The sequence below is a fragment of the Ostrea edulis genome, chromosome 4 (assembly GCF_947568905.1).
Source record: "Ostrea edulis chromosome 4, xbOstEdul1.1, whole genome shotgun sequence".
In the NCBI taxonomy this organism is placed as follows: domain Eukaryota; kingdom Metazoa; phylum Mollusca; class Bivalvia; order Ostreida; family Ostreidae; genus Ostrea; species Ostrea edulis.
Window position 1 is genome coordinate 25,630,471 of NC_079167.1, and position 72,089 is coordinate 25,702,559.

General features: G+C 36.0%; 2 protein-coding genes across 5 annotated transcripts in view; one reads left to right on the forward strand and one right to left on the reverse strand.

Moving 5' to 3' along the window:
- Window positions 1-25,002: 25,002 nt before the first annotated feature.
- On the forward strand, window positions 25,003-50,668 carry LOC125671837 (QRFP-like peptide receptor). Of its 4 annotated transcripts, XM_048907786.2 has the most exons (7): window positions 25,011-25,610; window positions 38,966-39,402; window positions 40,100-40,201; window positions 42,898-43,011; window positions 43,110-43,218; window positions 45,851-45,962; window positions 50,449-50,668. In XM_048907786.2, the coding sequence occupies exons 1-7, from the start codon at window positions 25,271-25,273 to the stop codon at window positions 50,516-50,518; spliced, it is 1,284 nt and encodes a 427-aa protein (XP_048763743.2). In that variant the 5' UTR covers window positions 25,011-25,270; the 3' UTR covers window positions 50,519-50,668. The 4 variants fall into 4 exon arrangements, with proteins under 4 accessions (XP_048763745.2, XP_048763743.2, XP_048763744.2 ...); XM_048907788.2 differs by lacking the exon at window positions 42,898-43,011 and having other exon boundaries at window positions 25,003-25,610; XM_048907787.2 differs by lacking the exon at window positions 45,851-45,962 and having other exon boundaries at window positions 25,028-25,610.
- Window positions 50,669-70,874: 20,206 nt separating this feature from the next.
- LOC125671838 (pyroglutamylated RF-amide peptide receptor-like) overlaps window positions 70,875-72,089 on the reverse strand; it is a 22,174-nt gene continuing 20,959 nt past the window's right edge. Inside the window, exon 5 of the mRNA XM_048907790.2 lies at window positions 70,875-72,089. This exon is cut by the window's right edge and continues 69 nt beyond it. Within this exon, the coding sequence (XP_048763747.2) occupies window positions 72,043-72,089 (47 nt within the window). The 3' untranslated portion in view covers window positions 70,875-72,042.

The following is a 72,089-nucleotide window of genomic DNA, read 5'->3' on the forward strand; positions in this document are numbered from 1 at the left end:
GAGACTGCAAAAACCGAGGTCCAGTGTCACAGCAGGTGTAACACGATAAAGATCCCTCCCTGCTCAATGGCCATAAGCGCCGAGCATAGACCTGAATTTTGCAGCCCTTCACCGGCAATGGTGACGTCTCCATATGAGTGATATATTCTCGAGGGACGTTAAACGATATTCAATCAATCATATATAAAGTATATGTTCTGGGTGACCTTGACGTTTAAAAATGACCTAGAGTGACCTTTGTCTGAAGGCCATTTGCCTATTACTTATTTGTGTGATATATGATCATTACCTGTTCAAAACCTGTTGAAATAAATAACTTTACTTGTGTAAGGTACGCTCTGAGTGACCTTAACCTTTCCAAAATGACCTTGGTTCAAAAGTCCCTGTCTCATGGAATAATTTTGATCAATTATGATCAATTTCTGATGAAAGGTTTAGGAAATGAGAACTTTAATATAAAAAAAACTTGAAATAAGGAAAGTTTATATGTTCTGAGTGACCTTAATCTTTCCGAAATGACCTTGGTCCACGGGGGCGGATCCAGGAATTGCGGTTACGGGGGGCGCCACTTTATGAGGCAGGGGGTCTGGGGGCCGCCTTAAGGTCCCCAGTGGGTCCAGGGCGAAGCCCTGGGGGGGGGGGGGGGCAGGGGTCGAAGCCCCCGGACTTTACCGATTTTATAGAGCTTGAAATATGTCTCCTACTTAGTCATCTGTACTATTTTCTATAATGTTTTATAAGGTGAAATTAATAAAATGACGCAAATTTTAAGGTGTTTTTAGAAAAATAAAGTTTTCCCAATAAAGTAATTCAAGAAATATCAAAAGATTTTGTCATTTATTTCTCCTGTGGAAGAAATTATTGGTTCTTTTATCGTTTAGTACATTTTTCTAAACAAGATACCACGATTTACCTTAAATTTTAAAATTTTAGGGAGGGGGGGGGGGCGTGCGCCGGCTGCGCCCCCCCCCCCCCTTAAATCCGCCACTGGTCCATAAGTCCTTGTCTCATGGAACATTTGTTATCAATTATATCCATTTCTGATGAATGGTTTAGGAGATATGAGCTTGGACGGACGGACAGACATGACGGTGACTACTATATGGTCCCCCGAAATTTTTCAGGGAGCATAAAAATAATTTAGCCAATACAATTAGCTTTCTTTTCTTTGACTCATTTGATATTGATGACTGATGGCAAAGAAGGACCAATTAGAGTCAATATTTCCCGTCTACTCAACATTAAACACACCCTTTTTAAAGTCTCAATATAATGAAACTTCCGAGCTAGCCATACAGTAAAGCAAATGACAATGAGGGCAAGAGAATCCTTTCAAATGGAAATGGCGTAGTTAATTCTGTTTAAATATGTATATTGTACTCAACTGTTTATAATTTGAGTTTTGAGCTCAGTGTTGTGTTTTATTTATTTTACTACAGATACTGTATCCACAAAGTTGTTCTTGTGAATAATGTCCCTTGGTATTTCCCTTGCCTGTAGAATCCTATAGCCTCTACCATTCATAGTTGTACGTGTATGATTGTATTTAATATATGTACTCGACAGTTTATATGAATATGCAGTGGGGTATATAGAGAGAAACATGAAATATCTGTTGAAGGAAAAGGACAAATGCACCACACGTGGGCGGCTTATGATAAATCAAGAGCGAGCAACTACAAGAAGGATTAGGGAAACTTTGGAGGAAATCCCTTATCAGTCTGGTGATTTTACATTCCCCCCAACATATACATGTATATTGATGAGAATAAAGGTTAAAAAGTGAAAAGTGTTTTGGTCTACACTTTTCCCCCCATAAATTCAGAGCAAGTATCACAGGGTAAATAAAAAGTGTATACACAAATACAATGTGCCCACACCATCGGATACCCATGCTTCATCCCCCCTCTTCATCACCGTAGGCTTGCTCGTTCACATGAAGTATTAATGAGACAATTTTATTGGTCACACAGGGAAAAGCAAAAGAAATTTTATCCAATCATTAACTCCTTTAAATTGAGCATTTTCGTTAGAAAGTACTTCTGTGATGGTGAAGTTAAAGTAATACTACCTTTAAAAGCAAACGTTGTTTCTATAACGATTAATTTGATTGGACAGTAAATATAAACCATGCATTTCTACGAATGGACCCAAGGTGATGATGGAAAGAGCAAAAAAGCGTAATCAACCACGAGTATCAGACGATGAAATATCCACTAATGTGTCATAGGGATGCTTTAAATCTATATCCACTAATGTGTCATAGGGATGCTTTAAATCTATATCCACTAATGTGTCATAGGGATGCTTTAAATCTATATCCACTAATGTGTCATAGGGATGCTTTAAATCTATATCCACTAATGTGTCATAGGGATGCTTTAAATCTATATCCACTAATGTGTCATAGGGATGCTTTAAATCTATATCCACTAATGTGTCATAGGGATGCTTTAAATCTGTCGGAATTTCTCCACAGAAAATGGTAACTTTCATTTACTTTTCATTTGATTTCATTGACTGGAGACGTTCGTTCGTTAACATTAAATATTGCTGATCAAATTCTATTTAGCTTGCAGTGATAGTGAATATAATTCAGGGTTTAAGAATTTCTCAATTTAAACGCCTACGACTTATTGATTATGGAATTGGACTCAGCAACTAGAAACGCCAAGGGAATTGTCCATTTAAAGCGTTAAATCTAAAATAAAATGTATAATATTGTCTATGATATTACTGAAGTATGCATGTGTTAACTTGCACGCAATTGTTATAAATTTCGCAGACGCAATCCGATGAGTATTTTCCATTCCATTATAACGCGATTACTCAATCACGGTTAGTTCCTCCATCATGTATTAAATTTTGGAATAAGTCTTCCGTTTCAACAGTCTACGAAGAGGTTGATTCTTTTTCAGTGTGTGAGAATCGGTGCAATACTCTAAACCAACTTTTATTTGCGTGCAAGAAATTTTCGCGTTCTCGTCGTTCTAAAATGCCTGTTGTATTTGTTTAAGATAATCTCAGTTGCGAAAATTAGTCACCGCGAACCAGTTTATCACTGGTAAATCACGAAATAAAGTCGTCATGAATTTTGGTTCACAATTCGATTAGATATAAGAAATGATAAAGAGAAGAACTCGTGAGTTTAAATGTCATTGACATCAACTCTGACAAGAGTAGGATAATGAGAGTGGCACAATCACACGTGGAACAACAAAAAGTAAAATAAAACCAATTAAGATTGACGAACTTTCCCTTGAACATTTACCCTGGATAGTTTATCATGACTTTCATAAATTGTATCGGTATATGAATTTGAAAATAAAACATCTTCAAAAGAAATTATTACAAATTGGTTTAGATTTTAAAATATCTATCTTAATACTTATTTTAATATTAGGTCACCTGAGTCACTCAAGGTGTAAACTACCCAATCATCAGATGCTATTTGATTCCCTATTCCATATTGTCGTCGTGATTATTAATCTTCAGATGGTATTTGATTCCCTATTCCATATTGTCGTCGTGATTATTAATCTTCAGATGCTATTTGATTCCCTATTCCATATTGTCGTCGTGATTATTAATCTTCTGAAGAACAGCTGGGACATGATTACTCATTGATAAACAGGAATCTCCAGGTATTGCAGACTAGAGTTTGTTCAAATCATGACCCCTGGGTTAAGAGTGGGGCCCAAGAGGGAATCAACGTTTTACATGGTAAAAAATAAGAAAATTCTTTTTAAAAAAACTTCTCAAGAACAGAGACATGATGAGTGATATTGATATGCAATCATCTCCAGGTAGTCCAGATTCAAATTGTGATGGAGGGCCACAATTGCGGATACAGTTTTAATTGTATATATATCGACAAAATCTTAAGAAATCTTCTCAAGAACAGCAGGGTCATGATTACTCATATTGATAGGAAAGCATCAAAGGGAGTGCAGATAGACTTTTGTTCAAATCATAATCCCAGGGGGTTGGGTGGAACCCTAATAGGGAATCAGTGTTTTTAATAGTAATATATTGTAATTTTGTTCTTCTCAATAACAGGAGGGACATTATTACTCACATTGATATGCAATCATCACCATGATTGATCCCCAGGGGTAGGGTGGGCCGTAACTGGGGTTTAAAGTTATATATAGGGTGGAAATCTTTGAAAAATTCTAAAATAAATAAATAAAGCAATAACAGGGCTATGATTACTCATAGTACTATGCAAGCATTCCCAGGGTCATGTTATGCAAGCATTCCCAAGTAATGGAGGTTGAAGCTTGTTCAAATCATGACCCCGGAGGGTAGGATGGGACCACAATGGGGGATATAAATTTTACACGGGGGGGGGGGATAGGAAAATTCTTTTAAAATCTCAAGAACAGCAGGGCCATGATAGGTCATATGGATATGCAAGCATCTCCAGGTAGTCTAGAGTGATCAAGCTGTGAAGGTGGGACCATAATAGGGGGTATCACTCTGAGTTTTACATGGTTACTTATAGGAAAAATATTTAACATTCTTCTCAAGAACATTTTACCAAAATTAGGTTGTACACTACATGACAATGTCTAAGAAATCGGGCAACTGTTTACAACATAGCATTTTTTTCTGTTGATGTCATTTATATAGTGCATTACGTTTTCGATTATTGCGTTTGACGAGAAGAAACGACGTGTATTCATAGTTTTCATGCAGTGAATTTACCCTTAAATTGTCACACTGGACAAAATCTACCATTATAAACACATTTACAATACTGAGTTTCAAAATTTGAAATTATGAACGACCGTTCATATTGTCTTTGATCAACTATTCAGCATGACGGATTACAATTGCATTCGTAAAATCATTATCTAATTTACAATACAGAGATTTATGATATCATTTATGTTACGTAAAGAACATTTAATTTGGAGCTCCGAGTGACTTCCTAATAATCAAGTTTTATTTACTGTATATGATATCAATAAATAAAATATAACTAATGTACGCGATTATTCAAAGATTTCTTTTCTTAAATTCATTTGAATTAAAGAACAATTCAAACACTCATTAGATTGTCCTTTCTCTATGCAATATCATTTAATTAAGATTTTCCGCGCTTTCGCGGGGTTTCATCTAGTTACTTACATTAATGTACAATCATCCTCGGGTAGGGCAGATTATTGTTTGTTCAAATCCTTATTCCCAGGGGTATGTTGGTTGTAAAATAGGATCCAAACTTTAGATAAGAATGCAAATTATAATCGCTTGAACCATATCACGCAGTGAACTTAAAACAACAGAAAGTACATTAGTTAACTTGAATATTATGCAGGCATCATTATTTGATACATTTCCTGACATAGATATCTGATGAGACAAGGACATAAAATACATTAATTTTGTTTTTATGACTTAAGCTCGGGTTCGATATTTCATGAATGTTGCAAAACTTGGTCTAGTACTTTTTCTGGTAGAAAAAATTAGCCGGTAGTTGCTTCTGTAACATCGGGACAAAAATGGTACATATACATGTACATGTAGCGTAGATGTACGGGCAGATCGCTTATCTCTACATTAAAATGAAATGTGGCACTTATGCATGTATCCAAGCAGTGACTTGTACAAAGTATGTGAAATGCCTTCAATTTATTTCCCTAAGTCTATTATTTAGAGGAATTATACACAGAGGCAACGGTTCTATGTCTGGTGTGTGCAGGGGTCCGTGTTTGCCCGACTATCTATTTTGTATTGCTTATAGGAGTTATGAGATTGATCCCTGTTCGTTACTTCGCCTTTCATGTATGCTGCGTTTTTAATACAGACCAGGTATTCGTAATCAGGGAATGCCCTTTAGTGTCCACAAATGAACTTAGAAGTATGCAACCTCTTTATTACAAAACCATTGAAAGAGGGACATATTGCGAAAAGTAGCAATTCACCTTTATAAGTATCCCATCAGTACAGAAACATGTGTCGCAGGAATCATGTATCATAGATATGTAGAGGTCAAATAAATTATTTATGTCACCATGCACTTTTGTAAATATTTTAGAAACCCAAGACGCAAATGATGAGGGTGCATTTTAATGTAATTTTATAAAAACAATTAACACTTGACAAGGATGTTTAAGATGTGACACAGAGAATCCAATGCATATCTGCAAAACGTTGGTGGCGCATAAGTTAACAGAACCTGGAGATGCTTGTCCTGAAGTTATAGAAATTCACTGCATTGTCCATTAGCTACAATTCGCTACTCGCGATGGTAAAACAGAAATCAGCTTCATGCCATTATTTGAAACGGTCATAAACAGTGTATTTAAGTTGATTTTTTAGTCCCCTACTGACAAAGTCGAAGGGGACTTTAGGATTGCGCTCTGTCCGTCAGATCAGTTTTCCGCACTTTTTTCTCTGTTCTTGCAGATATTTATTTGATACAATGTTTTGCCATAATAAGTTACAGATCAAGTTCGAATTTCGTCTTGGTCCGTTGATCTCTCACTTAGGTATGGCCCTTCGACTTAGAAAAATAGCATGAATTATCAGTTTTCCAGACTTTTTTTGTTGTTGTTGTCCTTGCTTATACATGTACATGTATTTATTTAATATTTGATACATTGCTTTGCCATAACAAGTTACAGATTAAGTTCGAATTTCGTCTTGTTCCGTTGATTTTTCACTAAGTTATGGTCCTTGGGCTTAGAAAAATAGCATGAATTATCAGTTTACATCCAAGTTTCTTATCTCTGTGGATAATAGTACTACACTCATTAAAACGTCTAGCATAGTAATACAACAATATAGCTAAATTATTCATGGTCACCTACATGTCACAGTTCATTGGTGTGGTTAAAGACCTAAACCTACATGTAATTATAATTCGTCTTTTTTCCTGGTCTAGTCTCTACCCGAATATTAGTTTATTTCCAACCATTCCTATCCTGGTTCCCCAATTTTTCCTTTAACCATAACCTACATAATGAACTTTAAATATTGTTGTGTTACAGTAATTTTTGCAACCGGTAGGCGACTATGTATTGCCATGCAATACTCTCAGAATGCTTGTTTACACCAAAGCGCGCAAAAAGCCCAAAGATGTTCAAGAAGAAAATTGTATATCGCATTAACAGTGTTAGTTGGTTTTCCAGCGAAAAACTCCTTGTATAATCATTAAGTTAGAACATTCACGATATTGTACATTGTATACAGCAGATGTTGATAATAATGCAAACGTGCGAAGAAGGCCAATGGTTTCACATTGAAATCACCTCTGTACGTTTTTGCATTTTGCTCGTTTATTTGCAATTAGTGGCAAAGTTGTAAAGAATTTCAAAATAAAACCAACCTATTATTTAGGGTTGTGAACACACTCATATTGTTCTGTCTTCATTTGCAGAATGTAAACACCAGATTCAGTACTAACTTGTGTTCGTCTATAAAACTATATAAAAGGAGTCTAAAAACAGAAGATTTTAAGACAGAAAATAGAGTTGGATGATACCATATCAAACAAGATATACATGTAGCATCAAGTGTGAGAATCTGCTTTCCCTCTAAACGTCAATTTTTATCAGTTGCCAATGGATAGAATACAAGTTGACGGATTATGGAGTTGGAAGAAATACAAGAATTGGTGGTATGCTCAGTTTTCAAAGCATATTAACATGCTTTAAAAACTCAATATAATCTTTTTTCCCACATATTTTTCAAAATACGCCTGAACTGCGTTTTCTGGGTGCTATACAAAACTAATGAAATGGATGCAGATATACACCAACTGTAGAGAAAAAATGAGACTATGCCGCGTTTAAACAATGAAATGCGAAATCAAGCCGTCTGTCGTTCTCCGATGAGTTCAGGCTGAGGAATTTAGAAAAAATCTCAAACTTACGTTTGAATTTTCTTTTATTTGAGCAGTCAGAATTTCAGTAAAATCTCAGACTCAAGTCCAAGTTTGACTTAATCTCCTCGAGAAAAACGATAGGAATGCTGACAGCATAGCTGGAGTTTACTGTCTTCTATATAAACGTTATGTAGACAAGTGTTGAATGTAAAACTCATAGGTACCAATTTTGATGCACCAGATGCGCATTTCGACAAATAATGTCTCTTCAGTTATGCTCAACCGAAATGTTTGAAATCCGAAATAACTATGAAGTTTAAGAGCTAAATATAACCAAAACAGCGTGCCGAAAAAGTGGAGCCAAATTCGTCCAAGGATAAGAGCTATGCATGAGGGAGATAATCCTTGAATGTGACAGTATCGACGGTCTTTGGTGCGATGAACACAACTTTTTGTCATTTTGAATGGAACTGCCAGGCGGTATGTAAACGACCTTCTGCAGACTGCTAGTACCATAAAAGCAGCATGGACAAGATGATGGATTAATCTTTCAGCAGGACAACACACACACACACACACACACACACACACACACACCTTCAAACGAACGTCATCAACGCCCTTGATTAGTCCGTTATATCTCCGGACTTAAACCCGATTAGACATATGTGGGACAAACTCGGTAGACCTGCGCAGTCATCAGCCTCAGAATGTAGAAGAACTTGGTAGACTAATGTTGGATGGTAAAACATTCCCCAAAGGACCTTTTGAAGTATCTGTTAGTCAATGACACGCTGCCAACGTGCCATTGCCAACGCTAACGGTGTACATACCCAGTATTAGGGACCAAAACCATATTTTTGATTCACCCCTTTTGATTTCCATTTCACATTTAGCCTCTAAAGGAATAACAATGAAATCAATGGCTATTCGACTCTTATTATGAAAGATTGTATAACACATAACCGGTCGACAGGGGATGCTTACTCCTCCTAGGTACCTGATCCCTTCTCTGGTGTGTCCAGGGGTCCGTGTTTGCCCAACCATCTATTTTGTATTGCTTGTAGGAGTTATGAGATTGATCACTGTTCGTTATCTTCACCTTTCACATATATTTGTTTATCGAATTATTAAATAACATCCACTATGATTGCGATTTTAAAAGTCAGTATTGTATTTTGTAAGCATAGAAGAAATTTGAAGGCAGTGAACAAATTACCGAAACGAAAGTGTACTTTCAAATCAAAAGAAACGTTCCATAAAACGTGTCTGCAGTTAAAAGATTCTACAATGGCTCGTACTTTTCTGTCAATGAGTAGGATATCTCGATATGTAATTACCCGCCCCTTGTATTCTTTGTGGTAGCTTGAAATGTCAATATATCGGTATCTTCACTACACGTACTTCAATCTTCATTGTTGAACTTCAATATTATCTAATATTTTACCACTGATACAGCTTCAATTACGATGTTGACGAGAGAAGATAATACCAGAATGAAGTTAGAATTGACTGTATATAGTACATAATGGCAACGAGGCTGCCGGAGGACCACATTCCCCAGCTCTTCCGACCGCCGTGGAAACCGGTCGTGGCGCTCCGACCGGAAAAAGTGCACATGTCGGAACGACGAGACCACAGCATGACAAACGTGGACGGCGAACGACCCCCATCGACTGATGTTTTAATATCAAATTAATTTTACAAAGAGTGACAGCTGGTGGTTTAGTTACACATTAATTATTCGCCTTTAAGTATATACTACTCAAAATTTGATAAGGATCATAGATATTTTTATGTTTAAAAAATTAATAACTGCATAACTGGCAATATTGTGTCCAAGTGAAATCAAAAACGTCTTCAACAAACTTGCACGTGCATTTCATGCCATGGGAAATGCGCTTCTCATCACAGTTTATGCTTTTGCTACCATTGCACGATTTTCACTCAGGCATCGGTGTCTGATTCTTTCTAAAATTTCAAACTCACATAAGTCAGTGTTTACACTACGTTTATCTACACAATGCCCCCTCAACGTGTAAGACGTCGCCTGACAGAACAACTGGGTAGATGTATTGGAATGCTTGACGCTGGCTATTCACAACGTGACGTTGCAAATGCACTAAACGTCAACCTGAGCGTTGTAAACAGGGCCTGGAACCGACAGCAAACTTTTGGTACAGCAGCACACCGACATTGGGGTGGTCGTCAGAGGTCGACAAACCAACGCCAAGACCATTTTGTGGCTCTTCAGGCACGACGCCATCCCTTCTGGACAGCAACCAGCCTACGTAACGACCTCCTGAACGCCTCGGGGGTGAATGTGTCCACTCAGACGATACGGAATCGGCCTCACAATGCAGGTCTCAGCTCGAGAAGGGCATGTGTTCGAGTCCCTCTGACTGTTCGACACCGGCGGGAGCGATTGGACTGGGCTGAAGATCATGTCACTTGGAAGATCATGAGTCCAGGTATTGTTTGGACTTTACAAACAGGAGGCACCGAGTGTAGCGACGACAACGTGAACGTTTCCATGATGCCAACATCAGTGAACATGACCGTTATGGTGGTGGTTCCATCATGGTCTGGGGTGGAATCAGCAGGGATGGAAGAACATATCTTCATGTCCTGGAGAGAGGAACAATGACGGGGGTGCGGTACCGGAATGAGATCCTCGATGTTTACGTCAGACCCTACGCTGGTGCTGTTGGCCCTGAGTTCATCCTGATGGATGATAACGCCCGTCCTCATCGCGCCAGGGTGGTGGAGCAGTACCTTCAGCAGGAGGCAATTGTCCGTATGGACTGGCCAGCGCGCTCGCCGGACTTGAACCCGATTGAGCATGTACGGAACATGCTGCAGGTTGCCCTTTCACGCTGTAGAGCACAACCCACGACTTTGGCAGAGCTCGGAAACGCCCTCGTGGAAGAGTGGAACAACCTTCCCATTGGAAACATCCGGGTGCTTATTGACAGCATGGCTCAACGTTGTCAAGCCGTCATTGATGCAAGGGGAGGCCATACCCGGTATTGACACTTCATCGACTAAGTGTAATGATGGACTATCCCCCAAAACTGTGTAATTATACCCCCCGCAACAAGTTGTGGGGGGGGGGGGGTTATACTGGAATCGGGTTGTCCGTCCGTCCGTCTGTAGACGCAATGGTTTCCGGGCTCTAAAGCGTTATCCTTACCACCTACTGTCACCATATCATACATATGGACTACCCATGGGATGAAGATGTTCCCTATCGATTTTGGGGTCAAAAGGTCAAAGGTCAAGCGCACTGGACATCAAAGTAGCAATATGGTTTCCGGGCTCTAAAGCGTTATCCTTTCCACCTACAGTCACCATATCTTACATATGGATTACCCATGGGATGAAGATGTTCCCTATCGATTTTGGGGTCAAAAGGTCAAAGGTCACGCGCACTGGACATCGAAGTAGCAATATGGTTTCCGGGCTCTAAAGCGTTATCCTTTCCACCTACAGTCACCATATCTTACATATGGACTACCCATGGGATGAAGATGTTGCCTATCGATTTTGGGGTCAAAAGGTCAAAGGTCACGCCCACTGGACATCGAAGTAGCAATATGGTTCGGTTTGTCATGCCATTTGTTTTTTACACTTAGAAAAGAGGTAGTTTATACCTATTACCAACACCCTTTGGGAGATTGGGGAAAACGGGGGGTATTCTTAGTGAGCATTGCTCACAGTACCTCTTGTTCTTTCTCTGGTTTGCTGTTAACTTTTTGTAATGAAATGCCTTTTGGTGTTGTTATCAGATTTCAAGCATTCCGCATTGATAAAAGTCCATGCCGTTCATGAATTTTCATTCATAAACCTGAGTAAACACGTTTCTGAGTAAAATGTATGTCTTTTGTTATGTTAGTGGTAAATTACACACATATAACCTAGTGATCCTTATCAAATTTTGAGTCGTATATTACGAACACTCAGTATTTCCTATTCCGTGAAACGAATATGAATTAGTATCTTATTATACCCCCCGAACGAAGTTCTGGGGGGTATATAGGAATCACTCTGTCCGTCTGTCTGTGCAGATTCGTGTCCGGGCCATAACTTCTTTGTTCTTTGACTTAGGCATACCATATTTGGCACACAGGTGGATCACCATGATACGATGTGTCGAGTATCTTCATGACCTCTATATGACCTTGACCTCAAGGTTAAAATTAAAGGTGTTGTTTTTTTTTACAACGGATTCGTGTCCGGCCCATAACTTCTTTGTTCTTTGACATAGGCATACCATATTTGACACATGAGTGTATCACCATGAGACGATGTGTCATGTACCTTCATGACCTCCATATGACCTTGACCTCAAGGTCAAAATTAAAGGTTTTTACAATGGATTCGTGTCAGGGCCATGACTTCTTTGTTCTTTGACATAGGCCTATGATATTTGACACATTAGTGTATCACCATGAGACGATGTGTTGAGTACCTTCATGACCTTTATATGACCTTGAACTTTGACCTCAAGGCCAAAATTGATTATAGGGTTTTGACATAGTCATACCATAAGACATGGGTGTATCACCATGAGACTATGTGTCATGTACATTCATGACCTCTTTATGACCTTGACCTTTGATCTCAAGGTCAAAATTATAGGTTTATGCCATGGATTTGTGTTCGGACTATATCTTCCATTTTCTTCTACAAAGGCATACCATATTTTTACACTCAGGAAAGAGGTAATTTATACCTATTAACAACACCCTTTGGGAGATTGGGGTAAGCGGGGGTATTCTTAGTAAGCATTGCTCACAGCAGATCTTGTTTCATTATATTTTACACCACACAATATAGATATTCCAGCAATTTTTTTCCCCCAAAATCTAACAAAAAGTATTAATCAATATTATTTTCTCAAACATTCTGTTAATGACGTCATAATCATGACGATGTAGTTCTGTCCCTTATTTTACTTTTTCTTAAGAACATGGGTACAAGTACATTATATTCGCGTCTTATAACTTTTTTATCGAACTGTTTCCAACCTTAAACTGTATTTGAGAAACAGTAGATCACCCTGTTTGCGTACAGTTCTATTTCTGTCCCATAGGACCTTGGATCTTGATGTAGTAAAGATAGTTGCGAGGATTGCATTGCATGGTAAACTGTATTAACAATAGATTGTGTCCGTTGTTCGAGGAAGAGTGCTTCTGCGAAAACAATTTATAGACAAATAGGGATAAATGATTCAATGAATTGAAGATAATTGATACTGACAGCAATATACTAGAGAAGACAAAAGTTGAGGTTGCATGTTGTATACAGAATGTGTTTGTTGGAAGATGAGTTCAGCCGTATTCAGAATTAGGATATATAACTGTACATTTATTTTCTGCAAGCACGTCACTGTTCAACACCGAAAGTTAACTTGGGGGCGGATGTGTATCACTCACTTCAGGCTGTTGGCAGATGAAATGCAAATGCATGTATTTAGTATAACAATTGTTATATATCAACGATTATTGACTTCTTTAAATTCAAATTAAGTTTTACTAATTTGTTTTAACTTAAAATACGAGGAAAACGGCTATTTGTTTACATATTTGACTATTCTCACATTTAGATTGAAACGAAGGCTTTCATGGAACATTCACTATTTACATTCCCCTCAGAAGAAGAATATGAAACATTGCAATCATGTCAAAGACACAATTGTCCTGACTAGTTTATGACCACTGTTTACATTTAACCGAAAGTTCACAGTTATGTTCACTGCGCATGTACATGTACCAACTGTTTTCCGACTATATTAGACTGATAATATTCAAACTTCATAAGAGGGTTGGTTATAAGTACATGTAGTACATGGTTTGTTCCATTTTCAAGTCAGAGAACTTGCACAAACAATTTTTGTTACTAGATAATCATCTTATTTCGAAGGTACGATGGTCTTGACTAGCATATGACCATTATTCAAACTGATAATTTTCAACCTTGGGACTATTTGGTTATGAATAATGCATAACCTGTTCCATTTACAGGTCAGTGACTTTCTGCAACAGTTGGTGCTCTACCGATTAAACTTCTCAGTCAAACTATACATGACTGCTATTCATGATCAGGCATGTATATACATACAAACACATTCTTTTTACATATATGTAACCTCAAATTATTAGATATTTACTAATTTACTGTCAATATCTTCGACTTAGTACTAACAGAAGAATTCATAATTTATCAAACTTCACAAGACATACATTCAGGCTGAAGTTATGGTGGACAGTCACAAGATAAACATTATGGCTGAAGTTATGGTGGACAGTCACAAGATATACATTCAGGGTGAAGTTCGCTGTTTTATTAGTAAGAATGTGTCGATTTTAAATTCAGTCATGACTAGTTAACGCTTCTAACCAATACCGTGTTCAAAAGCCACTGGGCTGTCTATCACGCATGCGTATCATCGTAGTCCAATGGAAACTTTCAGAACCAAAACTAGTCACAATATAACAATTGAAGTTTTCTTTGCATGGCACACAGGGGAATATTAAAACCCACGAAACACATTTTGCATAGAATTAAGCCAACACATTACGATCAGCGACAATTGATCCTCTCATTGCCTGCAGGAACCAGCGACAATTGATCCTCTCATTGCCTGCAGGAACCAGCGACAATTGAGGATTCATTTGAAGGTTGTCTTTTAATGAAAGAACTTTGGATTGGAATAGAAAACTGGTTGCAAAGTACTTTTTAGCTCTTCTGAGCCGAAGGCTCAAAGAGCTAATGCTATGGCCATTTGTGCGGTGTGCGTAAACTTTTTAGAAAAAGGCCTATAACTCAAGAACCCTTTGGCCAATTTTTTTCAAATTTGTTACAGGGTATCATTGGCCCAAGGGCTTTCATACATACTAAATAGAGGGATGTGACCCTTTAACAAGGGGAGATAATCAGGAAAATACAAACAAAAGTAGTGGTTGCTAAAAAATCTTCTTAAGAACCACTGGGCAGATTATCACCAAACTTACACATAAGGATGAGGATATGTTGGAGATTAAAAATTGTTCAAGGCATTACCCTGGGGCAAAGGGCGTGGTCTCAAGGTCACTTCAAAGTTGACCTAAATTTATATTTCCTTAAATCTTTGATATTTTAGTCATTATAAGGACTAGGATCATCAAATTTTGACAGTTGATGCATCTTAGGACCTTGTGTCAAGTTGTCTCAAAAGTAGGTCACGGTGACCTACTTTTTGAATTTTGCAGGTATTTATGTTAAAATTAATTTTGATGCATATCTTGGACACTTTGAAGCCTATGATCATCAAAACTTGTCAGTTGGTGGATCATGGGACCTTGAAATGCGTCAACTGAAAAATAGGTCACCGTGACCTACTTTCTGAATTTTATGGCTTATCATTTATAGATATATTTTAAGTTGTTATTTCAAATACCGAGAGATTTAGAATCATCAAATCTTGTAAGTTGATGCATCTTGAGGCCTTGAAACATATTTATAAAAAAGTAGGTCACAGTGACCTACTTTTTGAATTTTGCAGATATTCAAATTTCACATTTTCAATTTTAGATGCATATTTTGGGCACTGTAAAACCTAGGATCATCAAACTTTGTCAGTTGATGCGTCTTCAGTCTTCGGTTTGTGTCGACCAAAATGTAGGTCACCTTGACCTACTTTTGGTATTTGACAGCTAAATTACTATATTTCAGACACTATTTGACCTACAATCATCAAACTTTGTCAGTTGATACATCTTGAGTCTTCGGAGTGTATCGACCAAAAAGTAGGTCACTGTGACCTACTTTTGGCATTTGACAGTTATATTTATATATTTCAGTCACTAATTGACCTACAATCATCAAACTTTGACAGTTGATGCATCTTGAGTCTACGGAGTGTGTCAACCAAAAAGTAGGTCACCTTGACCTACTTTTGGAATTTGACGGCTATATTTATATATTTCAGATACTATTTGACCTAGTCATCAAACTTGTCAGTTGATGGGTCTTGCATGTTCGAAGGGTTTCGACCAAAAAGTAGGTCACCTTGACCTACTTTTGGAATTGGACGGCTATATTTATATATTTCAGATACTATTTGACCTACAGTCACCAAACTTTGTCAGTTGATGCGTCTTGCATGTTCAAAGGGTGTCGACCAAAAAGTAGGTCACCTTGACCTACTTTTGGAATTGGACGGCTATATTTATACAATTCAGATACTATTTGACCTACAGTCATCAAACTTTGTCAGTTGATGGGTCTTGCATGTTCGGAGTTGGCTGACCAAAAAGTAGGTCACGATGACCTACGATTGGAATTTGACAGCTATATTTCAATATTCAGATACTAATTGGCTTAAAATCATCAAACTTTGTCAGTTGATATTTCTTGGGTTCTCAAAATGTGTAAACCAAAAAGTAGGTCACATTGACCTACTTTTTTGAATTCTTAGGATTTAACTAAAGATTTAGAATACTAAGAAGCTAAGAATAGAAATGGTGGGGTTGTACAATTTATCAGAAGAGCGATTCTAGGCCCTTGGGCCTCTTGTTAAATATAGATATATTTCTTTACAAAGTATATGTATATACCATTTGATTAGTCAGAAATTACAATTTTTCTTAAAGGAATAATTTTGGTTATCTACATGCTAAATAAATAGATATAAACAATGAATTTATCATGCGTGCGTTTACTCCGCGCGCACTCACACACGATAGTTGATTATAAAGCGTAAACTACCCCCCCCCCCCCCAAACCAGGCATAATAAATTCATTTACAGAATAATTTCACAGTTTTGTTTTTAATATGAAAGGTATTTGACCATTGATTTATTCACAAATTATGACATGTGACTGAATATATTATGTAACATTAATATTTGTAACGATAAGGTTTGGAATGAGTAGTCTCCCTGTATAAGGCATTGATGTAACAAGAGCTCCGCAAAGCGGGCATCCCCTCGCAATGTAGGCATCGGTAAATGTAAGTCCTGTAGTGACTTTGACCTTTTGTCCCCAAATTGCAAGGGCTCTCCCTTTCTTGATAACCAAAGTACATTTGAAGTATCAAATCAGTGGAGCAATTCATGTGGCCTGTGGAGTGTCTACAATCTTAGTTTTACACTCACAATCACTCGAGCAAACAAATGTGGACTCTGTGCAAGATCAATGTAATATACACACCACACAAACCCACACATCCTTCAACACATGAACGGTCCCGTTACTATACATTTATCCCCTCTTGTGGAATTGCGAGGATATAAAATGGTGAAAGTAAAACAAGACATAATAATCCAATTCCCTTCCTACAACGCAATTTAATTGGTTCATTTGACTTTGCCAACATTTTGATTTTTATTCAAAATCCAAGTTGCTGCTAAGTAACTCTATACTCAAGTGACGTCATATGTTTTGGCAAAACCTTTATTTTATTAATCTTTGTGCGCGATAGAAAAATACATTAGTAGGTAAAATAACCGGTCGCGGTATTTTAATGGAAGAGCGTAAAACAATGATACAACGGAACTTATGTCATAAATATTTTGTATTTAATGAGGCTTTAATGTCACATTAAATATTGATACAACCCGGTTGTATCAACGAGTCATTAAATTTAATGTGACATTAATCCTTATGGTGTTTAACGAAAATGTGCGATGTTGATATATACTTCTGTCTCTGTATGCCTCATTGTCTGACATCTTTATTCCCGTGGGAATCCGCAGTGCATAGGCCTAAAGTTTGCAGCCCTTCACCAACAATGGCGACGTCTCATGGGTGAAAAATTATCCAGAGGAGCGTTAAACAATATACAATTAATCAGTCGGACATCTTTAAAAAGGTGGCGACATAACAGAAGGACCATGAGAGCGGAGCTTTCGCTATTGGTAACACGTACATACATGTTTAGAAGGAAAATATAGCAAACTAATGAAAAATTAAAACATACCTATGAAACTTATTTGGTCCAAATGGTGTAGATTCGAATATGAGCAGATGGACATGCATTTCTCCATATTGAATCTTGTGTACCCAAGTTCACGTCGTTATGAGGTGTTACAAAAAACCCGTAAACGCATGTAAATCTTATTTTCTTAATCATAATATATATGTTTAGAGTGTGATCGTTGGGGCGAGTGCAGCATATATGACAAAAGATTGAAAGTTTTCTACTCTCAAATATACATGCATCTATATCGACGGGTACCTGTAAAATTCGAAACGAAACGAAACCCACCTAAACGAAACAGATTGTATAACCGAACTCTTTTAAATATGATAATTAAAAATGGTAACTATCTTAGGCCCCTGTGAAAGTTACCACATATATATATATATATAAAATAAAACTCGCCTCCCCTTTGATGTAGGCTTTCGGCTTGACTGATACAAAGTTTTAAAAGTTGGAAGGGGGAGGGGTGAGTAAGCAAAAGTACATATCCGAAGTTGATTAAATACCATGTGCAATTAGTTTCGGATCCATAAATTTCAGAACGGATGGTTACAGTCTCACAGGTCAGAGGTCTGGGGAAACACGGGGGGTGGGGTCGCTGGCGTTGGATCCGTCTTTGGGCATAAATACATGTTTCAGTATTTTTCTTCTAAAGACAAATATATGTATACATGTGGATATTGTGTATTTGTATGTAGTATATCAAACTGTGGATTCTGAGTATGTTCTCCCGTTCTCTTTGTAATTTCTGCTTCCCTTCTTTATAAGCCTTTTGATTTTACAAAATGTTGACCTCCTCCTAATATTATTGCATTAAAAAAAATTCCGTTTTCCGTCCCGTTTTCAATTCCGTCTTAGCAACACCCCAGATGTATAGGGTTATCTTTAGACTCACTACATACCAATAATAATTTCTAATAATACATGTATATATATCTTACCGAATTGCATTCATATAATATGGTATGCTATTTCCATTATTGAAAGTACTCCCACCTCAGCAGTTAGTTTAGTGTGTTTCCCCAGACCTCTGAGACTGTAACCCTCCGTTCTGAAATTTATGGATCCGAAACGAGGTTAAGAGGTTAAGAGCTCTTCCTGCTTTCAACTTTCTCAGACACCAGCTTCTTCAAACAATGTATCTATGCCCAAAGGCGGATTAACGCCGGCGACCCCACCCCTCGTTTAGTGCGTTTCACCAGACCTCTGAGACTGTTACCCTCCGTTCTGAAATTTATGGATCCGAAACTAATTGCACATGGTATTTAATCAACTTCGGATACGTACTTTGTGCTTATTCACACACACACCCCTTCCAACTTTTAAATTTTTTTGTATCAGTGAAGCCGAAAGCCTACATCAAAGGGGAGGCGAATTTTATTTATATGTGGTAACTTTCACAGGGGCCTAAGATACCATTTTAATTATTATAATTAAAAGAGTTCGGTTATACAACCTGTTTCGTTTCGGTAGATTTCGTTTCGCACTTTACAGGTACCCCTATATCGACATATGTTTTATCACCTTATGTCTCAGTTTAAAAGAAAAGAAAAATACGCGACCTTGTACTATGTTTACGGTTAAAATTCTGAGGTCATCAAAATTTAGGGAAGCAGCCGAGCGTATGTCTCATGGTCTGGCGGAAACATGTGACACCCATTGAAGAATATTTTTCTCGTTGTTTATTTAAAATATATATATTCAACTTTCTATGCCGAATTTTCTTTGTAATGAGTGTTTCATTTTCTATGAGGTTTTTATATTGCACTCCAAATTGTCTGCAGAGATTTTCTGCATGTTCAGAAGTGTCATGTTTTTTGTTTTTTGCTATTCCTTGAGGCAGATGGGTTTTTTTAAATATTCAGATTTGAAATATTTCTTTTCTTTGATTTTGGTAGACAAGCTTGCATATGTGTGCTCTGTGGCTAAAACATTCTCAGATGCATTGAAAGCATTGTGTGTGTGAGAGCTTTGACTTTTCTGAACTAACTGCATCAGAATGTCCAGAACACCTAGAATTGATATGTTCTGCAACATTCATATTTTGATGTGGTATTTTTTCCCATTTGTTTTTTTGTTGAGTTGGGAAGTCGTGCGCATAACTGTGATCAGGAGGTACATGTAGTACATTTATTGAAGTATTGGAATCATCTCTGAGCGTTTTACTTGCAGCATAAGAATGCTCAGCTTTAACATACTGGGGAAAGACATTTTCATATCGTGTATTAGAACATTCATTGTTCTTTTTGTTTAGTTTGAAATTGATTTGTGAGATACTGGCATCTTGGTATCAAGTACTGATAATGCTGTTTTTTTAAGGAGGAGATGTATAGGTGGGCCATCAAATTGTCAGGTTTAAAATTGGAAAGTGTGTGAGAAACATCGCCATTTTGATCGATACATTCAAGCCAAACATTAATGTCTCTGCAGATGCAACTTTTATTTCACATGATGAAGCATATTCATTGCCTAGAATCATGCTATGAAAATAAGTCAGGGATTAATGTTGTTCAAGCTCAATGTTGTCATTGAAATACTCCCGATTTTCTTAATATGTAACCATAAATGTGTTGTTTATAGTCATTTGACATATTGAAATGATTGTGCATAGCTAACCTTAAACAATGGAAGAAGCAGTTGCCATCACCAGGGACATTTTGAACACCAAAAACATACCTAGTATTGTGATTTTCTGTCAAGTTACATCTATTTCATTGTGATCCGGGTTAGAATAGGTCCTCAGTACCCCCTTGTTTGTCGTAAGATACGACTAAATGGGGCGGCCCTTCGGATGAGACCGCAAAAACCGAGGTCCCGTGTCACAGCAGGTGTAGCATGATAAAGATCCCCCTGCTCAATGGTTATAAGCGCCGATCGTAGGCCTAAATTCTACAGCCCTCCACCGGCAGTGGCGACGTCTCCATGTGAGTGGAATATTCTCGAGGGGGACGTTAAACAATAGTCAATCAATCAATGTATACATGCTTGAGTTTTACCAAATATATTTTTAAATCAATTATTTCGTATTTGCAATATAAACAAACCTCTTAATTAAAGATATGGTACTTTGAAACTCTGACGTTTCTATTATATTGCTACCCCGTGCATGTGTTGACAATAAAAGCAGACGACCCAGAACGACCTATGCTGGAATTTCATTGGCTTTTACAGAGAGTGTTTATCAAAAACAAGGAAAACTGATCTGGTTCACTGTTAAATCGTTGGATTATTTCTTACTTCTCGCCAAAGTAGGAACCAGTTTAGCGCGAAATGCAACGAGCGTGTTCTGTGACGTGTCTGTTTACATTTCTTTAGACAATTCAAAAAAAAAGAAGGGAAGAATATATCAGTCTTTCTGATCAATTAAGAAAGGTTTGTGATACTTCAAAGATTAAAAAAAACAAAACAATTTACGAATCTATCCATCCGCCATTTTTGACAAGGGACTTCTGGGATTGGCGTCAAAAAAGTCTTGTTAAAGGTTGAGATTTAGCTCGGATTATTTCCCGCACTCTAGTTATTAGAGCTCGCAGTATGAGCCAGCGCTGAGCGCTGACTCGCTGCGATAGCTATAATCACTCCTCGATTAACGCGATTGTACCATGTCTTCTATGTTTGTGAATTTGCTAAACACTGACGCCGAATATGACGTCATATTGCACTCATTACATCAATTGCGTTATGTTTCCCTCGTTCAATGAATAGGCGGATCAAATGTCTATTAGACGCCAATACTTTTTTGCTTCGCCCTCAAACACGGTCACGCCGTAAAACATTCTTATACATTTTCTTTGATTATTGATTAAATTAAACTATAATAGCGAGCGAAGCTCGCGACGAGCTTGCTGCAATGATTACTTGCTCTTAATCAGCTGAAAAATGATGGGGACTACCCATAATGCTTCCGGGAAAATGTCACCGTCACTGTGGTATACTTCATTGACAACCCCGTATATAAAACAAGTAAATAGTTTGGAAAGTACCTTAAATGATTTTAAATTCCAGGCAAGGTTTTCCATACCTTCGTACGTTTTGTTGTGGATAATTTCTTGGTTTAAGGTAATTCCCCATACCACATCTTGATATTGAAAAACCTACAGATTTCTATCAAAGTTTGCATGTATTTTGTCGAGGATGTATATTGACCAAATTCCCGAAGAAAAATATGTTTAGCAGCCTTTCCCAGAGTACAGCCACTTCTAAAAATAGAATACATCACTTTAAAACAAGCAGTGTCGATATACATACATTTTAAGGCGCTGTCTCTATTTAAACGATAGAAATATGTTTCTTTCATATGAATTGAAGAAAATGTATTACATTTGACTGAACCATCTCTTGGTTTCAAGATAATGAAAATGCACATATAGTATTTAAATTTTGACTAATCATAGCCTACCATATCCGGGAAATTCTGTTTTCAAAAACCTTCAGATTTTTTAAACATTTCAATATGTTTTACATTTACACTCCAGCAATCATTTGACATAAGAAGTAGATAAGGTATCGGATAATTTGAGAGCCTAGTGATCCCCTCTAGGTTAAAAACCTTGAAAAAACGCATATTGGAAAATGGTGTCTAAAATTCTTATCTCTGCAAACATGTTTCATTCATCATTTACATTACTAAATTACCATTTCAAGAAATATTACAGGATGGTTTTTGAAAAACAGTTTAAAACATTAAAGCTTCAAATAATTAAAAACCACTTTCATTGATTGCCGTAAGCTTTTGGGATCGGGCTTGAAGTTAGAAAAATCCCAACTTTATTATGGAGCTTAGCCTACGTCACATGAACACTGACATGACGTCACAATAGATGAAAAAATAAAATTATGTCGTCAGATCAGAATGATTTTTACATTTTTAACGCTCATTCAGAGAATGCTAACCTATGCTCAAGTTACAAATTTGGGAAATTCGAATATTTTAAAATACCCCAATTCTGCATTCCTCGCCCCCTTGGTAATTTTTAGTTCCTGGTAATTTTTAACAATACGACACATCCATGCGATGTGAGTGTTAACGGGACATGTAGTACCGCGTACATTCCGATACGTTTTAATCAAAATATCAGTGGAGGTCATGTCCGGCCAGAAAAGTGTTTTAGATAAAAGAAAAATATATTACAACGCCCATGATCCATACTGTTCGTACAATAACAAAAACGTACGACACCTAGGACTAGAGATAGGGCCTGAATATGTGACATGAACACCATGAAATTATAGACACAACAGAGATATGCACATACATGTATATGCACATTTATTAAGGATTCGGAGGGCCTCGAAAGCGATTTTTGTCGTGTAAATAAATATAAAAATTTTGCAAGGGGGGTTACAATGTCATATAGCTTTAGATTATGCATATATTCTATTTAGATCAAGACGACATCGATCATATTTTTTCAAGTTTAAATAAATCATAAGGAAAACAACAAAAATATGTGACTGTCAGTAGGCCTACATGAAGCACACAAAAGTTAGCATTTTGTTGTATATAGGAGATTCGATATTTTTACCGATCATTAATGATCAGAAATCACACAAAAGAAATGGCCCACAATAAATACATTGAAAGTTGGCAACACGATTTCACATCATAATCTGTAATATTTGCAGAAATCTCACGGGAATTACTAAACGACTGTGTCATAACGCAATGTGTATGCAGAGTTTACGACTTCGCGATGTATACAACTATACGCACTTTCTCTCCCGAGCGTTGTTTTGTATAGAACCGGCTTGTTTGTATTATTGCGATTCGTTTGTTGTTGTTGTTTTTTTAATTCTAAATTTTTGTTGTTTGCTTTCAAACAAAATTAGTCCTAACACGGTCTACAAAATTTACCAAAATGCCATCGGGTTTGTTGCATGAATGTGCCATAACGTTCGTGACTCATAAATAACGTTTCTAACGTTATTTGACGTGTTATGGGGAATTACCTTAAAAGAGAGAGAAAATCGCAGCTAATGATGACGTGACAATGCACTGTTGACATCAACTGCGTTATATTTCCCGCGTTAAATGATGCCTAAAGTGTTGCAAGATGTTTTATAAAAGGGTCTTCGCTCGTCTCAACGGTCACACCGTAAAACATTTTAAGTGGAAATCATTACAGTTTTAATTTCTAGATTGACCCCATACTAAGGCAAAGTCACCTGAGAGTGTAGCTACCTTAACAAGTCCGGCAATATGACGTCGTAGGAATTACGTCACGTTATGTTTGTCCCACCTATTGCTATGGTGTTGACGTCCATATCGATCAGCGTCATATAGAATTTATATTTTCTATTATAGAATTCATTAGATTTCATTAAATTTATGCGTTTTACTCAATCAAATCATAAGAGAAGAAAGTAATTTCTTTTATAATTTTAAACGGTATAAAGTAAACCAAGACCGTTTACAACATTTTAAATGAAAGCGTAATCTGCATATCGTATAAAACAAATAGAGATTACTTTCATTCTAAATTTTCTTTTTAAAAAGAGTATCCCAAATGCTTCAGAGTCTCCACCTGTTGAACTAAAACGGAAAGTACACAGATACTAAAAGGAAATGCAATTACGCTACCATTGAATTTTTGTCTTCAAGAAATGTAATATCATATTACCAAACAAAACTTTCTGAAGGAAGCTGAAGAGACCCAATTCCTTACATAACAAGTTTTTAATGATGATCTTGGAATAAAACAGCAAACTTGGTCTCAAGTGGAATATTAACCCAACCGAGGTAATTACAACCATCTTTGATGTGTTGCGTTGTTTCTAGATAAGCTACGGGCATTTCTGTGTGATCGCTACACGGATTGTTATTCATATTAATTGTTTTAAAACACAGGGAGAAACTATATACATAAAGTCGTAAAAATATTTTCCTCAAAATTTTGAACACGCAGTGGGCAACGTTAATGTAATTGTTAATATATGTATACTTGTACAATTTATGAATAATTCAATATTGAAAGAAAATGTAGTAAATTTAATAGCTGATACAAGCACCTTGACATAAAATAACAGGTTAGCGTACAACAATATTGAATAAGCAATTAATCATCATCTCTTGTCCTTAATATGTCATGCAAGTTCAAACATACATTGAATTTAATGAGGAAACGGAATTCGTTTTACTTGTTTCGCTGTTCACTCTAGTATTCGCCAAAAAGACATATATATATGAGGATGAATACAATGAGGAGTTTAGTAATCTGGGAATCGACAGTGGTAGATGCGGAATGAGTCGATATACTATAATAATGCGTTGTACTCACACCGGCAGTCAGAGAAGAGACCGATATATGGCGCATTGAATGTTCCGTTTATTTTGCTAATTACCTCTCGGCGTGTTTCAAGTGTTCATTCATTAAACCTCTGGAGTCTTCACTGATTATTCGGATATTATTACATTTTGATGTGGATGTAAGCTAGTGAAGAAGTGGGGCCAGACGTTTAAAACAGCTGTAATGGTGGACTTAAATGAAACATTCAACTTTTCAGACTTTGATACCCGGCATCATGACTACCCACTTAGTATGCTAACACCCGTGCCAGTGGGGGAGGCAGCAGTGAAAATTACTATATATACCCTGCTTATTTTGATTGCTTTAATAGGAAATACTCTCATCATTTTGGTAGTTTTAAAAAACAAACGAATGCAGACGACCACGAACTACTTTTTGGTGAATCTGGCGGTGTCTGATTTGGTGGTGTCCCTTTCCTGTTCGTGGGTCCACTTGGTGGACGATTTAACAGAGGGTTGGGTCCTTGGAGCTTTCTTCTGTTCGTTTAACTCGTTTGCACAAGGTAAGGCGGCAATGTTTAAAGTGGCAACAAATAAGAGTGAGGATAACAGATAGCATTAGTATGTTTATGGGGAGTCTTGTTTTAGGGGGATCATTGTAGATATTTTATACATTGTAGATTTTGGCTGTTATCAAATGTAGTTCACCAAAGTATAGCTGAAATATTGCCAACTCGGCGTAAAATACCATACAATCAATAGTTGAAGTATTATTTACCAAATCTGAATTGTAAGATTAGCATGAATAGATATTGAGATAGTCTTATAATTTGTTTTTTTACAATATAAAGATTTACTGTAATTGCTTTTCATTTGAATAAGGATAAGAAATAAGGTTATCGCCTACTTCGTTGATATCGTTAAATCTCTGTGTATTTTTACTCACGTCGTACGTATACAGGTATATACCTTTCATCTTTCACATATCCTCTTTCTAACTGACCAATGGTATGATGTTCAGCTATAAAGTAGCAGATCTAGAGAAGACAAAAAGCAATCTTACAGATCATGTATCTATAAATTGAGCAGAGTAAAAAGAAAAAAAAGTGTTTGATACATCTAAACTGAATTAAAAACAAGCATCTGCATGTGTAGTTTAGTCACACGCGTGAGTAATTAACATCGTTGTTTCAACAATGTATTGAACAAGAAAATTCAATGAAATGATCTCACCCATTAACCTTTAAGTCATTTATTTGAATTGTGCTTTTTAAAAAGAAAGAACGTTTTGCAAGGATACTTCTTGGAAATCTACAGTGCTAAAGCCTACTTTACATTTGGTCTGCATTGCTTCTACGAAACCTTTAACTTGTCCGTATTTGCCTCTCCATGCGATGGCAGGCGGCAGCTGTGAGATTTTCTTACGGAATCACGGGCTCCGTGTTCTCTACAATTTTGTTTAGCTGAAAGTTTTCAAAACGCCGTACTTCTGTAGATATGTAGAATTTATTGCACGATCCCCTTACGATCATTTTACAGAAGCCGTGCACTGGTCGAACAGAAAACGCGCGAGTTTTTAGAGGACATTGGGGGCCAAAAGAATTGTATTTCCTCTGCACGGGAACTGCGCTGGCCCCGTGCAATGTCTGTGGGAAGACTTGTGGTGATCGCACAGAGAATGTTGCACCGTATAATTGCACGTTATTCGAACACCGTACGGATTTGTTTATAGTCAGGGAGCCTAGACCTTGTAAAAAGCCTTTTTGTCAGTATTTGATATTACACCCGGAAGTCAATGTTTTACAAACAGAAGGACGAACAGACCCAAATTATTGCCCGCATTAATTATATATGTACATGTAGAAGGTAATTTGAACTTATCTACATGTATAAAACGTATATTTCCTTTTGTAGCATGTCAAAAGACTTGTCGTTTTGTTAATTTATCTTTTGTGCGTGTTTTGCGGCTTATGATAGATTATAATGGAATTCAATTTCACTTGTAAACGCAGTTTGATTTCTTATTTGACTTTATCACCATTCTTAATCGTATTAACTGTGTTGTCACCCCATACGATACTCTGGAAATAATGTCACAATAGGTCTGGCTAATCTGTTTCCATTTTGGTTTTTACTGTAATATCGAAAAATCATTTTTTTTTTATTCAAGGCAACTTTATTAAACTTTGTGCATGATAGAAATATATCTTTTGTAGGAATTTTATTCTTTGGGTACAATGAAAAAAGATTGTAAACTATTTGATACTGAAAAAGTTTATAAGTTTTTAAATAGATAATCAATTATCTATTTTTAAAAATGATTTCAAGGACAAATCCTCATGTGCTGGTATTTTCTCTAGCTGCCTTTTATACAGTGAATTTGTCATCTTTACCAGTTCCTATATACTAGTCATTATGCGGTTTAACGAAGATGTGCGATTTTCTGATGTTGATATACAATGTATATACTTCTGTTTATACATCTGACAACACACACACAATTTTGTTTGGTTATTGATTAAATTAAACTATATCAAGCGAAAATCATTGCAGATTTTCTAGTTTGATCCCATAATAAGGCAAGGCCACATGGGGGTGGAGCTAAATTAACTATTTGGTAGATTACATAAAATGTGTCTTAAAAGGAACAGAAGCGATTTCTACTTATTCTATACGATATAAAGTCAGTTGCCCAAACTGTTAATCTATGACATAGAATGAGTAGAAATTACTTTTGCTTAACTCAGCATATGTTATTCATAACAATACGCTGTACTGGAAACCTGACTACGCTCAGTGGTAAATGACCCACATATAACACGTGGTTCTGTTGCAATCTGTACGTCGATACACTTGTCATGTTTTACACATGTGTTATACGTCTTGTGAAAGTGTTTTGGGGCGAATATTGATGTTACTACAAATACAGTTATCATGCTCTAATATAACTTTTTAAGACGTAAAATCACTTTACGAATGAATACCTGACAAATAGAATATTCTCGTAACTTACTTATGAAAATAATAACGCGAAAACTATAATTGTGTGAAGAAACTTTTGCAATATGATGAGTAAACATAGAATCCGTTGGCAAAAATAAATTCATCTACCACTGGCGTATTTTATCTTTCTAAAGTTTGAATGTGGCTTATATCTTGAATATGTATTTCTTTTCATCTTTAAAAATATCAGTGACTTTTGGACATCAAACTGAGTCGTACATACGATAACGAGGAGGAAAAGCCGAAACCAAAATTGCACTTGTGGCTTTTATGGCCCCTGGTCAGTGAGTTTGATACTACGGCACCTATGGTTCTCGTAGTGCAATATTTCTTTGAAATTCTTCCTCCAGGTGTAAATTTTTGTACACCAAGCTGAAGTCTGGTGTAACAAACACAATTCAACATTGACCCCATCTACGTGTACACGCAAACTAAGAAAAACGTTATTAAATTGATTATTATCCTCACAAAGTTAATAGAAGTAAAACAAATTTCATTTTTGAAAACATTTTGAATTTCTTGTACCTGGATAACGAGAATATTCGGTTGCATATAATGGTTTTTTCTATTTGAACTTCATCTCACATTGCAACTACATGTACACAACTATTTTGTCATGAAGAGAACCCTATACCTGGCACAAAAGTTGCTTATGACCAGATGTTGTGCTATGATCCTAAACCAATATCATTTGGCCAAAGTTCACATTTAAAGACAGTAAGAAATGTATCTCTTGGCCCCAGCTTGGTGATGGAGATATTCTTTTTAACTAGTTAGTTTTTTGTTACCTTGGTCAATAAACTTATTAAAGACGATGCTGTGTGGTCATAAGAAAACCTTTTTTGTCATCTCTTGGTGTTAATCTTTATTTTTAGTTGATAAGAATGTTGTGGCCAAAACAGCCATTTTATTTTCTATGTTATTGACGTTGGTTTTAGGCCGAATGTCCTTTGTTCAGACCCATTACATATACACATACCTGGTTAATATCAATCTTTGTGCCAAGTATACCCAGCTCATACTTAGCACGTATGGAAGAGAAGTTGTATATGACCTGACAGTGTGTTGTGGCTGTTACTAATATTTTACCAAAATCACATATGACAAAATTTGGTCTTAATCGTGATTTTGTAATGGAGACACAGTAGACGATACATAGACTTCACACAATCTGTTTTAAGTGTTAGAAAGATGTCCAGTACGTATTGCGCAATCTACAGGTATCATTTCTGATGGACAATGATTTTTTTGTATGTCATATCTAAGTTACTGTTAAGGTCCACGAGCCTCGCTGTTTATTCGCTGCCGCGTTAGGAGTACTCCCCAAGGTAGTAACATATTCTCAAGATTATTTTCACATATTATAGATATGGTTAAAAGCAAACTGTTGTTTTATAACGTCATCGAAGGTTTGGCGACTTATTTCGCATCGCGAACCAGATTTGTATACATAATTGTCCTTTATCACACCACAAGTCACGTTAATTTTGTTATTTATACCATGAATAATTATATAACGCACTCTGGTCCACTAGATATATATGAAATACGATCTGTTGATTTCTTTTAGGATGACGCACACTTTATTGCATAAATCCAGGCAGGCTTCTAGTATACTAAGAATACTAACAAAACTAACAATTTACACGGACTGGCAAGTACTAATGCCTTTTGACATTCAATGGCTTTTTCTAAGGTATCCGAGTTCGAAGTCATTTTCAACAATTACATATATCTCAGTATGTGTTCATCTAAAAGTACACATTTATCAGCGCAGATTAAAATCAAGGTTTGAAATGAACGCATTTTTGAAACATATTAATTAAATTCCCGCATAGTATACAAACAGAATAGATGCAGGTATGAAGAGTGAGTAAGTGCATTTTAGTTAGGCAAAAATGTAGAACTTATCAATTATAGCACATCTGATCTCTTTTGCAGCACACGCAATGAGAAACATACGCATGAAAAACTTGAATTTTCTAGTAGATTAACGCAACATCAGTTGAATTAAATGATCTGACCTGAACAATGTAAAACAAGACAGGCTGTTTTGTAGTTATAATGTAATGTCTGATTCCGCCTTTCAGTCAGTTCACGGTCACCGTCGAAGTGCTCTAGATCTGATGTGTTCCGAAAGGCCGTTAATCTTGTCTTTCTGGGAAAAATTCACCATGTTCCAATAAAAAAAATTACAACTGTTAAAGAATGTGCTGGCCGAAATATACGCGAGCGAGCACGCATGAGTGTGTGTACAGAATATAATTTTTAAAAAAAATACATTTTTAATTACATATAGCTAAGGAAGAAAATACTTAAGGGCATTAATTTATTAAAATTATCCCATTTCCAAGGACACGTTGCATTGACGCTTTTATCTATGAGATAATTTGCCCATTTGTATCGCGTGTCTTGTCATAATAAGCATCTGGGGGTTTTGGTGCGATGAAACATTTATATCATCTATGACATGTACAATTCATTTTGCATGAGAAAACAATTGATCTCAGATTCAGTCAAAATCACTGTATTGTAAATGAAATGATATCCATTAGAGAGCCGTTAATTAAGGCGTCCTTTAGGGTATAACAATTAGAGATTTCCAGAGCTCACGTGCCATTTTGCGAGGGCGATAGCAGAGAATTCGTGGAACTTCGACGAATCAAACCTGCTATTTATAGTATACTATATATATGTAGTACTTAATATGTTGTAAACGTGGTGTTACTTTGTGGTACTTCGTCATAAGGGATCATTTGTTCTGTTAAAAATCAAATTGTGGTCATTAAGAAGGAATGGTTGTTTCTTTTTCTGTGTTCAACGAGTCTAAATAGTTAGCACTCTCAGTTATTTTTGGCTGGATCTCGTATATAGACCTAGCTGCAGAAGTGTAGCTATCTGAAAAAATATTGGAACAGATCAGAGAGCTACAGATCCACTCATTATAAAAACCTTCGATTTACGGCGCACAAAAAGCTGCTCACGGTTGAGGCTGTGTATCGTTGTATTCTTGTATTGCCGCCTCATAAGAATATTTTAAAAAATCCCATCATATTTTCGTACTATACTTGTGTCCAAACATACCTTCAAATATTCATTAAAGCCCCACGAACATTCACAGCTTCAAGTGATTTCATTTGTTGACGTAGCCATGTTAGGTACATGTTGTAGTCGATTCGAATCCCGGTTCATTTCCATACTTACACAATATTAATAACGAGTAGATGTGAACTAATATCCCACACATATTTTTTGTTAAGTATTCTAATAAAGCATCCCAGTTTAGTTAAATAGTATTTATTCAAATAGGTGTCTATTCATAACATTCGTTATAAGTTACAATTGTATGTATTCGGTGTTCATTTATTATAGATACGAATAATTAATAAAAAAAATATTTTAAATTGAGTTCATCTAAAGGTAAAATAAGCTTTTTAAAATTATTGAAAATGCTATAAAAGTCCCGCCTGTCCCTTACGCTCGTGTGGCAGGGATAGGGGTCGGACCAGACTAATGAAAGCCGTGTACCCATGGATTTATCTGAATTGACTGCCTACCTAACATGGCTACGTCAACAAACGAAGTCACTTGAATCTGTGAATGTCCGTGTCGTATGGAGCTCTAATGAATGTTTGAAGGCATGTTTGGACACACGTATAGTAGAAAAATATGTTAGGCATTTTTTATATTAGATTTATGAGACGGCAATGCCAGAATGAAACGACACAAGGCCTCAACCGTGCGCATTTTTTTGGTGCGTCATAAATCGAAGGTTTTTTTTTATAATGATTGGATCTCTAGCTCTCTGATCTGTCCCAATATTTTTTTCAGAAAGCTACAGTTCTGCAGCTAATATAGACCACATTCTCAGATAATTTTGCCAAAAACTAATTGGCACATTTGTATCCGCCAACCGATAACGAGGTCAGACTTGTCGTCTGGTACATCAACATGTAAATCTGTATGAGTTATTTCCCCTTATTTTGGCCCTGTCCTGGACTCGGAGATCGTGGTGTGAACAAGCTTGAACGTATACTGCACAAGGCATACATACATTCTACCATTCTGCTACTTGAGCAGATTTTGACCGAGATTTTCCTATACATTCCTTCGTAATATTTTATATCGCGGCACCGGGGGTCATCGTGTGCATAAACTTTATCACCAGTACATGCTTGCATGCTAACTTGACAAATCGTACCCCGAACAGTTCTTGAGAAGAGTTTCTCTATCTAAGTAGATATCCTTTGGTATCCTTTATTATAAAATAGTAAAACAAAAACTTTGGTGATCTGACTAAACAGATAAGTTATGGTTCTCGCTTGTGTTCATTTTCTATGATTAAAATTAAGAGATAAACATTGCAGCGCTTAAAACTAATATTTGATGAGATTGCTACACAGCTTGAGGCTTGTATTTGCCTTAAAGATGAAGTAAAGTTCGTCTTGTTTACTTGAAAATGCCGAAGAATATCTATAAAACTTGGCGAAAGGTCAATCATGCATGCACTATTAAGATACGCATGATTATCTGCCTGCTAATCCGTCACAGTGCGGGGGGATATTAAGGATTCGTGAAACAGCAATACCAGAGCAAAACTATTAGATCCCCATTCCCCATTTACTTAATTTAGTATACTAATAATCTGCATATAAATTAATTCATTGTACCGGAAACTTCAGCGGTATAGCTGAGAGGTCGTGAGTTCGAACCGCGCTCGTGCCATAGCCGAGTCCCTGCGGGGGTGGAAAGAGAAGATGAGTAATGAAGCAATCTGAACACTTTGAAGAAAATCTGCGTGTAAATTCATGACAAACGACATTTACCACGTCTAAGAAACCCTCGTGCCCAGACTTTGTACAAGGATATAGACACCAGACTGCTAAATGGAGTCTACACTCAGAATAAGCAAGCATCTGCTATAATTATGAAATTCATAGACCCATAGTTCCTAATTTGGTTTAGGCAGTGGCGGATTTAAGGGGGGCGCAATCGGCGCCCCCCTAAAACTTTAAAATTTAAGGTAAATCGTGGTCTCTTGTTGAGAAAAATGTAAACGATAAAAGAAACAATAATTTCTTCCACTCTCGGAGAAATAAATGACAAAATCTTTTGATTTATTGAATTAATTCTATTTAGAGAAGTTATATTTTTTCCAAAACCCCTTAAAAGCGTAATTTTATCAATTTCACCTTATTGAAAATGATAAAAAAAAAAGTAAAATGACTACATAGGAGACGTATTTCAAGCCCTATAAAGTATGTAAAATCTGGGAGCTTCCGGGATCTTCGCCCCCTGAGCTCCCACCAGGGGTTCGCCCTTGGCCCACTTGGAACCTTAAGGCGGCCCCAGACTCCATGCCTCATAAAGTTACGCCCACCTAACCGCAATTCCTGGATCTGCGCCTGTTGTAATTGTAATTAAAAGATTTATATAGTGCCCTATCAACATTAGTTCTCTAAAGCGCTTAACAAATGTGAAAGAGAAGATAATATAAAATCGATGTGCACATACATGTGAATAAAATATTCATAGTGTCAGAATTAAAATGCATAATTATCATCATTAACATATAGCGCCTAATGTAATGATATGATTACCCTAATAACATATGAAGCAATTTAAAACAACCCTTAGGAATAATTAAATACATAGAAAGGACATGGGTATAATAACAAACTACAGGTTTGTTGTTTTGTTTTGTTTTTTGTAAAAAAAATAAATAAAAATGTAACAACACTGTAAGAGCTGTACGTAAGAGCACTAAGTATATAGAAATAACCACAAATTAAAAGCTAATCTAAAAAAAAATGCGTTTTGAGGTCCACTTTAAACTAGACAGTGAAGTACATTGTCTGAGTTTAAAAGGCAGAGAGTTCCAGAGACTCGATGCGGCCTTGTCCAAATGTCGATCCCCATATGTTTTCGTACGTGTCCGAGGTACCTGGGGAAGATGCAGAGATTCGGATCTTAGTGATCGTGTGGAATTGTAAAACTGTAAGGATATCCTTTATATAAACTGGAGATAGGTTATTGAGAGATTTGAAAGTATGAAGAAATATCTTATATTGAATTCTGTATTCAACTGGGAGCCAGTGAAGATCTATTAGAACAGGAGTAATATGGTCGGATTTTTTTTTAGCGTGTTATTAATCTTGCAGCTGTGTTTTGTGCCCTCTGAAGTTTGCCGGTGTGTTGAAAATGAATACCATAAAGCAATGCATTTCCGTAATCTAATCTGGATGTAACTAGCGAGTTCATTAGAGTTTTACATGCTTCACCATTGATAAATGAACGGATACAGACAATTCTGCGAATGTCGCTGAGCGGGAATTAGAGAGACGGTGTTTTTCCATGGTAAGGGATTAGTCAAAGAAGAATATGCCTAATTTTTTTTTACGAAAGATTAATCACTTACAACACAGTCACCAAATTCAAGATCATCAAAACTGGTCATTCATGTATCTTTAAGTCTGTGTGTTGGTGCGAAGACTACAAGTTCAGTTTTATCTTCATTGAGTTTGAGGAGGTTGATACTCATCCACATACGTATGTCCGATAAACAACTTGAGAGTCTTTGAGACGTATCGGTCCAATTGTCACCAGGTTCAACGATGATATAGATCTGTGTGTCATCGGCGTACATATGTTACGTCATATCATGACATCTGCATACTTCCCCTAAGGGTTTTGAAAAAAGACAGTAGAGTCTCGGACCCAGGACAGAGCCTTGCGGTACACCACATTCGAGGAGACAAGCATCAGAAAACGATGTTAGGGGTTTGGCTTACGCAGCAAAAATAACCTTGTCAACTCCAGAACATATATATGATCTCAACCAGGATTGTGAAATTTATGGACCCTAATCGGAGATATAGACTCTAGGACATGATCCATGTAAAACTTATACGGTACCAATTTTGATGCACCAGATGCGCATTTCGACAAATAATGTCTCTTCAGTGATGCTCAACCGAAATGTTTGAAATCCGAAATAACTATGAAGTTTTAGAGCTAAATATAGCCAAAAACAGCGTGCCAAAAAAGTGGAGCCAAATTCATCCAAGGATAAGGAGTTATGCACGAGGGAGATAATCCTTAATTTTGAAATATTGCGTCATCTTTTCCATCGTCAACTTCCCATATTTATATGTAGAAATATTCCATTATTATGTGTCTTAATTGATTTGATACATGAGAGCATGTTCCGGGTATGATCATTTTTAACAGAGACGGGCTACTGAAAAATAGGGTAAAATTAATCTTATAAATCCTATAAAAGATACAAAATTGCGAGAAGGGCAAAAGTGAACCCTGGACATACCAGTTAGGATCAGGTTTCTAGTCTATCATATATAATTTAATACATGGGCATTTTGTGTAATCAACGTTTAAGTGTTAAATATAATGCTTGTGAAAAACACCCTTTATTTGAAAGTTGAAAGAAATGACATCTCTTCTAACATCACCCCATTACATATATTCTGAAATGACCAATTTTCAAATTGTAAAGTCTGTAAAACTTTTGAAATGGAGGTTCGCATTTCCTACAAGATGTACCATCCATGCTGGTCGTATAACTTGTAAGCTTTGTTGCAGACTATTGCTACATGATGTTATAATTTTATCTTGGTAATGTTGTTATGTAACAGTTTCAGTGTATACTCGTTACGATTAAACAACGTAACCACCGTAAAGATTCAAAGCGATGGTGGATTCACGTTAATCAGTTTCATTGGTTTTGAAAAGAGTTCCTTTCAATTTCCTGACAAGCAGAGATACGCTTTGAGCAGATTCAAGGAGGAACTCGCAATTATGTATCCAATCATCTTACCTCGGGGGGAAATGATCGTAATTCTCTGTAAGCCCACTACTTTTCGTATTTATCAGTGCATTCAACAAAACAATTGCTCGATGCTAATCGAAATGAATATTGATTATCTTCAGGCGCAGAGGAGTGTCATTTGCGCCTTGTTTTAATTTGAAATAAACAGTATCTATCCCTATATCCGTCTGTATATCTGTTATATTGCACATGATGAACGATGTTTCAGACCTCTGACAACACGTCAAGACTGATGGCTGCTGTCCGGCCTTCCTGTTTATTCACAGAACATAAGACAGATAAGACATAGTTCATCTGACAATATGAAACATCGTACGGCAGTTTAAATTTGGTAGTACTTTTGAAAATCAACATTGAGCTTAATTTATCCTTGTAGGTTAAGTAAAATTCAGATAAAGAAAGCCAATTGCTTGGAAATAAATATTTACAACTTAGCACTGGTGTAAAATGTTATCAACTTAAAACTGTTCCAGCACGCTCTATAGGCCTACGAAGTGCCATTGATGATAGGTCTTCTAACAAGTTTTTCTTTTTCTCATTCGCTGTTAACACAACATAGAGAACATCTTAAACATGCATTCGAAAACAATATTCAAGCATGCACAAGTAATTCATATAAAAATATATCACAATATTGATAATGAATAAGTACAATGATAGACTATATACATTTGACCCGGAGGGTTTACTCTCTCGGTAATTAATTGTAAGTACGTATCCTTCTGTGATTAGTAAACCAAAAGTGATAAAAGATTAGATAGGTTACATGAGGAATATGTTTTGGTTCCAGCTGACAAGGCTTTTAACAACAATGCCTTTGTTTGTAAGGCTCATTAATACAACTGTATTTTAAACGAAATTTGTATTAATTCCACTTTTGGTAATCGTACTTATACTCCAACTGCCCTTTCAAAAGATGAAAATCTTCAAAACCATGCTTCAGTTTTAAACACATCTAATATCCCAGTCAATTGGTCGAATGAATATGAGTTACCATACCTATACTGGATTCCTAAACTACATAAAAACCCTTACAAACAAAGATACATTGCTGGGTCCAGTAAGGGCTCTACCAAGCCCCTATCTTTGCTCCTAACGAAAATATTAACAGCTGTGAAGGAGAAACTTCAAACGTACTGTGCGACTACATATGCCAGATGTGGTGTAAATGTGGATTTAAAAAACTTTTTAGTAAACTTGAAATCGCAAGCTTTTTCTCAAATCAAAACGTATGACTTTTTAACACTTTACACAACCATTCCTCACGATAAATTAAAGACTAGATATTTTTTACCTCATAGACAGTTGCTTCTTCAGCAAAAATGGAAAACGCAAATATTAATATTTAGTGATTAGTCAGTTGTTAAACACCACTCTAATTCCACGCACAAGTACTCTGACGTTGAAATAAAAAATATGCTGGAGTTCCTCATTGACAATATCTTCGTGGTCTTTGGTGATCAGGTCTTCCAACAGTCTGTTAGAATTCCCATGGGCACGAATTGTGCTCCTTTGTTAGCTGACCTGTTTTTATATTCCTATGAAGCAGAATTTATTCAAAAACTTATATTTGAGAAGAAAAAATCTCTTGCTGCGGCCTTCAATTCGACATTTACATATACTGACGACGTTTTATATATTGACAATAATAATTTTCATTCATATGCCGATTCGATATATCCATGTGAACTCGAAATAAAAGACACCACAGAATCGTGCGCCTCTGCTTTATACTTAGATATTTTATTGAAAGTAGATATTAACGGCAAACTAACCACTCAACTTTATGATGCAAGGTGAAGATAACGAACAGCGATCAACGAGATGATTTCAGCTTCTCCATCGTCAACGTCAGACAGCATTTGACCCAATTGTATTGGCAAACTAGATAGTTATAACGACCACAGAATTTGCGAAATGCTGACTTTAAACGAGACTGTTGGAACCCCTGCACCACCAACTTGCTTGTCAGTAACCTGCTTCGATTTAAAAACTGACCATACGCAGAAAAACATCTTGCTTATCGAATCAGTTGAGAGATATAAACACCATATGCAGGTGATAATGGAATATTGCTACAAAAATATGGAAAGTAATTTTTTAAAAAGAGACAGTAAATCAAATTTTATTTTAAGTATTTATTTTGTAAGACATACTGTATCAAAATATACATTTTGTGCTTAAATTGACATGGAAAAGGTGTATAGAGTAAACGTTTTTAATCAAAGCACAGATTGCCATTTGAAATAATCGTAGAAAACATCCCCGGTTAACAGCCCATGATTCCCTATCGAGAAGCCAGAATAAAAGCGGAAGTGGTCTTTATTAATCGTTTTATTTATGAATACTCCCCTCTATTAACAAATTCCTGGAATCCCTTTCAGGATAATGAAGTTCCAATATTCAATATCACATAGTTAAAACACTTCTGCTGTTAATAGCTTTTAGAGATGACACCCCGTCATACGCACAATTGAGGACTCAACTGAAGTATTTGTGTGTTTGACTCCAGTGTTTACATAAAAAGCCAAAACAAGCATTAAGAGTGTTTTTGGGTCAACGGCTAGAAAAAGAAAGTGATCAGGAGGAGAAAGGGCATTATTGTGGGAAGAAAATAGACCTCTCAAATGGTATATTCATCTTCATTTTATCGCAGTTTACGTCAAAAGATCAAACTTTTTTTTTTAAATCAAGAACGACAGAGTACAGTAGAAATCAGTTAACCCGAAATACCATCGGATCACACAATTGATTTGCAATCAACATTTGCATCGCAGTGCACAAAACATGGCTACGTTAATCGTTACAGAACAGAGTAAGGCTTTGGAGCCTTTAATTAGAAATATACAATGATGACGGTATGATGATAGACAAAACTCCTCGTCACAGCGACGTTTATGTCGATTTAGATTTAATGTTGGACTCTTGTTGTAACATAATCCACTTGAGAGCATGCAAGTCCACCCGTATGCAATATGTCACATTTAGTATTCTCTGTTGCATCGATGATTGAAGGTCACGTTAGGGTAAAAGAATATTTTTCACGGATTTTGTATTTTTTATTTACAGTGGCATCACTCATATCGAGTATTCTTTCACTTACACTGGTAGCATGCGACCGATTTTTTGGAATAGTGTACGCCATGAAAGCCCACATAATAGAGAGAAAAGCTAAACCTGTGATAATAGCCATATGGGTGATTTCGGTTGCAGTCGCTATACCTATGTTGATCTTCAGGAGAGTGCAAGAAAGACATTGGAAAAATCATGTGGAAAGGTGGTGCGATGATGTAGAGTGGTCGATAGACTTGGACAGTGAAGAAACCCACTACCATCGGGCGAGTCGCGTGGCCTACTGGACATGTGTGTCCGTCATTCTCTTTTTTCTGCCGATCATTGCGATGATTGGTGCATACTGTGGAATTATAAAGACACTGTGGTCAACTAAGATTCCCGGGGAACGTGTTTATAAAGAGAATGCAGTGCAAACAAAAATGAAAAGAAAGGTAATGATTGTATTAAAGTTAAATGGAGTTGAAAAGCAGGGGCGGATCCGGGAATTTTTGAAAGGGGGTTCTACCATTAATTTTGGAGCCACCCTCAAAAAGCGTTATTTGTGCGTTTTTTAGCCAAATTTTCTGACAAAAAGTGAGGTTCCGACCCCCGGACCTCCCTCTGGATCCGCCACTGAAAAGCAAATTTTTGAAAAGTAAAGGATGATATAACTTTGTTCAATCAAAATGGAATGTTGATGCTAACTCCCAATAGGTGCGAACACAAACATTTAATGATGGTACCTGGGGTAATCACAGTATGCTTTGCTGCCTTTTCACCCTGAGTTCATTATAAATCATTCACCTATATTATTTTCAGTCCCATTCTGCATATCATGAAAATTAATGCTTCCTGAAGACGTCAAAACTTCAATAAACCATGAATTATTTAATCCAATTTGCAGAAGCATCACACGAAATTTTATAAAATTATCTTACTAGATTAATAGAATATTTACATTGATCCTTGACAAAATTTCTTACAGCTGTAAATTTCCCTTCGGAGTTCTGCGAAACCTTACCTTTTCAAACTGGAACGTGATTTTCACCAGAACAATCGACTATGTGTGATTTTAGTGCATAATTATTGTATCCACGTCTCTTTGTCCTCTGTTATGCACTAATTATTAATAGTAATTCTCTTTCCTAGGTAATAGTTATGCTGATCGTTATATTGGCGGTGTTCGCTATCTGCTGGTGCCCAATTCAGATCACACTTTTATATTCAGAGTACAGGGATCATACAAAACGGGTAAGTTATTCTAAAAGGAAAGAGATACAAGTTGTTCAGTAAATCTGGCCAATATTTTCTTACCAAGACAACCGGACTGAAACGGAGAGCAATCGTGGTATTTATTTTCCAGGACTCTCCTCCCCAATCCTGACTCCCATAATATGTATATGTACTCCTCACCAGGAGAATATGCAAGTTAATAGAAATCAACATTGTTATTATACATTTATATACATGTAGCGCTCTATCTAATTAAGACAATTACCCTAAAGCACTTAACAACAATAAAACCAAACTACAACAAAGAACAATGAATACATAGAAAAGGCATGAAATAAAATAAACTGTATAAATAAATACCCAGGTACAGATTAAATGCAAGTTTAAAAAGATTGATTGTTACATATATGTAACCTGCAAATGATTGATTTCTTATTTCTGTATTTTCAAAGATTTTTTTTTTATTGAAAATAGTCCAGCTGGTTTGGTTTCTTCTACAATGTTCTAACCCAGTTTTCTGTGTGTATGTAAAACTTATACGGTACAAATTTTGATGCACCAGATGCGCATTTCGACAAAAAATGTCTCTTCAGTGATGCTCAACCGAAATGTTTGAAATCCGAAATAACTATGAAGTTTTAGAGCTAAATATAGCCAAAAACAGCGTGCCAAAAAAGTGGAGCCAAATTCGTCCACGGATAAGAGCTATGCATGAGGGAGATAATCCTTAATTTTGAAATGAATTTCTAAATTTTATAACAGCAATTAAATATACATCCGTATTTTCAAGCTAGTAACGAAGTACTTAGCTACTGGGCTGTAGAGACCCTCGGGGACTAACAGTCCATCAGCAGAGGCCTCGACCCAGGGGTCATGATGTAAAACTTATACGGTACCAATTTTGATGCACCAGATGCGCATTTCGACAAAAAATGTCTCTTCAGTGATGCTCAACCGAAATGTTTGAAATCCGAAATCTTATGTCATACATGGGGGCGTTTGTCTTCATTTCAGGAGTACGAAAATAATCGTCATCTTATTGAACATCAATGCTGCATCCTCGTATTGATAAAGTTTACATGTACACTTTTAATTCCTAAATTCCATTTACCTGATCAAGATATAGAGCTCACAGTGGGTGTGAACGGTCGACAGGGGATGCTTACTCCTCTTAGGCATCTGATCCCAACTCTGGCATATCCATGGGACCTGTGTTTGCCCAACATTTAATTTTGTATTCCTTATAGAAGGTGTGAGATTGATCACAGGGGTCCGTGTTTGCCCAACTATCTATTTTGTATTGCTTATAGAAACAATGAGATTGATCACTGTTCGTTATCTTCACCTTTTCATACTCCCTTTCGTATGAAAATGCATGCCGTTTTCTAACATTTCTAGATCCGCTAATTAACATTTGCAAATTATGATCTATTAAATGTTTTATTATAAAATACATGCCCGGTACATATAAGGATGGGGAGTGATAATATATGCATATACATGAATTAAGTTATTGTAAGGGACGTGTCGCTGGAAATAGTCTGTCAAAGGTGCTTTGTTTCATTATATCAAACGTTTGCCCAACTATCTATTTTGTATTGCTTATAGAAACAATGAGATTGATCGCTGTTCGTTATCGTCACCTTTCATTGATGTGTGGGGAAAACTTTTTTTAAATGAAACGAAAGATAGGATATTCTAAATGTTGAAAAAGTGAAAATAACGAACAGTGATCAATCTGATGATTGTAACACTATTCTTGAAATATCCATTATACAAACAATCCTATCCCCCTGCATTGTGGTGATGGGAGAAACGAAACTAATACCGCCCAAATTCGAGTGAAGTATATTCGATTTCTATGTAGTGTTGTTATGAAATGTTAAAAAAAACATTAATATGGGTAAACACATTTCATGTTAAATTATTTATATTTTTCGTCATATACTTAACATGAAACGATTTACATGTAAGTCGAATGGATATTTCAAGAATAGTGTTACATGTAAAAGGAGGAAATCGGGTTTCAATCAACGGTGGGGAAATGAAATATAACTGATGAAGCACCATTAAAAATCAAGAAATAAATAAAATTCAATTTCAAACTTTTAATTTATTTTTACCTCACCTGAACCTGCGTTCAAGTGAACACTTCGGATCAATTTTTTTCAGTCCTCTGTCTGTTGTTTGCATGCATGTTTATAAATTCTTTATTTCGTGGTTGGATGAAAGGTGAAGATAATGAACAGTGATCAATCTCATAACTCCTATAAGGAATACAAAATACATGTAGAGAGTTGGACAAAGACAGACCCATGGGTATACCAGAGGTGGGATCAGGTGCCTAGGAAAAGTGGGTTTTTTTTATCTACTATTGGAGTAGGTATTTAAGGTCAAACCCACTCTCCCTCTCTTGTATATATACTTAACTCATTACCAGCTCTTAAAATTCGTGTTTTTGCGCAATTCATATTGATAGAACATCTTCAAGCCTTTGGATATCGTATATGTCCACTTTTGCTCAACTCAGGCGTTTTCAAAAAGTGACAACGTTAACAACAAGTTTTTTCATCATAAATATTTTTGCGACAAGACCTGACTGGTACCTTTACGGCAGATCTTAAGAGTTTGATAAGATTTTCTATTTTAGTACACGGTGCTTAATTTTCACCAGAATGTATTTATGCATTATAGAAATAAGTGTTGGTAATTAGGTCGATGTACAATGGATGGAATGGTCTGTCCTCAAAAGCCTACGACTGTTGGTTGAGATGTGTGACCAGGATAGCAACCAAATTTATACCCTCTCTAAAATGAGTAAATTTAAAGTACGTGGGTTTTAGAAGCAATCATAATATTGGTTTCTCGTTTGTCAGAGGAATTTAAGAAATTTAACTTGATATATATATATATATTCTATTTGCAGCTTGAGGAGTGGTACTCGCACTTAGAATTCTCTGCCAGATTACTAGCGTTTTCTAACAGTGCTTTTAATCCTTTAATATACGCTGGCTTCAACGAGAACTTCAGAAAAGGTGGGTATATATTGATTGCATCTTTCTTTTTAAAATTCTATTTTATTATTTTCTACGGCCTGTCCGTTATCATATTTATTAGTATATTTTATTTTTGTCATTATTTCAGTTGTCAGCATCTCGCATGTACACGTAGCAAAATCTGCATTGTTAGATACATACATCATTACAATAGACGCGAAGGAATATATAATACAAATGTACTTTGCGTTGTTAGTTATCATGGACAAGAACAAATTCCTACATTTTGCTTGCATTCATAATCTGCAACACTGCAATTACCATGTACGAGTTTTTGAATTAGTTTTGTACGAGGCTTGAATTAGTTTCGTACGAGGCTTGTTTTGATGTACTCCTTTGGCATACTGTGAATCTGATTACGTTGAATTTGCCAACCCTTCTGAAGACAGTGCTGTGATGAAATCATTATAATCAGATTGGGTGTATATAGTTATCTAAATACCAATACCAAATTAGAAATAATGGCACAAGATTATAGATAATGACGGTGTCCCCGGGAAGTGACGGTTCCAGATACAACGTGTAACGTACACGTATGTATTAATCAAAAATCTTATCGCACTTAGGATGAAACTTGTAAACTGAGATTCGTTTGGCTTGGCTACTACAACCACATCTTGGAAAATACACAAGTCTCATTACCCAAGATCATCTGTATGAAGGACATAGCAGAGACAAGACACATTTGTAAAGCATAAGCCATCTTTATAGAGAACAGTGGTTGTTTGATTTGAAAACCAACGGTGGTCATTTGATGAGCAATGACAAAGTTTCATCGGAAGAACGATTATTCCTAAATGAGTGCAAACAAGAAATGCTTTAGAAACATATATACCCCACATGTGACAATATTGTAAAGGATCAGCTTTAAATTCAAAATGCCTGTAATAATAATGATAATAGTGACTATTGATTTTCTACTTGTCAGGGCCAATCACACACAAAGTCTGCTCTCTATCGGGTGTCAAAGAGATCTAAAGATAATCAAACAATGTTTTTAATATCCAGAGTGAATTGACTTATGACTAATGTAAAGGAGTCAAAATACCTAAAGACATTATGAGAAATCACAAACTATGCATTGAATTATGAATATGTATCGACCTTGTGACTTGAAAACTAATTGTGTCAACAACTCTTTAGGAGGTTCACTGGTAGATGTCTGTCAAGCAAAGAGTTCACAAGATATTGAGCAAACAATTTGTACATAGTAGTTTGACCCTTGATCTTTGACCTTGTGAACAACTCAAAATCATTAGGGGATCGTGTACTCCATATGCAGACTAATGTACCATGTTTGATGTCTGTCAATTAAAAGGATCTCAAGATATTGAACGGAAAATATCGTCCCATATCCAGGAGAAATTGACAATTAACATTTGCTAAAAACCAATAGGGGCTATGTATCCCTTAGGCAGAACAAGTTTACCAAGTTAGATATCTGTCAAGCAAAGGGTTCTAAAGAAAATTGAACAGTCAATATCTTACTATAAAGTCCAGTTTGGCTTCGTGACCTTAACGTCATAAGGGGACATCTACTTCTCAGGGAGAATATCTATCTATCACGCAAAGGATTCTCAAGATAATGAGCAGAGAATATCGTCCTACGTCCAGAGTAGATTGACGCTTGACCGCAAAGTGAATATAGTTATCTTCACTTATATATTCATTATAACATGTGTACTAATGTCTATCAAGCGAAGGTTTCTTAAAAGATATTAAGTGGACAACACTTGGTTTACCGACCAACAGGTGCAAACCAATATATCATGAGGGGTCATAAAAAGTACCTGTAGGTGGAGTACCAGACATTTGCCCTATAGATGGCGCTCAGGACAGTTGTAGTAATGTTTCTTTATGGTATCAACAACACCTGTTGTGATATGAGACCTTAAGTTTTAAGGTCTCAGTCGAAAAACCAGCGACTCTTGCTTTTTAAGACTTAAGTGATTTTCGAAAGAGCAATCACTAGTCTACATATTTTTCACGCGGCCAAATTACAAGCGGGGCTTGAACGTACAACATCCGGGTCACTAAGCGAACTCTGGGCCTGAACGTACAACATCCGGGTCACTAAGCGAACTTGGGGCCCTGGACGTACATGTACAACATCCAGGCCACTAAGCGGCCTCGGGGCCTCGACGTACAACATCCAGGTCATTAAGCAAATTCGGGGCCTGAAAGTACAACATCCGGGTCACTAAGCGAACTCGGACTCTGGTTTGTAAGGTACAAAATAATTTTCTTTTCCTTCGGAAAGGTGACGGCTAAATACGTCAACAAATTCTGTGGAAATATGATATATTAATCACAGACATGCCACTTCAGCGTCAGTTATAATCTTGACAAACTCGAAACTCAGTATAATGTGGTATGTTAGTATTCATATTTTTGTAGAAAAATACCCCCACCGAATCAATACTATTCTTGTACGACTTCCTATGGCATTTTACGTGCTAATGGTGGGTTATCTATTCTAATTAACCAGCTTGGGACAAAAATAAATAATTTGGAGATGCGGATAACCAATGTAAATGATAACCAGTGTCGGAGATAAAACATTTCAGTGATTTTGATCTCTGTATTACAGACATTGACATTGTTTTGACAGGTCTCTGCAATCTTTTTGGTTGTTACAAAAAGATTCGTTGGACACCGGTTAACCGCATGGATTCATTTAGAAGCACAACTTTCAATTCTACAAAGTCAGAGCAACTAGATTTGTAAGTTAGCGATTTCACGCACTCTCTCTCTCTCTGTGTCGATTTGCATCTATGCATCTATGTCCTATTTATACCTAGATAAGTTCCTACTTTTCAGAATATATATATATATATATAGTCATGACTTTTATTGCTCCATATTACACTCAATAATTTTAATACGTAGACGTTTTGTTTTTTCTTAGCTTTTGTAAATTAGTATTAGTACTAGTTTGTATTTCATTTTATTTATTTAGTTTTCATGTTTATGTAAATATTCTAATATTCTATCATCCTGAAGAAAGGACAGGTCGTCCCGAATATTTGACAATTTCATATTGTGTCGTTGGTAATTTTTAGTGCTTTATAAATATAAAGCACATTGGATGCCTGTTCTTGTCAGCAGTTTTACATGAATTAATATTATTAACTTGAAGCATGCAGTCGCCTGTTTGTAAGTCTGGTTAATGCTAATTGAAGACAACAACGCACAACTTGTATATCTTTAATAATATCTCTAATTTGCTGAACCGAAGGGGATGAACTGTAAATGGGTGCACGGTGTTTTACACCAGTTTATTTTTGCCATTTACATGCGTTTAGAGTTTTGTATGTCATATCGCATGAATATTTGATGGGAATTATATTTAGTTTTTGTTCCATTTTTGTGTTATTGACAAGTATATAAACACACTTTTCCTCGAAATTAAAGGGTCTGATTCACGTTTTTGAATTTGTTTTTAATATTTAATGTTAAACATCAAAAAAATAAATCATTTAAAGTTCATAACCAAAATATGGACTTTAATGCAAGAATAAGGACAATATTTTAGCCTCAACTCTGTGTTATGTAAACAAGATTCGAGCCTTGTTTACATGTATGTTTACAAAAAAAAAAGACTTCTTTAATTTTAACAAATCAGTGTAAAAAGGTCGGGTTTGGTTTCCATTTAAAAAAGAAAAGATCTGAATGCAAACAGAATTCGTTAAAGTTTGCTTCACTAATTGTATTATCTTACTGATCTTCTCGGTGTTTCATTAAGCTTTATGAAATCTTTATATAATGATCGCGTATAAAACAAGAGTACCGCAAACGGTACATAATACGCCCGTGAAATGCTTATATAGGGTGTTTTTCTTGTGCTATAATTTGTATAACTTTGCTTCAGGTAGTATCAGCCATCATGAGGCTGTGACAAACTTTCACATGAACAAAGGGTCTTAGCTTAAAAATTCGAGATTTCCTCAAAATGGACCAAGTTCAACAACGTGTAATTTTTTCGAAAATGGAAGAAAATCAAAATCCATCCCACATGTACACCTTCAATACCCATACAAATACTCCACAAAATAAGAAGGTCCTCACTTGAAAACTGTGGGAGGAGTAGGACGGATGAATTATGTAACCTCCATAGAATGCAAGGTGAAGATAACGAACAGTGATCAATCTCATAACTCCTATAAGCAATACAAAATAGATAGTTGAGCAAACACGGACCCCTGAACACACCAGAGGTGGGATCAGGTGCCTAGGAGGAGTAAGCATCCCCTGTTGACCAGTCACACCCGCCGTGATCCCTATATCAATTTCCAAATAAAGGGGCAAAACTCCTGGAAAAAAGGTCGAAATGGATCAAAATTACAGTATGATCTAGAGTGACCCACAAAGAAGCTACACAGCAAGTTTCAGCATGATATGTGAAAGGGAAATGAAATTATAAAGAGAAAAACCCGAACGGACGGACAGATGGACGGACGGACGTACAGACATCGCTGTACCATAATACGTCCCGTCTAAAGACGAGCGTATAAAAATGAATTATCAATGACGTTTGAAAAAAAAATTATTGAATTATATTATACTGAAAAATGCAAGGTCCAGTATGTCCTTTGCTGGTAATAGAAAATGTACTGCTTGAATACGCCGGTTTCGAGATATGTCCGAGTTATTTCCCTTTAGAGAACTATCGTACATAATAAGGCATGGAACGATTTGTTTACATGCGCGCACGAGTGGGACAAATATTCATCACTGCATATAATAAGTGAATTTGCTCAGTAAGTTTCTCAGACGTAGTTTCATTACCTGACTTCGACTGATACACAAACTAAGTAAGTAATACATGTAAGCATTCGGGGAGTGATTAAATACATGGAATTGTTATTATATCACGTTATTTCGTTGCTCATATGTACATGCATCATATCCAAGGTATTGCTTGCACATTTCGATAGTATTTTCTACATTTTTATATTTCAAGATAAGCCGCTTTTAATACATTTTATAGTCTTCCTCACTGACTGTAGGTTTACTCTGTCCCACTTAGACATTCAAAGTTCCACTAAATGTACCTCCTATACAGAAGAGCTCTTATCTTGAAATTGGCGTATTAAACATGCGATAAAGAAACCAAATGGAATGACTTGCTACACTATATTAAAATTCAGCAATAATGGTATTTTTAATGTATAAGAACCGGTATCTGTATTGAATGTAATTATTATTTTATTACCCCTCGTAAAATGAGCATGTGGAGGGCGAACTGCACGTTCCATCCGGGTGTCGGGATGGAAGCAATCTAATTAAAATTAGATGTTAGATCCGCTCATATATTCGCTACACAAACATCTAACAACATCCCATAGAGGGTCACGTCAGAGGTCAAATTTGCAACAGCCAATCAAATTTCCCCCTTCATATCGATAGGGTATTATCCCACAATTCCATGTATTGTTCACGCATGGAAGAGAAAAAAATGGCGGCACCCACGATCGTGACTTATTTATCGCGTGTTTTGTTTAAATTTTAAACTATGGCGACATCGGGGGATCTTTTCATGTATACTTCAGCAAAGATGACATTTAAGTAACTGTTCTTGTTCATTTTCAAAGCCTCGAGATCAAATATATTCAAAGCGGTTTTAATCGGTTCCATTTCATCATCGGTCGCCATCTTTGATAAGTAACCAAATGCAGTATATAATGAGGATTTTCATTGGATGCCGATGACATTCCACCTTTGTAGCGATTGGTTAATTTTTTATGCAAATTTGACCTCTGACGTGACCCTCTACGGGATGTTGTTAGATGTTTGTGTAGCGAGTATGTGAGCGGATCTAACCTCTAATTTTAATTAGATTGGGATGGAAGACACATTTCTCTGGAGACTGGACTGACTTTCAAATAGGTGACTACTTTATTGGAAAGATGCAATCTAAAGTATCTTCGAAAAGGCCTGAAGAAATTCTATAAATAGTAACAGGTGGTTTCCATTAAAAATGTTAGATAGAACAACGAGTATTATTAAAAGCTGTGTTATTGGGAATACTCATAACAATACTTGGCAAGAATGCCTAGATACTTGTACGGTAATTTGGTTTTTACTGACCTTCCCTAGTAATTTAAGTGTTTACATTGTAATACACACTGCTATGGTGTCCAGGTGAACACCTGCCTGTATGTGTTCTTAACTTGCAAAAATAGCACAATTACCAACAGCTGTTTACGCAAGTTTTTATCAAACATTTCGCTTTTTGGAATGAATTGAAGCATTTCAAACTGCATGTCTCTGTTTATCTTACAGTGTGTTTTCGCTATCTTTTTATTTTTCTTTCCTTTTTTTTTTTTCCTTGGTGCTTTCCAGATCGACGGAATAAACAGTCGATTACGCACAGGAAAGAGAATAATGATGCTGGACATAATTCTTGACAATATTGTCAGTTATGATAAATGACTTTGGATTACTATGTCTTTTTGCGTCAATCACTGACAATATTTTAATCGTTCTGTAATTATATACGTTACAGAAAATTTAACAGTCTATCAACCGTTCTGCTCAACCAACAATTTCCTTGCAATAAATGACACCAGTTCCTCTTTTTCCACCTGGATTATTTTGCTGCATAAATTCGCTATGATAAAAATTGCAGTTTCATGTTTCTGTGCGCTTATCGGTCGACCATTACGCAATAACTGATATCAAAGAAAGCCGAGTCGTGGGAGGTACCCATTAATCTCCGATGCTATTTCGATATTGAGAACTTAAGGTTGCGAAATTGTGGTATATTTTTTCAGAAGCCCTAATAGGTATCCCCTCTTGATATTTATGTCATTACGATGATTTATAAAATGTTTGATGGGTTTGCAAGCAAGGTTTTACGAAGATTAGCCCGGGATAAAGATATGTGAAAAATATGAGATGAAAAAGATGTTATAATCAAAGATAATGGCACAATTAAATAAAGCTCATCATCGTGAAACTTGTTTTATTATAAAGAACAAACGTAGCGGCGTCAGAGAAATCGGCGTCAGTTAAGCGATAGATGGTCCCGTTTTATAACATTAACGTTGTAGAAAAGTAGGACACTCTGGTTAAGTCTTATTTTTTATTGTAAACAACAAAGTGATTTATTGCTTAATTGAGGCTTTTTGCACTGGGACACGTATATTACTGTGATATTAGGGGAGGCTGCTCCTAAACTTACGTTCATTTCTCTTTTCTTTGCAGAATTAACCGCCATTATTTTTTTAAAGAAAGCATTGAGCGTCCAGCGTCGAAAGCGATACATTCCCCGTAACGACACGCGACGTAGTACCACGACCGTAACATTCCACGCCGTGCAGGCAGAGGACGTGTTGTAACATTGGTTAGCATCAACGTTGTGATTTCTTTGTCAGTTGTATCAATTTGTAGATTCATGTATTTACTATTAAAGAATCTGTTTACATTTAAATATTTCAATGGAGGTACATAGGATCCTCAATAATGAAATGTGGACCCCTGGTCAGGGGTTGTAGTGCTAGGGTGGGGATATATACTTATAGGTAATTCTTACTGACTTCAACAACCAAACATACCATCAGTTGGAAAAAATTGAAATCATGACCCTTGGGCTAAGGCGAGTTTCTATTATTCATGTCGTGAAAATGTATTATTTCATAGAAATATTCGTGACCTCTAAAGATCAAAAATTTACTTCGGAGCCGGGATCCCTCTGAATGGTTCATACATGTATAATAGTGAATTAACATTATTTTTCTTCTTTGACCACTACATAACTACAAAATGGAGTGCATACCAATAATGAGAACGACGCTCAATTAAAATTGTGATACACATTGCCCCAGAGCCATATTAAATTTCAAGTAAAAACCTTTTAATCACTAGTATGGTTTCGTCTTGGCTAGAACGCGGGGGTTAATGATTTCTACACTTCATGAGGACGCTAGGATATTGATTTGATTAAGTACATGTGCGCCCAAGAATGGGTGATGTGGAATCAGAAGGACAATATTGCATGTTCATTTGACAAAGTCCAGCCACCTTCTTAATTTGAGTACAATATTACAATATTTTCCTATTCCGAACCCCAAATGTGACCAGGCGTCTTGGAATCAACACAATACGGAGATGCTTGTACATGTATATTGATTTGACAGTGGTACATGTACCTTTGTGGGTTTTTTAAAAAGAAGAATGATATTGTTAAATTTGCAATCAAATTTTATATCTTATTGTGACCCCTATCTTGGACTCGAGGTATATGTGTGAAGGACGAATGCGTCTTTGGTATTTAATGAGGCTGGCTTGGATTCAGTGGTTTTTAATATATTTTAAATACCCCTGTCCTATTCTCACTATAATACTATTTCTTATCATAGATGTAGACACAAACCTTCATTTTTAAAGAAACCTTGAAATTCCACACTTTTTTTAATGGCTCGTCATAGCACTTGTTGTGAAGTATGATTTCATCATTGAAAGAGTGATGCAAGCTCTCTATTATTTTATATGAAATTTTTGTCATTCTTTTTGGAATGACAAAAAGGTGCTTGTTTGCAAAGAAGAGATTCTACACTCCAGATTTCGCTGTGATTTGATGCATAATATGAATATCTAATAAAACATGTCTAAAAGACTCGGACAGACGTTCTATGATAATTTCTTTTTAAATATTTATGAAAATTGAAAACGTTATTTGTTAATATTTATCAAATACATGTATACGGATTTTTTTTTTTTTAAGAAACATGTCAGTTAGAAAAAAGATATATCGGAGAAATAAATTTAAAATAAATAAATAGAAATAAAATGGTCAAAATTCAGAAATATATTGTGATTTTTATGCCCCCCCCCCCCCCCCACCCCTTGCAAAGAAGAGGGGCATATTGGTTTGCACCTGTCGGTCGGTCGGTAGATCACATGTTGTCCGCTCAATATCTTGGGAACCATTCACTTGATAATAATGATTTTTCATATGTGGGTTGACTATGAGTAGAAGAGGACCCCAATTGTATTTCAGGTCAAAAGGTCAAGGGTCAATCCACTTTGGACATACGAATATACTGTTCGCTCAATATCTTGAGAACCTTTTCCTTGACAGACATCAAGCTTGGTACACTTGTACATCCTAAGGAATAGATGACCCCTATTGATTTTGAGGGCACATGGTCACAGTTCAAGGGTCAAATTGGACATAGGAATATACTGACCACTCAATGTATAGAGAACCCTTTGCTCGACAGACATCAAACTTGGTACACTGGTATATCTTTAGAAGAAGATGACCCCCCCCATTGATTTTAAGGTCACATGGTCAAAGGTCAAACTGGACATTGGAATATACTGTCAGCTCAATATCTTTAGAACCCTTTGCTTGGCAGGTATCAAACTTGGTACACTGGTACATCTTCAGGAGAACATGACCTCTTTTGCTTTTGAGGTCACATGGTCAAGGGTCTAACTGGACATAGTAATATACTGTCCACTCAATATCTTGATAACCCTTTCCTTGAAAGACATCAAACTTAGTACACTGGTACATCTTCAGGAGAAGATGACCCCTATTGATTTTGAGGTCACATGGTCAAAGGTCAGTGGTTGATCTGGACATAGTAATATATTGTCTCCTATATTTTAAGAATTATTTGCTTGATTGACACCAAACTTGGTACACTTGTACATCCTAACGAATAGATGACCCCTATTGATTTTGAGGTCACCTGGTTAAAGTTCAAGGGTCAAACTGGACATAGGAATATACTGACCACTCAATGTATAGAGAACCTTTTGCTCGACAGACATCAAACTTGGTACACTGGTATATCTTTAGAAGAAGATTACCCCCATTGATTTTAAGGTCACATGGTCAAAGGTCAAACTGGACATAGGAATATACTGTCCGTTCAATATCTTGAGAACCGTTTGCTTGACAGACATCAAACTTGGTACACTGGTACATCTTCAGGAGAAGATGACCCCTGTTGATTTTGAGGTCACGTGGTCAAAGGTCAATGGTTGATCTGGACATAGTAATATATTGTCTCCAATATTTTAAGAATTATTTGCTTGATTGACACCAAACTTGGTACACTGGTACAGCATAAGGAATAGATGACCCCTATTGATTTTTAGGTCACATGGTCAATCCACTCTTGACATAGGAAGATATTGTCTGCTCAATATTTTGAATTGATGATACTACTATCAATTAAATGATGTGTGTGTATAACCCTTGTCAATTTTGCACGGGGGGGGGGGGGGGGGGGAGGGGGGGGCATATGTGTTTTATAAACATCTCTTGTTCAAATTTGAACCAAACCCTATCGGAATCATAAAAAATAGTCATAAAGAACATTGTAATAAGAAAACTACATTCCGTTGGTGTAAAATTGTTTATAAATTACATGTAAATGAATTAATAAAGGAAATTTTAAAAATCATTTCTTGAAAAAAATTGCATAAATTAGCAACAATATATCTATTTTAACAAGTTCTATAAATTTTCATTAGGATCGGTACTTTTCTCTCTCTGTACGCGTTGTGTATATATGTTTTATTATGCCTCCCATTCCCAGAAGGGGAACATAATTGTTTTAGTGTGAATTTTTCTTCCGCTTCTCACACAAATTTTGTCTGGACCACGATAACGTTTTGGTCTTTTGACATAGCCTTTGATATATGGTATATAGGTATGCCATAATAAGACAATTTGTCGTGTACCATTTTAGATAACCTTTGACATTGATCTTATATGTAAAGGTCAAATAGAATTTGTCCGAATCATACCTTTTTAGCTCACCTGAACCGAAAGTTCAAGTGAGCTTTTCTGATCGCTTTTTGTCCGTCGTCTGTGTGTCCGTCTGTACGTCTGTCTGTCCGTCTGTCTGTTAAACTTTTCACATTTTCGACTTCTTCTCCAGAACCACTGGGCCAATTTCAACCAAACATGGCCAAAAGCATCCTTGGGTGAAGGGCTTTCAAGTTTGTTCAAATGAAGGGCCATGTCCCTTTCAAAGGGGAGATAATCACAAAAATGCAAAAATAGGGTGGGGTCATTTAAAAATCTTCTTCTCAAGAACCACTGGGCCAGAAGAGCTGAAATTTACCTGAAAGCTTCCTGACATATTCCAAATTCAAGTTTGTTCAAATAATGACCCCCGGTGGTAGGATGGGGCTACAAGGGGGATCAAAGTTTTACATAAAAATATATAGGAAAAATCTTTAAAAATCTTCTCAAGAACCACTGAGCCAGAAAAGCTGATTTTTACATGAAAACTTTCTGATATAGTGCAGATTCAAGTTTGTTCAAATCATGGCCCCCGGCGGTAGGATGGGGTCACAAGGGGGGATCAAAGTTTTACATACAAATATATAGGGAAAAACTTTAAAAATCTTCTTCTCAAGAACGACTAAGCCAGAAAAGCTGATTTTTACATGAAAGCTTCCTGACATAATGCACATTCAAGTTTGTTCAAATCATGGGCCCCTGGGGTTGGATGGGGCCACAATAGGGGATCAAAGTTTTACATACAAATATATAGGAAAAATCTTTAAAAATCTTCTTCTCAAGAACCACTGAGCCAGAAAAGCTGATTTTTACATGAAAACTTTCTGACATAGTGCAGATTCAAGTTTGTTCAAATCATGGCCCCCGGCGGTAGGATGGGGCCACAAGGGGGGGGGGGGTCAAAGTTTTACATACAAATATATAGAGAAAAACTTTAAAAATCTTCTTCTCAAGAACCACTGAGCCAGAAAAGCTGAGATTTACATGAAAGCTTCCTGACATAATGCAGATTCAAGTTTGTTCAAATCATGGGCTCCGGGAGTTGGATGGGGCCACAATAGGGGATCAAAGTTTTACATACAAATATATAGGGAAAATCTTCTTCTCAAGAACTACTGAGCCAGAAAAGCTGATTTTTACAAGAAAACTTTCTGACATAGTGCAGATTCAAGTTTGTTCAAATCATGGCCCCCAGGGATAGGATGGGGCCACAAGAGGGGATCAAAGTTTTACAAACAAATATATAGTTAAAATCTTTTTCTCAATAACCACTGAGTCAAAAAAGCTGATATTTACAAGAAAACTTTCTGACAAAGTGTAGGTTCAAGTTTGTTCAAATCATGGCCCCGGGGGGTAGGATGGGGCCACAAGTGGGGGGGGGGGGGTGTCAAAGTTTTACATACAAATATAGGAAAAAGCTTTAAAAATCTTCTTCTCAAGAACCATTGGGCCAAAGAAGTTGACATTTATATGAAAGCTTTCTGACATAGTGTAGATTCAAGTTTGCAAAGGGTAGTTTGGGCCATAATAGGGACTAAGGTTTTACATGCAAATATATCTGGAAAGTCTTCAGATATGGGCCAAGGTGACTCAGGTGAGCGATGTGGCCCATGGGCCTCTTGTTTGTCTTTTGACATAGGCATTTGGTATATCATGGTAAGACATCGTGTCGTGTGCCATTTTAAATGACCTTTTATGTAAAGGTCAAATAATAGAATTCTGGGGGCATATCCTTTTGTCCGGACCATAACTGATTTGTCTTTTCGCATGCCTTTAATATGTGGGATATTTGTAAGTTTAATTTACTATCATATTTTTACAACACTGTTCATTGCTCGAAGCACCTATACACATACATGTAGGTGAATGTTATGTACCGTAGCTCTTAATTTTTCACTTTAAAGATGATCCTTAAAATGTAAAAAAGAAACACCCCCCCCCAAAAAAAAAACTATGGCAAATGGAAGGGATGCCACAAGTTTTAGTGTGCTAAAACAATTCTTCCTAGTTAGGTATTCGTATCATGCACCAACACATAGCGAAATTTGGACTTTAGAATCTCTTATTAGCAATCAAAACACCCTTTTATCATTCCGGAAAAATAACAAAATCTTTCATAATATATTGAAAGCCTGCATTACTTTTTCGATGGTGATATCATGCTTTCTGAGGTGCTTATATTAAACGAGACATTAAATAAAAGTTTAGTGTAATGAGCCACCTTAAGCTTGTGTCAAGTTTGGTTGAAATTAATTAATTGCTACTGGAAGAGAAGTAGATAATATAAGATTTATCATAAACGACGAACGACTTTTATAATGAAAAATTACTGTTACTATTACAGTAACCTTATTCTGTTGCAACGTGAATGTTGATTATTTCAAAGGTTTACTAGCAAATTTTGAAAGTTAAAAAAATTTGAATAGTAATTCCGAGTCTATTCTGTGTGGCGATCCGACGGGTTCGATCGCAGGTGGCCCTATAGTCCAGTTGGTAGATCACCTGACTTGAAATGCTGGGAATCCCGGTCTAGTACGTTGCATTTTCTTTTTTCTTAGAGATATGCCAGCATAGGAGTTATTGCCCATGACAACTTTTTTTAAATGGTAGATATTCGATTATTAATAGAATATACAATTATCATTTTATTTTTCAGTATCAAATACAATGTACATGAAGCTTATCAAATTTTTGATATGCCCAGTAAACAACATTTCTACTACAAATATATTTCTATCGTGCACAATGTTTACTTACATGTAAATAAAGATTTTACGTCACATGAGGGAGGAGCTACCTTAAGTAAAAAAAAAATGTTGGACTCATTATTCAGAATATTTCAAATATCTTGTAAAAAAAAAAAAGAAAAAAAAAAAAGGCGTTGACTGAAGTGAAAATAAAGCATACGTAACGTGTCTTTCGCCGAGAGAAGGCTTCAGCAATCCAGAGCTGATTAGAGTTGTTACTCTTTGATAAGAATCAAGAAAAAAGAGCATTCATTATTCTACTATATTGAAAATATAGATTCGACTTTTGGTCAATGGTACACTGAATGTATATGGATTTTTCGTGAGTATTGTAAATCATCGGACCACTGTCTTTTTTATCCATTACCACTTAAGAATTTCCATTGCATCCTGTTAATTATTAATGATAATCAACTTTACAGGGTATTAACCCGGTACATGGTTTTCAGAGTAGTAAAACACATGCGCGTTTCTCTTAATTTGACAAATCTAGTGACAGGACCGGTAATTTGGTTTGTTATAAGATATAATGACCTATGCCCATCCTCTAAGAAAACTCGCTGCATTTACAACTTTCTCAATGGTTATGGAAGGTGTTGTAAATGATTTAGTGGGGGTTATGGGATTCCAACTTACCTTCACCTTATGCCTTTCCTTTGGTTAAAAATGTACACTAAGAAAATGTTACTTTGGGCCATAATATAGGGGGGGGGGGGCTGCTAATATACCCCATGAAAGTTTTCTGGATCCGTCTCTGCGGTGATGGATCTGGGATATCACAATTTAGAGTGAGACGTTAAATTGAAAAATCAAATTAAGATTATGTTTTTTACATACATGTAAAGTTAAATTTGGAGGCCGTTCTTTTTATGCTGATTTTCAACTATCGATTACTTTGCTTTACCAGCTCAATATATAGCGCTCACGATGGTCATCCACCTACTCCTCATAGGCACATAATCCCACCCCTCGTGTGTACAAGGGACCGTATTTGCCCTGTTCTCGTTTTGTATTCATTGTTCGTTATGTCCTTTTTCATTAACGATCTAAAAATGTCTCATTAACGATGGGGAATCAATTTGCATTAACGGTGGGAAAATATGCAATTTGAGTTAAGTGCAGACCTATATCATAGATATAATATAGATCTGTACTTTAGTCAGATTGGAAAAACGTGTCATTAACGATTGGAAAATGTTCCATTTTATCGATGGGAAATGTCTCATATTATAGATGTGTTATTTGAACCGAACGAAATAACCCGGTTAATTTACCGGTACTAGTCTTATTTCAGCAATATCCAAACCAAGTATAATATTGTTTTTCCAAATTGGATTTGTCCGTCTTTGAGCTAGACAAACTGTGCGTTAAATTAATTTTACATATTGATATTGCCAGTAAATCAGCCTTGCACTTATATATCATCACAGAATTGATTATGCACTTTCTAGAGTATGATTTGGTAAGTCAGTCTCATTTTCTGTCTGGTTCTCTATCTTACATGTACATTATAATGTAAAACGTATACGGTACCAATTTTGATGCACCAGATGCGCATTTCGACAAATAATGTCTCTTCAGTGATGCTCAACCGAAATGTTTGAAATCCGAAATAACTATGAAGTTTTAGAGCTAAATATAGCAAAAAAAACAGCGTGCCAAAAAAGTGGAGCCAAATTCGTCCAAGGATAAGAGCTATGCATGAGGGAGATAATCCTTAATTTTGAAATGAATTTCTAAATTTTATAACAGCAATTAATAATAATAATCTTAATCATAACTGTTAAATAGCACAAAATAGAGGTTTTATGTATATCTACGTGTATCAACAAAACGCAAAGAGTAAAATTCCATGTGAGGATCAATATCAAAGGTCAGTGATCCGCATTTTCGATTAATTGTTTTTATGATAAGAAGCATATCTCGAGATTTACCTTGAATAAAACCACGTCATTGAGATATAAATTGTGATATGATTTACATGTAGTTGAAAATTAATTCTGGAATATATCTTAACACGTTTATCGTTACATCCATTGTTTTGCAATTATTTTGTAAGCCTTTTATAGATGTCCCCATGCTTTACAATTTCAAACGCAATGTCCCGTTCTCTTCGTGATTTTGTGTGATGTAAAGAGCTCCTTATCCCATTAGGCTGTTGTGGTTTTATATATTTTGTTTGGTATAAGGAACTTCTTATTTCAATAAGCTGCTGTGGGTTTACATGTTTTGTTTGGTGTAAGGAACTTCTTATTCCAATAAGCTGCTGTGGGATTACATACGAGTTCCGGAGCTAAGAATAGAAGATTCATCGTATTCACCCAAATCGTGCATGAACATACATGTATCTATTCCCATATGAATAAATAAAACTTTTGAATAAAGCGGTCTATAAATTAGTATAAATAGCGTCGGAATTTCGTTAAATATCCATAACATTGTCGTTTCATGTGTCACATGATTTTGTTGTCGTCTGCATTGCACACAAAGCTGAACCGAAGGAAGGAATTAAGTGATGAAGTAAAAGAAATCGCTTGAAGGTTATTATGTAATATTGGTGCTCTGGCAAAGTTCCATATAATGATGGAACAACAACATAACATAACACCAGTATTGTGTGAACTATTGTCATTTATTAGATGACAATAACCAAATATTATCATTCTATATAATAATAACAAAAACAGCTAAGTGGAGATCTGGACAATACTGACAGCATAAAAATCCCTGAATATGATAAAGTCATCTCCCCTGTTATGCAAGTAAAATTAAAAACTTGACAGCTTGAAGGTTATTATAAGAAGGCGAAACTATCAGCTACATGTACGTGCCTGAAACCTTTGATGAGTTAGTTTTAAGAAGCGTGGGAACGTCGGGGTACCAAAGAAAACATCCCTCGACAGGAAACCTACCGTGACAGCTCGAGATTATCGAAGCTAGAAAGACTTGTAAAAACCAACAGAAGAAAGAACTTACAGAAAATAACGGATAAATTGAATGAAAATGGAGAGTATCCGATAACCACACGAACTGTACCTTTACATCTACACGAAATTGGATTCGTGAGACGGGTTGTGAAGAAAAGGACTAGTGATTAAAGAAGTGAACAGGAAAAAGCGCGACTAGAATCCTGACAAGTCAGAAAGGGCCCCGCGATTAATCTGAAAATCGAAAGGGATGATATCATCCTCTGCCTCGTGGATATGTATAAAATTTATGGAAATCTTTTCAAGGAAACTTATGTTATCGCGTGCTATATTGTAGCATAGAAAGGGAGAAAGATCTCTTGATCCATCGGAGATAGAACCCTTGGCTTACTTGTTAGGCGATTTACAATGTACAGGTACGAAGTATAGTAATATTACTATACAATATACAAAAGGTCCATTGGGCTTTTCGGCCCCCTGAATATCAGTTATTGGTGTCACAAGTCCCACCTAGAGCCTTTCTCTGACTGAGAGGCAATGAATTTTACAATTTGAAGTAAACGGTTTTAAACCATAATAATGAATCATTCATATACTGGACCTTTTATTGTTCTTCTAAAGATTTATTTTACTTTTATCTAGTGTCAGTAAAATTAAGAAGGTTATTGAACGTAATGGACATTACAAGTATATGTCACCATATTGACCCCGCCCGTGACTTAAAACCTCTACCACTCTGGTTACGAAATTCACAATTTTGGTACATCCTTTACTCCAATCTTTTCCAAAATATGCGTTTAGCTATGATATAGTATCAGCATAATCAGTCTTTCAAATGATAAAGACAATAATTATTATTACCATTTTGGTCCCACCCTGGTACTAAAACACCTGTCCTCGATAAAGGGCTAATAAACTTGATAAAACAGGCTTTAAAACCAGGAAGCTACATTTCGTAGTAATTAACCTCTCTGATGCTCTCTTTAATAACCTTATTTCTGATGATAGCGTTCGTTGCTTGCTTCAATTACACAAAGCTATGAGATGCCTTAAAGGGACATGGACACGATTTGAGCTGAAAATGTTCAAATTTTGTTTTTCCATTTTTAATTTTCATTTACAATGCTTAACTAAAGTATTTGTAATCGTTAACCAAAATATGATTATCAGTAGTTGAGTTACAAGTAAGATACAACACTCATAGTTCCTAGTTATGTAAACAAGGCTCGTGCCACGTTTTTGTTTACATTTAGATTGTCATGTTTAAAATGAAATAAGATGTATCAAACTTTAGAAACTGTTTAATTGTGTTCAGAATTAACTTGTAATTTGAAAAATCTGCTTTAAACGAAACTTTCACTAGTATATTTAACCTATGTAAACAAACACATGTCACGGGCATTGTTTACATGAAAAAGAATTGTGAGCTCTGTATCTCCAATGTACCTCGACAACTGACATTCAAATTTTTGCTGACCATTAGTAATACCTTATTGAAAAATTCTAAACATTAAAAATGGAAAAATAGAATTTGGAGATTTTCATCTCAAACCGTGTCCATGTCCCTTTAAACCATTCCATTGTAGCATTTATACATGTACATATGTACAATGTACATGTATTAATTTAATGAATTTACTTCAGAGCAGTTGTTTGTTGAATTTGCTCTTAGCCTTGTACTTGGTTTGGTGTGTATATGAACAGAAAATCTGCGATAAAAATTTCCTGAAATGGAAAATAGTACGATAAGGTATTAAAGTGTTAAACATTTTTAACACTATAATAGTCGCATAAGTGTGTAGCGTGATGAACATGTGATTAAAATTGCGGCGCTATTAAAACTTTTCGGTGAAAATCACACATCCTACGATTGTGACGTTGTTTCTCTCTCTATATATAGCATATTTGCAATAAGGGACATTTTCTCATGGTTGCAATCAGATAGACACATAATTCTAACTGAATGATGCTTAAAAAGACATCCTATACAACTCACTTCTCACATCTTAATCCATGTATATATAGGATAAACCCTAGAATTGGAGAATAAGAAATCAGTTAACACATAGGGAGGCTATTAACCATGAATTGCCTATGGACGAGTGTACCCCATCACAATAGAGTTTAGTTTGGGAGGTACATCGGGGTGCAAGATTTAGGCGCCGTGTAATTTATGGCGTATGAATGACCCAAGGGAGCGATCTATGCGTCGTCTGCATTGCGATGAATAATGGAATATATTGAACAGTGATCAATCTCATAAATCCTCTAAAGAACACAAAATCAAGAGAAGGGAAACGTGTGACCCTGGATGTTAGATATCATATATTCCCAATAACTGCATGACAGTATATCTGACCAAATAATTAAGATATTGGGAATTTGAACATGAACTTTGCCAAATAAATATTTTATTTTCGCCTGCGATTTTTAAGTGATTGAAAAGTGAAAACCGATGCTGTTATCACCACAATGAATAACCAATACTTGAGGAGCATTACCCTTAAACATGTGCAATAGATTTTCCAGGTAAAGTTGGAGGTTTTACCATTTTAAACCGCTGCGTTACGACCAGATAAAACTAATATCATGGCTTTGGAGGTCCAAGATGCCCCCCCAATTGTAGAACTTGTGTATTTCTGATCCCTGGTGAGGATTGAAGAACAAACAATCGATATCTTCCGCAAACGAAACTTATAGGTGTGATACAGATTGTGGGCGAATGTAAGATTTAAAAGCTTCCGAACACCATCTGTCTTCGGTTGTAATTTGATCAGTCTCTGAGATACCTTGGAAGAAAATGCAAGTCGTAACTGAATGATAATTAAAGATACATTACAGCTCACTTCCCACATCTTAACACGTATCAATAAAAATCATAAATACTGACAATTTTGAACAATACGCCAGTTTCGAGATAAGAGCTCTTTTGTGTAGGAGGTGCATTTAGTCGAACTCTGAATGCCAAAGTGAATATTCCAACGGAATCTTCTCCCCCAAGGGTACATTTATTTATATTTTTCTTTACACAGGGAAAAACAATGCCTTTGTCGTCATTCAACATCACGCGATGTAAATATACATTTAAAAATGCAAGCCAGAATGAAGAAACGTTAGGATTTCAGATGATCTACTAAGCGCATTTAAGAGCAAATTGATAGAATCAAATACGCCGGTTTCGAGATATGTCCGAGTTATTTCCCTTTGGAGAACTCTCGTTCATAGTAAGGTGCGAAAACAACTTGTTTACATGTGGGAGTGGGACAAATATGAATGAATGTGTTCAGGAAGTTTCTTATACCCAATTTCAACACCCGAATTCGATTATGGGGTTTGTTTAACGGTCATACTGATCTTCCAGGTAAATTTTAGTTCGCTGGAATTTTATCTCGCTCCATTTTTACCCTTTTTCGCAGTATCTGGGTCTACTCATCCTTCTCTCACCGGACGCCATGCTGCAGCGTTTGCCTTCTGTGCGCATGCGTCTCAATACCAAAAGGATGATACTGTAGTCAATTTTTCTTCTGTATATGCCATGAAAAAATATTGATTTTTGTGATTAAAAGAAACTTTTCACCTTTAGTATTGTATTATTTTTCGCAAAGTTCATACCTTCAACTATGCAACAAAATTTGAGAAAGTTGTGGTAAATAGTCATTTCATGATTTTTGTGCAAAATGAGCTATAGTGTTTTTAGATATCAAAGTGCCTACTTTCAGAAATGACAGCTCTTTTGAGAACTTGGTCGATTGGTAATACATGTACATGCATGTTAATGGAAAGTCCTCGATGAAACGTGAAGATAACGAACGGTGATTTAGAGTGGGGCAAACATGGACCCCCTGGGCACACCAGCGTGACGCAATTGCTGACCTGGATGGTTTGTTCTTAAACTCTTAAATAGCTGTTGTCTCAACACAGGTCCATGATTAAGGTTGTGTCTGCACCATTCTGGTCAGGTTTGGTTTTTGTCGGGGTTGATTTTTATTGTATTACTTAACAAGTGGGTATTGTCAAGGGCATTGTTTTGGCTGCGATTTGTTTGGGCAATCTCATTCATTCGTAAGTAGGCAAAAATAAGCTAAACTGAAGGCTGATATCAACAATTTGTCTTCAAATACATTTGTGTGGTAAAGAATTTAGCATGTTGAGATAAGGATTGGACGGGTTGTGGGGCATCTCGAGTCCCTAGACTGGGACATGCGACGAGAACCCGAGAGTAATTTCTTTACAATGAAGAATCAGTAAGGGTCATGAAACCTATTGATTTGATGCCTGCTAAATAAGATCAGGGTGTTGCATACGATATGCCCTTACATGACAAGAATGCTATGTAATTAATTATGTATCAACCGGGGGAGGCCATAAATTGGACAGTTGTGTTAAGATTGGAATTGCGGTAATGATTTAATGTCCTTATCGTATATAGCTTGGGTATTTGTAGGAATGGAGTTATGCAGCAGTTCCTCTACTTTTGATTTCAGATGCTGAAGAACTCCCTGAGTATTTGACAAGGATACCGGTCTGCAGGGGCGGATGAGGTGGGGGTCTGAAATGCATTGCTGAAAACGAGATATTGCATCAGCCATTTTATTGTACATCATACTACATGTACATAGCTGCATTTGATCTGGATATTAAGATGTCTAATTCTAATCAACAAAGGCCTGTGCAGTATATGAAATACATTGTATTTTCCAAAAAGGGGGTTTCCCAGATTTGATGTTTGGGGTCGATGTAATTCCATTGTGTTTGTCAAGTACAGTTGTACATGTATGAACGAAAACTAGCCAACCGAGTATTGATAAACACGTATATAACTAATGAATGATTTAGGGGATTTAGCAGAGCACAGGTAGCCCAATCCGTTAAAGATATTGTATAGGAAATAAAAAACATTATCATTTTATTTATAATGTCAATATAGCATGCGCATGTACGATAACAAATAAAGAAATAAATATATATAGATTTAATTAAAAACACGACTCGGAAGACAAATGAGGATGTGATTTTCTAATGTAGATCTACTGTAGATTGTATGAACGAATTTGAATAATTTAAAATGTTATAGGCCCTACAGATAATTTTGATACTCAAGCTCAAAATTGAGAATTTTATTTGCATGTCAAATAATTAACAATACTTACAGTGACTTGAAATGAAACTGAAAGTTATTACTACATTAAGCTGTAAAATTACGTTTAGAATTCGAGAACGACAAAAACGAGAATTCGTTTTAGAAAATACGAGGAACCAATGAGTAATTCTATAAAAAAAAAAAAAAAAAAAAATGAAATACATTCTATAAACAGGTGTTAATCATTGGGAAATGAGATTTTATGAGACGCATTAGAGAATCTTGGGAGAAAATGAGATAACACTCTTTAGAATGCGTGAGATGCAAATGAGAATCCTTTGAGAATAAAAGTCACTCTCTTGAGGCGCAACAGGGAATCTTTTGACAAAATGAGATACATTCATAAGTTTATGAGTCTCCACTAAGAATCTCTTGATAATATAAGATACACTCTTTGAGAATTGATGTGATGCAACAAGGGAGTCGTTGCAGTAAATGAAATACATTGTATTTTCCAAACTGAAAGGCATATTAGAGGGAAACTTGGACGTAAAAACTTCTAATTTCTGAACCGCGATTGAAATGCTGGAATACATAAAAATATTTGAGGGTGACAAATGCGACCTCCAGTCGAATTTTCTGAACATCATGTAAAATGTCTATGCAGTTAATTAATTACTGCCATAAAACAATTGTGTCAGTCATTGTTTCTATACCAACAAAAGGAATTACAAAATATATGAATTTTATTATGACAATGGTGTATCGTACAGCTTTTTTTGCGGTCATTTTGGTAACAATCGTAAAATACGACTTTGGCAGCAAATGCCCCTTTAAGGCGGTACTCTACATCATTATAATGGCTGACTTCCTTTTAAAACATGGATGAAAATATAGATATCAGCAATATTTGTCTATTCATTTCAAAACTCATCGCCTAGCTGAGTAGGTCAGTACATGTATGTTTGCACGTCGACTGCTGAACTGTGTAGATCGCAGGTTCAAGTCCAGCAGGGGTTTAAAAAAATGGCAGATTGGTTTCTAGTAAAACTGCATATTTTGACTAAATAAAGTAAATTTTAAAGTTTTTAATTTCTAAAGATTGTTCTACATATCCACCACTTTTCATCCATATTAAATTTCTCCGGTGTAGCATACGTCCTTAATGAAACACAATCGAGAATCACTACATTTTTTCAGACAACTGAGTACTAATGGGAAAAATGCAAGAATTTTTGAGATACAACACAGAATTCGAGAAAATGACAGTGTTCTACTGAGAACTATTGTTGTAAGAAATGCAGTTATGACTGATATTTTTGTTGATTTTGAAAAATCAAATCAAATTGAGAAATATTTATAATTTTATGTAAGTGCGCTTCTTCTGCTATATGGTTGCGTAACGAAAAGCAGGATTTATTCCGCGCATTGTGGTAAAGTTAAAGGGTCATATCATTTAGAATCCATGATTCATTAATGAATAAATAAAAATATTTTGTGAATCAGCATGTCTTCTTAAGATGTCATCAGTGCAGTCTAGTTTGTCTAAACCGGTATATCCAAAGTGTACAAAATGACTTTAATGCTGCTGAATTGGTTTTAAATCTTTAATTACACGCTTGAAAACATTTGCATGTAAAAGAAAACAATGAGAAGATTATTTGAAATACATTTTGCCGCTCGTCGCGTCATGGGAGTTCCTGCGGATGCGTATCATATTCGATTCAACTAGTGAAGCATGGAGTCCAGTATATAAATGGCCATTGGGTCATGTCAAGTTAATTCTGCTATCAACTTCTTTTCTTCTTTTCTTTCTTCGTTGTTCAAACGTATGGTTTGTTCTTTTGAGACTAATGTCATTTCATGTTCTGCGGATTTGACGACACTTTTGCTATGCGTCTATAAATAGCATGAGGGGAATACCAACATGACGTACATAACTCAGCCGCAACTGTGGGTTTGAGAGATCGTAAAACAATGAAGATATTTAGGAATTACTAAAGGTATTTTGATATTTTTACTTCTTTTAAACAAAAACGTGAAACACTTATGGCATGGTGTTGTAGTAACGAAATACACAGACGAAACCCTTACCTCTGAAAGTGTGAGCTGGATATGTGACTTATCTTCTAAATACGCAATTTCGAAATGGCCGAGTGACCGTGCTTTGTAAACACCGATTTAAAATATAGTTCTGGCTAAAACAGATGGAATAATATAATTGCATGGATACTAGCAAATTTGTAGATTCTACTAACCGTATGCGTAGATAATTTAACAGTGTTTGACTTTCCCGAAAGTCGGACCGGACAGCTTTAATGTGAAACGGTTATCAAAATATATCAGCAATTTTCAAATCCAGTATACACAATTCCATTATTAAAGATATGTGTTCTATACATATGATATGTGTTCTATACATATGATATGTAGATAGAAATCCGGTCACGGATTAAGGTTTCTTATGCATGAGTACGTTTGAGAAAATAAAATGCGATCTTGTTTACAATACATGATTGATTGATGAAATATTGTTTAACGTCCCTCTCGAGAATCTTTCACTCATATGGAGACGTCATCATTGCCGGTGAAGGACTGCAAATTTAGGCCCATGCTCGGAGCTTACGGCCTTTGAGCAGGGAGGGATCTTTATCGTGCCACACCTGCTGTGACACAGCAGCTCGGTTTTTGCGGTCTCATCCGAAGGACCGTCCCCATTCAGTCGAGGCGATAAGCAAGGGGTACTGAGTACCTATATTTAGCCTATGACTTTTCTTTAACCTCTCACAAATCATACAAATTATTTTGCATCAAAAGGCAAAATATATTTGCTTTCAGACCAATTCCAACGCTTCTAGTACTTTGGTTTATCCTTGATACTTACTTTTATTGATAAGCTATGTGACTAAGTAATTGATGGCCTTTCGAATGAACATGTTCGACATTTGAGTAGATTCCTCTCAGGAAAACTATTTTTGCAAATGTAAATATATCGTAATAATTACATTCCAAAGTGTTTACCTTTTATATCTTTACAAATTGTAATGATAGTCATTTTCTCATGAATGTGCTGCAATTGTGAAAAATGCGTGTATGAATCTTGATAAATATAGTAAGTCTATTTTAACGGCTGGCAATTTTAACATAGGTGGACGTATAATGATAATGTAAACAAGAACTGTTTCAGAAACATGTATATTCCCCCTACTCCTTAAGGTATACTAATTTTAATGTTTTCAAGATATTGAGCGGACAATATCTACCTACATGTTTATCAATAATGGATTGACCCTTGACCATGTGACCCCAAATTCAATAGGGGTCAGCTACTCTTTAGGATGTACCAGTGTACCAAGTTTAATGTCTGTCAAGCAAATGGTTCTCAGATATTTACCGAACAGTATCTTCTTATGCCCATTTGACCGTTGACCATGTGACCTCATAATCAATAGGGATCATCTACTCTTTGCAAATGTACCAAGTAAAGGTTTTTCAGGATATTTTTAGACAGTATCTTCCTATGTCCAGAATGAATTGACCCTTGACCTCAAAATCAATAGGGGTCCTCTTTTACTCGTAACCAACCCACCTATGAAATATCATCACCATCAAGTGAATGTATCTGAAAAATATTGAGCGGACAACATGTGGTCTACCGACCGACAGACAGATAGAAAACAATATGCCTCTCTTCTTTGAAAGGGGGGGGGGATAAAAATAAATTTTCAAAAATCAAAACTACTAACAGTTGCAAAGTAGAAATTATTCTGCTTATTACTGTTATGTGTGATAAAATAACTCCACATTTTCTAGGGACTTCAGTTTGCATATACACAGAACAACCTCTAGTGAAATTGGGTTTAGTGCTAAAATATCATTTTTAAAAGTGAATTGCCACTGCATCAGATCAATGGAATAGAAAACATTTTATTATTAGGATATGATTGATTGATTAATTGATTGATTGATGTTTTCCGCCACATTCAAACATTTTTCAGTTATATGGTGGCGCCCAGTTTTTATTGGTGGAAGAGAGAACCCAGATACAATGTACCTGGGAAGAGACCAACGACCTTCCTAAAGTAAAATGGGAAACTTTCTCACTTACCGGCGCGAGTGGGATTCGAACTCACGCCGACAGAGGTGAGAGGTCGTGTGATTTTGAGCGCGATGCTCTAACTACTCTGCCACGGAGGCCCATATTAGGATATGCATCTAAGTTTTGAAATACTACTGTAACAGTAATGTGGCATTAGTAACCCATGCACACTTTTTTCTTTTTTCTTTTTTTTTTTAATTTTTTTATTTTTACAGTTGTACATGTATATGGAATACAAGGCGGTGACATTCAACTTTGGATTTAGTATCACTTTTTCTGTGCAGTAGATAACGATATAAAGACAGTTGAACTTCGATATCTCCAACACTGATATCTCGAATATCATGGATATGTGGAAGTGATTCAGAAGTCCCAATTACTTAATATATAAGTATTTTGCCCTCGATATCTCGATTCCTCGGATATCTCTAAGTTTTTTATCGGTTCCATTGAATTCGAGATAACGAGGTTTGACTGTAGTATGTTAAGATTAATATATGAATAGTATATTAAGAAGCTATCAACTTTTCTGGAATTCATGGTGCATGACTTGAAGGGAATCCTTTGAAAAAGAAGAAAAAAACCAGAGGAAGTTTTTTGGGGGAGAATTTAGACAACAAGTCTATGTGATATATTTTTCATTACATTACACATTTCAATACCACTTGTTTTCTTCATGTAACACAACGTGACAAACATAAAATGGGTATCTTACTTAAGTACAAATTTATCTGCCAACCTGTTACTATTCTAACATAAAAACGTCACCTTCATCACGTTGGGCAAAAATGACGTATTTCCAAAGTGTTAGATGAAGTGAAACATTCTGAAAAACAATCGGGTTTCGAAATTCACAATTTCTATACATTTGTTTCTGCCATTGCAGTTAGCTTTTTTCTTCTTTACAGTATCAGCAATATTAAAAGAAGAAATCTTTCAAATTATAAACAATAAATTTGGTTGCACCCTGGTTTCAAAACCCCCACGCCTACATTCATGAATGTTTAAATTTTAGTAAGGGGCTTTCTGCTCCTTCTAAATATCATTTACTTTCAATTTATTATCAACAGCATTAAAGATGTTGTGTATATGTTTTACATATAAACATTACATACATATACCAAGTTTGGCCCCGCCCTGGAGTCAGAATCTCTACCCCGGCCGGGGATCATGAAATTACAATTTTGGTAAAGGCCTTCCTGCTGGGCATAACTATGCATTTAGGTTTTCTTACAGATGTGCAGTTGTAGAGAGGATTTTTGAAAATAGGTAAATTTTTGGCAGTTTTTAACCCCGGAAAGCAGGAATCCTGACATTTATAAGTTATGTCCCCTTTGTCACAAATATACTTCATGCCAAAGTTGAAGAGAATGGGAATGAAAGTTTTCAAAAACTTAGAACTGTTCAATTAACGACGCACGACGACGGAGTCTGACCTATTGTAATAGGTCAACTGACTCGGGTGACAAAACAACACACGAGGTCCATGTCAGACTTTAGCGGTCACCCGCGTATTACCATATTTGCTCCTCTTGGACGCCTGGTTCCACCTCTGGTATGTCTAGGGGTTCGTGTTTGCCCAGCTCTCTATTTTGTATTCCTTATAGGAGTTATGAGATTGATCGCTGTTCGTTATCTTCACCTTTCATGTACAAAATTAGAAGTATAGCATATTCGTGTTGTACCTGTGAATTACAGAAATTGTCAGTTTAATTTTTTATTAAGAGTGATGGTCATTCCTCGTAATGTTTCTCCATGATAGAATAATTCTAGTGATATTTTAATCGTTGACCTTGATCCAGGTCATTTGACGTTGATTTGGGGTCCCGAGTCTTGTCGTGAAAAAGCTTTAAGACATGTGTAATCCTCTTATGTAAGTCTATTACCCAGTTATGACCTGGGTCAACTTATATTTTTGGAGTCAGATCTTGACGCACTGTCCAGAAGATCTCATTAAACATGAAGATTTGAAAATTAAATGAAATTTTAATGTTGTTAAAACACAACACAATTCAAACTGATATTGCATTTTATTTTCACCTTATGACACGCAATAAGTATATGCGGCTTAGACGTGGGCAATTTTGAAATATCACTCTAGTTTTCATTAACAGTAAAATCAAGAATCATCCAACAATCTATTACAATAATTTCTTTCCTTCCATAATGGCATTAAATATGATTAAATTACAATTAGGTATGTACACACAAACTCTCAAGAATGTTTGGTGGTATATATATATATATATATATATATATATATATATATATATATATATACATCTGCGAAATGTCTCGCTGCTTCGAACGTCTATTTCCCACGGGAGAGAATGCGATCTTTATTAGTAAAAGACAGCTTCCGTGTAGATTTGTTTCCAATTATTATTTGATCAGAAGTCATTGCATTTTAGCAAAAGTCCATTATATTCATATTGGATATTGTATTATTGCATATTGGTTGGTATTATCTTGTAGACCTGATTTATACTCAATTCTATGGCCTGTGTATATGAAATTTGATAAAATATTTTTGTGATTTCCCATTGCACTTGCAAAATTTTGTTATAACCGTATTTGTTAGAGTCGTCGTTTCAGAAAATCTTACAACCTTAAAATATTTACACATGTATAAACAAACTCAATTGACCAAATAAACTCATTGGATTGGCAATTTAACTAGCGCAATTTTATGACATTTGTTCGTGGAAAAGGTTTTCAATTCACTAGTCATCCGATTTAGTTGCTCGAAGGTAAAAATTTAGATGTATATATACTTTTTCGAAATTAAAATAACAAAAGCTTGAAATTTTATAATTGTATTCTATTGAAGAGAAATCGCTCGTTTTTATGTCATATCGGTATTAAGAGACCTTATAGTGAATTATCATAATGATGATAATGAATAAATATCGAAGAATGTGTTTGTGTACAGGAGCACCTGATAGACAACAGAGATTACCAATATGTACGAAAAATACAGTATTTTAGAGCTTGTACAATCACGTGCCTCAGATCCACTACTATTAGTAACTGGAGTAACTTATGACAAGTTGTCGACAATTATTCAGACAGTTTTCATGATACGCAATGGAGTTTGTTTTCTATTCAGTTACGATCCTACAAGTACATTTTTTTCAACAGCTGAAAAGTTTTAGGTTCCAATACATGTTCGGTTGGATCTACATTCTGGTAACTGGTGTCATTGTAGAGGAACTCTGATAAGTAT

What these genes read in the sequence shown, in the direction of transcription:
- LOC125671837 (XM_048907786.2), top strand. Translation starts at nt 25,271, where the DNA reads ATGGTGGACTTAAATGAAACATTCAACTTTTCAGACTTTGATACCCGG. An exon ending in CTAAAATGAGTAAATTTAAA is followed by an intron (nt 43,012 to 43,109) that starts GTACGTGGGTTT and finishes TTCTATTTGCAG; the next exon opens with CTTGAGGAGTGGTACTCGCA. An exon ending in AAGTCAGAGCAACTAGATTT is followed by an intron (nt 45,963 to 50,448) that starts GTAAGTTAGCGA and finishes TTTTCTTTGCAG; the next exon opens with AATTAACCGCCATTATTTTT.